The sequence below is a fragment of the Lygodium microphyllum genome, chromosome 14 (assembly GCF_053477565.2).
Source record: "Lygodium microphyllum isolate KBCC chromosome 14, Lygodium_microphyllum_v1.1.10, whole genome shotgun sequence".
Classification (NCBI taxonomy): Eukaryota; Viridiplantae; Streptophyta; class Polypodiopsida; order Schizaeales; family Lygodiaceae; genus Lygodium; species Lygodium microphyllum.
Window position 1 is genome coordinate 6,716,495 of NC_141148.1, and position 72,089 is coordinate 6,788,583.

The following is a 72,089-nucleotide window of genomic DNA, read 5'->3' on the forward strand; positions in this document are numbered from 1 at the left end:
ACATACCCACAACAGAAGAAGTTGTTGGATAGGGCATCACTGACGACTTGCTTGATGCCATATTGGGCAGACAACATAGTCCAAGTGCTTGAGCATGGACTACATGAAAGACCCATGGAGAAGGTCCGACTCATCATTAAAATACAACCATATTAGTTTAGCAAGACAACTCTATAGGTTAGGGCAAGATGGCTTGCTGTGTAGATGTGTGTGAGAACATGACATGCATGATGCACTTGTAGAAGCACACAACGGAATTGTAGGAGGGCACTTTTGCTGAGACACGACGGCCCACAAGGTGATACAGTCTCAACTGTGGTGGCCTACTCTTTTTCGAGATCTAGCACGATTTGTAAAGCATTTGTAAAATAGACTAAGGTATCCATTTGCAAGGACAAAATGGAGCTAAGTCCAATCATTGCAAGAGAACCATTCGAGAAGTGGAAATTTGACTTCATTGGGCCAATAAGCCTTGCAGCACATTATTCACAGGCCAAACACATCATCATTGCTATCTCACAAAATGGACAGAAGCATGAACCACGAGGAAAAACAATGCTAGAACCACTGCTAAGTTCATTTGGGATCCTGTGATCTCATGCTTCAATTGCCCCATTGAACTAGTTAAGACACACACTTCATTAATGAAGTGATTGCTCACCTCACCCTGTCAACCTTTCTGATCATCCATCGAAAATCCTCACCCTACTACCCTCAAGTGAATGGATAGGCTGATTCTACCAATAAGGTCTAAATGTCTTGACCAAAGCAATCTTTGCCTCGCGCAGTGACTGGGACAACAAACTGATGGAAACCTTATGGGCCTATCGAACAGCTTATAAAATAGCAGTAGGACAGACTCCCTTCAAGTTAACCTATGGAATTGAAGTCATTCTACCTGTAGAGTTCTTTGTCCTGAGCTTGAGAGTGGCCATCCAAGAGAGATGGGATGGAAAGGAGGCATGGACAGAGTGCCTAATCGAGCTAGAATGCTTATCAAAGATTGGACTTCTAGCCACCCATGCTTTGATTTGTAAAAAGGCACGCCGCAAAAGTTAGTTTGACAAGCATGTCAAGTAGCAAGAATTCGAACACGGTGACTTAGTGTTTTTGCACTCAATAAAAGGCCATAAACAAAAGATGAAGTTCAGGGGATTAGGCCCTTTTTGAGTCCGCAGTATCAACCAAACTGGCAATGTAGAGCTCAAGACCCTAGATAGAGAGGGCATAGGCTTCTTCAATGGTAGTCACATAAAGAAGTACTACCCTCCCACACATCCACTGCATGAAACTTCCATGATGCTAGAGTCCCCTATGAAGGTCCGAGTGGCCACAATAATGGAAATTGACGAGGAGGAGGAAGCGACACTAGCACTTGCTTACCTTCCCATAACGATCACTACCCAACAAACACATACCTTCATGCATTGATTGATGAGGGAGCTGATTTTAATATCTTAACTTAGGATCATTGGACTCAAATCAGCCACCCACAACTACAACCCACCAACATTAAAATTAGCTTATTTGGGAGCCAATCATATGGCCTTTTCGAAAAGTGCAAGGTCACAACATCTATCAACTCTGAAAGCATACCCATAATCTTTTATGTGCTATTGAACACAAAAGATGCCTGTGTAAGGAATTGCTGTTAGGACACTCATTTAAAAAGCAAGCACATTGTAATGTCGACTATGAGTCACAGCATATTCACCTTGCTATCGATAATGTACAAATAGTCACGGCTTTCAGCAAGGGCATCACAGTTCCATCAAAGCTCACAAGGCCACCGATAGAGAAACCCACCACCAAGTTTAAGGAGGGGGGTCGAGACTTATCACAACCCGCCACGCCACACCACCAGCACACTGCTGAGATTAAAGCTAAGGCCCCTAAACCACAGTTCAATTGGGTGCCTAAACATCAAGGACTGCCGCCTAGGAGCATACAACCATGACCTTGCAAGCCTAGGAACTCATACTCCAAACCTAGGAGGCAACGAAGAGACTATAGATGCCAACAAACGGTTAAGCTGAGATGGGTCCCCAAAACCTTATTGCAAGCACAAGGCTATTACAAGGGCAATGCCTAGATATGGGTGCCTAAAACCAAGAGGGCTAGTGGCACTATTCAAACACCACCCTCAAACTTGACCACACAAAGCCACACGATAGATTAGGCACTAAAGCCCCAAAAAGCTCAAGTTGCGAAGCCCATAGAGCCCAACACCGTTAAGCCTACAGAGCCTCAATGAGTCTATTGACCAAAACCGTAGCTTGCTAACTCCAAACCAACCCAAGCCAGCACTGCTAACGCTACTCAAGCCTCAGAAACATCTAGCAGCACAACATCAAAATCTCAAACCATGCTTAGCACACAAGAAGCCAAACCACACACTTAGGAGCAGCTGTAGATGTTAGTCAACTAAGCTGTTAAACAAAAACACTAGCCACAGGTGGGAGACCTGCAGGTGGAGAATCCTCGGCCTCCAAAGCAAGGAAGAAGTTATCGTTGAAGGCCTCAACCATTGGGTTTGGAGGGGTATTGACGATCGTCTCATCAAAGAGGCTTTAGGGCAAGCACAAGAAGATGAGGGAGTTGGCGAGACACCAAACAGGTCCCCTCCCCATCAAGTAGAGAAGCAATCCAGTGAGAGAATGGAGAGTGACGAACAAGAGAGTAGGAAGAAAGAGAGAATAGACTTGCAAAGAGCCTGAAGGGAGTCCAAAAGCGTCGAAGACTGAAAAAAGAGAAAAAAAAAGGACAAGGCAAAAATAATAAAAGAGGAATCCAAGAGGACTGAAGAGGAGAGGAGGAGGAAAGCAGAGAAAGAAGCCAAGGAGTTAAGGTGGAAAGAAGAAGAAGACATAGCCATGGCCATCTGCCTATTAGTGGAGCAGCCCTCAAGCTGGTCACCATGAGCCCACCTAGATATGAAGGCCCCAATAGTAGCACCCAAGTGCTAGAGGTTGCAACACCGCTAGTTACGGAGGGCAAGGGTAAAGGCCTATTGCACCCACTTCCAACCGGCCTAGCGCTGACCATCCCAACAACCACAACCACAACCACCTAGGGCTCTACACCTAAAGTTAATGCCAATAACATCATGGCCTGGGTGTAGTTTTTGGTCAACAAAGAAATGGCCCAAGAGGGAGGTGAAGAAGTTCTAGTGGGACGAAGAGATCGCCGACAGTAGGTAGAGAAAATGCCGAGTCAAGGCAGAATCCTAAAAAGCGGAAAATTGAAACATCCACAACCACTACTCTCACCACACTGTCGTCATCCACAAACTATGACAACTATGTTCAGGAACTTCTGTCATAGCTTGAGAGAGCAAAAGAAGACAAGAAAATAGATGTTGCTGAGTTAGAGGCTGAAAAGGAGACTATGGTAGCCTTGTAACTAGAAAGAACCCGCCAAGTGGCCATGTGTGAAAGAGAAATAAATGAGTTAAAGGAGGAGCTCAAGGCCAAGGAAGGAGGAGAATAAAGGAGACCCAACAACACTCCTTCCTCAACACTATCATGGACATCAGCCAAAAAGATGACACCCCTACTACTAGGTGGAAAGCCAAGCTCAAAAAGAAGATGAAGTAAATGCTAGAGCAAGCACAAAGAAGGTTGAATGCTCAGCCGATAATAATGCCAGCAATGCCCATCTCGCCGCCGAGAGAAGACTGCTTCCCAGTAAACCATAACGTTGAACTCATATTCTGGGAGCAAACAGAGAGAGTAACCGTGAACCATTCAACTTGGATTTCCAATTCCCCACCTCATTGAGTAGGGTATTATCAACCAAAGTGGTGGAAGAGGTGATCAATGTCGAAAGGAGGTTGGGAGATAGGTGGACCTTTGAGAGAGAGAGAATCCTACCCAATGGGGAACAAAGGCTCGAGACTATTGGGAGAACAAAGTCTATGAAGTGACCAAAATAGTGAAGGGCTATGAGTGCCAATTAAAGTGGAAGAGGCAAATTTGGGAAGGCAACATGAACACCTGGATGTCATTTTGTAACACCCCACCCTTCAAAAGAAATAATGCTACTTCCATGCCATATCCAAGAAGGGTAGGGGTGGATTACAATCTAGACATCCACGATCAATATGACTTCCCCAGAATATACAATGTCAATGCCACCAATCCTGAGGAAGCCCTTACTTTCACCCTGAAAGATCTATACAACTCTATAGCCCTCTTCCTTAATGAATTCACTTCATGCCCGGACCCAACCTTCCTAACTACGTGTAATTATTGTTAAAATATTGAGGATACATGCTAAGGTGGATCACTGATGATGAGCAAATAGACTATCATAATGAGGCGTAAGTAATGAAAAAGAAGAACACCTGATATTATCCATGCATAATGCAAGTACAACTAAATGAGAATGACTGATTAGATGAGTGTGGGGATGAGTGCCTTTTATAGGCTTACGATAGGTGGTATTGGTAGGTGGAAAAAGGTGAAAAGGGACCATGGTATTCACCAATTGTGGTTTTAATAAACCATGCATACATAACCTAGTCTAAGGCTTTATTTGAAATGTGATTCTTTGCCTTTTCTGTTTCTTACAAAGAGGCTATAGTGGATGTGATTGCACATTCCTCAACACCCCTCTTCAATCACAACCAAGAAGGACAATGAGTATACAAAGGATGTCATGAGTATAACCTTGCTAATTGTAGACATGGAAAGAAACAACCATACAAAGCTAGAGGCTATCACAAGGCCTCATTAAGTGCGTATAGACTGTAGTGTGTGCAAAGGTTACATGAGGAGTACAAATGCTTATGGTAAGAACATTAGGCAAGTGCACATTTAAAACTTAAAAAAGTCTATCATAAAATGAGCTACAAAATAGGGATTGGTGAGTCCTATCCTTTTGTTCTTGGGTGTGTTCTTCTTCTTCTTCTCCATTTGTTGTCTTCATCTTCTTTGACTGTTGCAAGATATGCTCTTTCAGATCTTTTCTTAGCATGGAAAAACTTCTCAATATGCCCAGTTTTCTTACAAAAATCACAAACGATGCTCTTCTTCCCTTTCACATAGAGGAGTTGTCAGTCTCCTCTTGGGCTGCTTGTTTCTCCCTTGCTCTTGATCTACTTTTCCTCTTCCAGGAGAGAGGCTTTGATATCCACAAGCTTCAGCTTTGGCATGTTGATTAATGTGGTAGACAAATTATCAAACTCAAGTGGAAGGCTCTTGAGAAGCACTCCAATGCAAATGTCTTCATCCATCTTCAAGTTGATTCCTGCAAGTTGTGTTAACAAGATTTCCATATAATTCAAATGAGTTGCAAGTGAGGTGCTACTTTTCATGTCAAGCTTGAAAAATTCAATTAGTAAGCCATATTTGGAGGATTTTGAGTGAGCTCCAAACAGGGTTTCTAATCGATCCCATGTTGCTTGAGAAGTTTCACAATCATCGACATGATGAATGTGGTTGTCATCAAGTTCAAGCTTGATAATAGCTTGAGCCTTATCATCGTTTTTATCCCATATGACTGAGAGTGCAGCTTCCCTTGGTTTCTTCTCTTGACCACTTGTGATTGACCACAAGCCTTTCTTCATTAGGATCAGTTTGATCCTAGTTTTCCATATATGGAATCTGATACCATTCAATCGGCATGAGGGTGAATCTTTGCCCATTTTGTTGGCAAGAGTAACACCAAATAACTGAGAATAGACTAGCAAAAGAGTTGAATTTTAGTGTGTCAAAGGACACAAGAAGATTAGTATTAATCAACACTAGGTAGTATTAAGATATATTATGTAGTTGAAGCACTTGATGTTGAATCTTCTTCTTGCTGATTTAAAGTGGTAGCTTTTACTGATGACTAAGTGTTGTAGCAGTTCAGAGAGTTAGTGACATTACTAAGCCAAAGGAAGTAAGAAAATGAAGTAAAATCTGAGCTTGAAGATTAATGGTTATGGCTGCCCTCTTTAGGGTTTTGATAGGTGATTGGAATTTTGCTTATTGCTACTCATAGAGATAGCCATTTGAGAAACCCTATGAGTAGGAGATAGCTTAGATGCATAGCTTCAAATGCCCTATGGCAGTGGACAACATCATTGCACATGCTGGCGGAATGAGCAATGCAAATCAAAGATGTCGCAATCTGGGCAGCAACTAGAAAAACACGCAATGCTAGAGAGGAGAGACACCGATGTCACATTGTAAAGTGATAAGAAGAAGCGGCCCGAGTCAAGGAAGAGTTATCCAAAAGAAAGAACAAGCTGAAAATGCCTGGTTTGAGAGATTCAAGTCCTCCAATGAAAGTGGGTAGCTATGGAGGTAGGTGAGAGATTCATGGAAAAGTGGAGGGAGCCAAAAATTCAAACTAAAGTGACCCAATCATTGGCCTAATTACTCATTAACTTGAAACCCACTCTGATACCATGTTAAAATATTGAGGATACATGCTAAGGTGAATCACTAATGAGCAAATAGGCTATCATAATGAGGCATAAGTAATGACAAAGAAGAACAATTGACATTATCCAAACATAATGCAAGTACAACTGAATGAGAATGATTGGCTAGATGAGTGTGGGGATGAGTGCCTTTTATAGGCTTACAGTAGGTGGTGGTATTGGTAGGTGGAAAAAGGTGGAAAGGGACCATGTTATTCACCAATTGTGGTTTTAATAAACCATGCATACATGACCTAGTCTAAGGCTAAATTTGAAATGCGATTCTTTGCTTTTGTTGTTCCTTACAAAGAGGCTATAGTGGATGTGATTGCACATTTCTCAACAATTATCTTAGATTACTTAGGGTACTATTAAAGCAAGGGCCTACATCACAAGATTACTACCTACTGCCACTCTTTTTTTATCCAACAAACCACAAATTTCGGAGGCCTCGTCATCCACTCGCCCACTCTCGGCCTCCACCACCTTAATCATGTGATCAACTTCTTCCTAGGACCAATCCTCATGAGGCCCCATCATCATTGACTCACATGGCCACCCTTCAAATCACCAAACTCTCATCAGCTCAGACCCACAAGTGCTATGGGACTAGCACTCGTTTAGGAGGGGGGTAATGTTACAAACATGTTACGGATCATGCAACCCAAAAAGAAGTAGAGGAAGACCAAGGATGCCCAAGTCAAAAAGTGAATAGAGAATCTCATTCTGCCTAGGGGTGACAAAAGTGGAGGAGAAGGAAAGCTCAGAAAAAAGGTGGGAGAGCATCGAACATTCTAGCAAGGTGCTTCGAATATCCTAGCAAGGAAAGCGTAAGGCGCAATGTAATTCATTTTATAAAAGAGTGCAAGGCTCCCTCTTGTGCAAATTGTAAAGTCTAAACGGGCATAGGTGAAGGGATAAGGCAACTAGAAGGGAATAGGAAAAGAGGACCTTGGCAAGATGTCCGGTCATATAAAAAAGGGATGGGTGCCCAAGGGATCAAGGGCTTGTATATAAACTCAAAAAGTGAATGAGAAGCTCATTCTTTGGTGTGTGGCAAAAGTGGACTCTTCTTCTTATCTTCTTCTCTCCTTCTTGCTTGCTTGTGTGTGCTTGACAGAGGGAGTGTGGGAGTGTGAGGGAGTGAGTGTGTGAGGGCGAGGGATCTTGGAGAAGAAGCTCTCCATCATCTCCTCTCTTCTTCTCCTCTTCTCTTCTCTTGTCTTGTGCATGGCTATGGAGGATGGAGCTTGGAGGTGGAGGCTTGAGGTTGCTTGAGCTCACATCTCTAATCGTGGAGCTACCGTGTTGCTTGAGGGAGGAGACTACTCGTTTGGGGATCAAGGTAAGCTCACTACATCCCCGTAGTAGGATCGAAGGCACGTCCACTAGGTGAGAGATAGCCATTTGTGCTCGCTTGAAACACTTGAAGCAATAAGCAATCCATGGGTCGTCTTGGTGGATGAGTGTGAGCTCCCACTATAATCCTTCTTTTTACAAAATCCCGGTGGGCAAGGAAAATTGACAACCTGCTTAAAGAGATATTCCACTTGCTAAGGAAGAAGAAAGAGAGGGAAATCCTCCCTCTATTGGTATATGACATATTATTCATGACTTCTTCTTGAACCTTTTTAGCTCCAAACCAAAATATAGTATTGAAAAAACCAATGCCCGAGCCAATATTATGAAGATTTGACCAAAAGTAGTCCCTCAAACAATCAATAGCATCTCTATTAGATGTTGACACCTCTCCCATAGAAATTGAGGACACTATTAATGAACTAAAAAAGGGTAAAACCATTGGCTTGGACAACCTCCCCAATGAACTCTTTTAGGAGTTTAAAGACCTACTTGTTGGTCGCTACTTGTGGTTTGGAAAGAAGCTCTTCACTATGGTGCCCTTCCATAGTGTATCAATGCGGCGATCATTAAACTAATTCATAAAAGGGATGACAAAACCATACTTAGCGATTGGAGATCCATTACTTGCCTCACCTCAACCTACAAGATCTTTGAAAAGGCCTTAGCATGCCGAATTTCAGGACAACTAGACATTTGGATTCGTAAAGAGCAAAAGGGGTTTATCAAGGGGAGATTCATACTAGATGCTATTATCTCTCTTTTGAAAGGAATGTGTTTTGCACAAGAATCTAAACATGACTTTATATTCTTTAAGATTGACTTCGACAAAGACTAGAGTGGAACTTCATCTTTCAATCACTTAATGACATGGGTTACTTCCTGAACTTGCTCATTAGCCATTACCACCATTGTATATTTTCTTTGGGGTAGCAATAGAACAAAGAGGATCCCCAAGGTGGCATGGAGCACATGCATCCTCCCTAAACAACAAAGGAGGATTGGGTCTCCCTAACTTATCCAAACTAGCAAACAAAATGGTAGCTACGTGGATTGCACAAAGCATAATTCACCCTAATGAGGACTAGGCAGTTCTAGTGCATAGACATGTTGATCACTTCTCAATTAAAAGCTTTCCCAAATGGAAACACCTCTCAATCCCGGTAGTTGCCTTTTCTCAAGTGGAAGTCCATTTTGGGAAAGGGCCACCCTTGGCCAAGAACCTATGGTTGTCATGATTGAAATACAAGGACAACCTCAAACTAAATGACAAACCAAGCATTATACTCACATGCATAGCCTTTGACTCTATTTAGTTTAGTATCTGTGGTCCACCCCTCATCACCTCTTGAAAGATGGCTGGAAACTCTACAAGAAGGGTCTCCAGGTCTGGGAGGATTTATGAGACTTTAAAATCATTCATGACTCAACCCTAGCAAATCTAGCATAAATTTAACCATAAGAGATCAAAACCCCACCTTTTCCTCGATAGGATTAATCTTTGGAACCCCAACATCACCAAATCTATCTAACTTAAACTTCCTTTCAACCACCAATCTTTCCAATGGGACAACAGATCACCCATCCTTCCCCCTCCGAACCTCCCGTCCCCTTCCCACAAACTCATTAACAATTTGAACAAGAAATGGCATCTTAATCGAGCTCGTCTTCAATGGAAATACAAATTTGACAATATATGGTCCAAACACATCCCAACTAAGCAATCGACCCCACTATGGCTCATCCTTCATCGAGGAATTTGGATAGGAGAAAGAGCTTTCAAATTTGGGAAATTTGATGGTAAATATCCTAGATGTAAATTTGAATTGGAACCTATAGCTCATCTATTTCTACTATGTAGGTACAATATAAAAGCCCTCTCCTTTTTGTAGGGTATTACACCCCCAACCGATTTCCTAAAAAGAATTCCAGCTAGGGATTCCCTACTAACATTTGGAACTTTGTTAGAGCTCACATTCTCTGGTTCATATGGTGTCAACGAAATGCTGCATAGTTTAAAGGGTTCTTTTGCCCTAATATTCACCACCTAAAAATCGAATTTTTCGTTGCAAGTTGGAGTGAAACATCAAGAGCTCATCATTCAATTAGAACAACAAATTAAGCGTGGCATGAAGCAACAAGAGAAGCTAGATGCCACCAAGAAAGCCAAGCTTGATGCCCCCAATGCACACAAGAGCTTGGTACCATTTGGGACACTATTTGGGAGGCAGCTAGATGGTATTAGAACGGAGAATGGTCGATCAACTTGCGTGGGACCATAGTCTGATCTCTCCTCTCCGTAATGACTCTCTATCTCTCTCTCTCTCTCTCTCTCTCTCTCTCCCATAAATCGATCTAGGGGACAACACAAAGAGGCGGTTCACCTACAAGTTCTCACAGCATTTTTTAGGGCTTGGACTTGCTTGCTTTTCTGGAGAAAGCCTGATTATTACTTCTACTTGTGAAGGAAGGAAGGATCGAAGAAAAGCGCACAGGCAGCGGGCTCTCAAGTTATCCGTCGAGCTCTTCTTTGTTAGCACTCCTTTGAGGTGTGTTGATAAGACGTAGCAACGTCTTTTCGCATTTGCTTGAGACGAATTGGGGGCAATCAATTTCCCGGCCATGTTTTTCTGCGTTTATTTGAGATGAATTTCTGGATTCGAGATATGGCAAATTTTCGAGTAACAAGTTCTCTTTCTGCGTTTTGTCCAAGATGAAATTTGTATTACTTGAGATGAATTTGTTGATTGATATAGAGCGATTCATTTTACAGAGTAGCGATTGCTGTCTGCATTTTTTTTAGATGAATATGTTGATCGGCATAAGGCAATAGCCGGAGTAGCTCCTCTTACTGCCTTTGTTTGAGATATATTTGTTGATTGAGATGGGGCAATTTTCAGAGTAACAACGCCTCTGTGCATTTGTTTGACATGAATTTGTTATTGGCATGGGGTAGCTTCCAGTTGTGAGCTATGTTAAGACAAAATAAAGTCTGTGCAGAGGAGGATGATGTCGCTGTTTTTGAATGTCCAGGAGAGAGCAATTGTTGTTCGTTTGCTGAGACGATTGTGCAGGAGAACTGGCAATCACAAGTAGCCAGCTAGCCACCTCCTGTGATTGTAGTTGATTTGGTCTACTCTGGTGGAAATAAATATGGAGCAACAGACATCGCAATCAGTAATGAAGCCTTCTGCCAGCCCACAGTCTCAATTGCAGTATGCTATGGCGCATGGGCAGCCAGCCTTCCAATCGCCAGTAGGGCAGCCGCCTGGAGGTATGCCATCTGGGGGTTATCCAACGACCCAGATCCCCATGGCACAAGCAATGGCATACCCCCACCGCCACCACCAGCTCCAACTATTTTGGAAGAATCAGATGCAAGAGATAGAGCGTGTAACTGACTTTAAGAACCACCAACTTCCATTGGCACGGATCAAAAAGATCATGAAGGCAGATGAAGATGTGAGGATGATCTCTGCAGAAGCTCCTGTTGTTTTTGCCAAAGCATGTGAAATGTTTATCTTAGAACTCACCCTCAGGTCCTGGATTAACACTGAGGAGAACAAGCGTCGTACATTACAGAAAAATGACATTGGGGCTGCTATTTCATGCACTGATATTTATGATTTTTTGGTGGATATCGTTCCTAGGGATGAACTGAAAGATGAGGGAACTGGCATGGCTTTGCCAAATCTTCCTGTTGGTGCTCCGGCAGATGCGTTCCCTTACAGTGGGATGTACTACATGCCTCCATCTTCTGCTGCACCAACTGCAGGTGCACCAGGTATGATTGCTGCTCCAGGGATAACTGTTGGAAGACCAGCCATGACTGTTGACTCGACCATGTATGCATCCCAACAGCTACCAGCCATGTCCTATATGGCTCACCAGCCAGCTCAGCAATTGTTGATGCAGCAGCAGCAGCAGCTACTTTCAGATACTTCCTCAGGCGGCGCATTAGACAATTCACAAGCTAAAGATGGAGAATCTTGAAGTGATTACTGTTATTCTAGTGACATTTTCGGTGTGGATATTTGAGAATATTTGTTGTTAAAGTATTTGTGATACCTCAGTAATAGTAGTACATACACCACTCACAACTTTCATGTGACTCTACAAGTATACTTAAGGATCTTTGCAGTTTGTCGTTGATGTGCCATTATTCGGAGTGCAGCTTGAAAAAATGGGACACAGGTTGGGAAGGGGAAAAGGTTAAGCTCAACTGTTCAGACCTAGGTCGGGGGCTGGAGATCTTCAAGGAAGCTTCCTGATTGTAGTGTTTCTTTCTAGAGCGCTACCTCACTTGGCTGGTTCATGTTTATTATATGATTCCTGAACAGGCTGTAGATCTAACATATGAAAGTTTTGTTCATGGAAAAGCCCAGTTGATCACCTCCTCTAGTTGGACAGATAATTCCATTTCAGGCTTGCATCATAGAGGTGAACTCCTGGTAACACATGCTTGCATTTTTGACCAAGCTGGCAATGATGTCTCTTAATCTTGGAAGTGTTTGGATTATTGGTTCCTAACATGAACAGAGCAGTAGTGAAGCTTTGAGCTTTAAGGATCGTAGCTCCTAAAATACCATGAAACACCATGAAGCTTGTTAAATGGTGTATGAGGTTGCTTAGTTATTTGGTGGCAGGGTAGGCTTAGGGTGAGATCCTTTACAATTGATTGCTAACAAGGTTTTGGGTCTCTGCGTGTGTGTAGTGTAGTCATTTGAATTGGGGGATCAGATGACTTTTTACATTTTTATAGTGGCACAATTTGGTAGATGGTTGTTGATGCTAGGGCTAAGATCCTTTTGCTACTAAAGCTCATGGTGGGTGATTTTTTTGTGGGATCCATATGAGGCATTTGCATGCATTGAGGATGCTTTGAGTTTTCTATAAAGCCTTATTTGAGTGTCCATTGCAAAGATCTACAAGCAAGCAATGTTTCATTTACTTTTTATGACCATGATTTGTTGCACCCTTTGTGGTTGTGGTTTTCTTCATCTTGAAAGAAAGGCTTGTAATGTTGCATTAGCTTGCCAATATGTTCATATTTAAGCTTGTAATGTTGCATTAGCTTTGCCAATATGTTCATATTTAAGCTTCTCTTTTGATTTTGAAAGAAAGGCTTGTAATGTTGCATTAGCTTTGCCAATATGTTCATATTTAATCTTCTCTTTTGAGTTTGTTGGCAACAAATTCAATTTTTTGTTGCAAGACAATCATGATTGGATTCTTGTTATCTAGGATTTAAATAATGTCACTTTAATAAACATTGGCAATTGTAATTACACACTGTGATTTTGATGTCTATTGATATGGAGCAAAGTTGAGATGAGTCCATATTAAGATGGTGGATTGACAATAAATAGAACAATGGAGAGCTTGTTAGGCCCAATGTTTTAGGTCGATTACACCTAGTGTTGGACATCCACTTTGCAAGTTAATGAATTGAAGTGTTCACTGAGGTTGGGTGTTCACTCTCCTTTACACATTGGAGAAAATATAACTTGTGTACCTACTTGATTGGTAACTCCCTTCTTTGGTTGCTCTTCCTTGCCATCATGTGACATAGTGATGGATAAGGTTACACGTTTTGCATTTGTAGCCAAATATGAAAATGATAGGTTTATTATTACTATTATTATTATTATTTTGCTTTTGCAAAGTGTATCATTTTGGTGTCCAAGGGTATTGTATACATGCTTAGGTCCATTTTTCAAAAGATGCATGCATACACCTAGGGCAAGGGTTGGGTATCTATCACCAACAAGAGTGTTGTCATCGATTGTGTTACTAAAAATATGCCATTTTCTAGCTTTAGCATTGGTTTTATCAAGCAACACTTTGGGCAAGGTTCCTTGCGCTTTATTCTAGATTGTCCTTAGGAAAAGTGGTGCAACAAATTGTCTCATTTATTAAATTTATTTGTCCATGATATGGAAACTTCACTTAGGAGTATGTCATTCTCTAGCTTTAATGTTGGTTTTATCAATGAACATTTTTTTGCTAAGGATCCTTACTCTTTGTTGTAGATTGTTCCTTCGGATAGTACTTGAAAATAATGTGATTTGTTGGGTCATTTATTACTTTCGTTTGTCCATGATATGGGCATTTCACTTGGGCGATGTGATCTTGTGCCCTACATTGGTTGCACTCCTCTCTCTATTGACTAATTATTATGGTTCTTAGTGTACATCAATACTTGGGGCCTTTGGCACACATTAATATTGGTTTAAGCAATAGTAGTTTTTTTCTAGATACAAGCATGCTTGCTAAGCACCTACTCTTTGTGATACACTACTTGGCTTTGTCTATTGGGTTTATCTTTGGTCCAAGGCAGTCCTTGTATGTTGCATTATTTGGCTTTGCGACATCACTTCTTAGCTTTGGCTATTGGGTTTATGGGTCTTTCTTTAGTCAGAAGTAGTCCTTATATATGTTGCATCAGTCATTGTATGTTAGTAGGGAATTCAATGGGCTATTTAAGTTTGATATGTGTTGTACTCTAAACTAGGTGTGATGACTCCTCAAGTTTAAAGTTTAACATTCATTTGCACCATTTTGACTTTTGGAATTGTATTATCTTATTGCATTAGTTTAGTGGCATGCAAGTTTGGTTTTTAACAAGTGATGGTGTTTGTGTACTGGAATCAAGATGTTTGAAAAAATGATTTTGATCTCATCAAAAGGTATGTAACTAATGTTAGCTAAGCTTTTCTTTAACATGTTGTAAGATATTGAATATTAGGTTATTTATATGCAACAACAAATGTTATATATTGGATACTCACTAAACAAAGTGGTAGATGGAATTAGGCCCTATTAAGGTAGAAGTCTTTCAACTATCCTACTCTCAAACCATTTGGATCTTTTGCAAAATGGAAGAAAACCCAAATGTTGATAAAGGATAATGTGCAACCAATTTTGGGCAAAAAGTTAAAAGATTATGAATGGAAACTATCATAGATGGAAAGTAGGTGGGTTCGTGTATTGCTCACTTCTTTGGAAGTTGTAAAAATACAAGCCTAATCGCACTTAAATGTTACCAAAAAGGCATGCAAAAGAAATAATCAAAACACATGTAATTCATCACTATTGTCTCCAAATTTAGAGGGAGTGCAAATTCAACTCTTGTTTGGGCAGCAATGAGGTGCCACGAATGTGATAGGTACTAGGACTAGATTTTTTATTCTCTAGGTGCATCATTATTATTAAAAGCCATTATTATTACTAAAAGTGTTGAATTTTTTTTAAATATATTCTTTATTTTCTTTTGACATATATACTTATAGAACCCGGCTAGTAAGTTTTAGATTTTTTTTTTTTTTTTTGGACTTGTACATAGTTCTTTCATAAGAAATTAGAGCTCATAACTTTGTGCCACTTAAACATTAGTCTGTGACAAAACTCAAAGATCCTCAAGTTCACAAATAATTCATAATTTTTCTTGGTAAGTACAATCCACCTCAAGGATCATGACCAACATGCTGCATCATACACACCAAATATTATTAAGGAGCATGTCATGTCTTGTTTCCCATCACAATTACAAGTCTAGCATAATGGGTTTGAGTAGTCTCACTATGTCGCTTGGTTTTAGTAACCCTTTGAAGTTTATAACATTTTACTCCTTTTTAAATTAATGGTTACTTCATGAATAAGTATGCATCTCAAATTTCTAATTGATTTGGCACTATAAATGTGGTGGGATTTGATGGTTCTTTTGTCTATTTGTATCATAGAAATATGAGCCTCGTACTTCTTTCATTAAGTTTCAAACTTGAAAGAATATATCTATTGTGCTATAATCTCTATCTTTACTTCCTTATAACAAGTTGGAGATAGAGAACAAGATAGGTGATTACATGGGCTTGCTTATTGCACAAATCAAAGATCTCAAAGAGCAATTAGTCAACATTCATGAGTATATTTCAGATATATTTCTTGTTTTTGCAGTATTGGTGGATTGCTAGATTCATGTTTAAAAGTTTTGTTACGATATTTTAGTAGTGATGTATGTGAGCACACTTAGGGTTGCGAGTGTACTTTTTTCTCACTAGTTCTTTTCCCCTTGGCATTGTATATCTGTCTATTCACTCTAGGGTGTACTTAGTCTTGTAATCTACTACTTTCATACCGCTCAATATACTTTGTGTTGCATGCTCTAGAGCTTCTTCTCCAAGCTATGCATGTACATTCTTGCATTTAGAGTTTTGCAAATACTCATCGTTTGATGACGTAAGGAAATCCCAATGCTTTGTCATTTGATGTGTTGATTTCTATTTTACTACATGAAGAACAATCTTGATAAAATAGATCCTTTATGCGTGTTGCAAATTGAGCTTTTGTGATTAGTCAAAAAAGTAAAGGAAAACTCACTTTTTTTTGCTCTAGTAAGCAAAAATTTGCAAATATTACATAAACAAAGAAGGTTGATAAGGAATAAAATGAAAATTTTTGTAAAAGCTATTAAAGGTATTATAAGGTGAGAGATTATTTCATTAAGGATTGTCCTGGATTGACTACAAAGAGGCTCAGAAGAAAGAGACTAGTATAGTTGTTGCAGCTGCCTCTCCTTCTACTTCAAAATTTGTAAAGGTTATGCAAGATGAAAAGTGCACATTTAGTGTGTACAACGTAATTATTATCCTTTTCTACATAATCATTCCATATCTAAATATGTCTAAATATTTTAATACATGGGTGGTTGTATCGTTTGAAATCTAAGTTTGTACGTGTTATTGTGCTTCAAATAGTTTCTATATATGGCTAAAAATCCATCAAGATCTAAGGTGGATACTCTCTCATTTGATAAAGAAGTAGAGTATATGTATAAAGTGGATACTCTTTGATCTAACAAAAAAGTATATGTCTAAATGCTTTAATGCATTTTTGGCTGAATGTGGGATAAAACACAAACGTATAGTGCTGTATACACCACAAAAAAATGGTGTAGTTGAGATAATAGACCTCTTATTGGAGATGACACAATGTATGATCAAAAGTTTAGCTTTACCATGTGGTTTCTAGCTTGAGGCTGTTATGAGCACATCTTTACTCCCACCAAAGCATTATATTCGATTAGTCTATATAAGTCTTGGCATGGCAAAAAGCCATATGTTACTTGCATATTTGGATTATGTAGCTTATACATTAGTAACAATATAACAGTGTGAAAAATTGCATGACAAGGTTATAAAATGTCTTTATTAATCACATTTCTAAAAGCAAAGGTTACATGTTAAATCATCTACAATCTAACCATATTTTGGTCGATTTTGGTGATATCTTTGTGGAATATATTTTGCAAACTTTACTTTCATATACCAAAGAGACAAATGTATGCTTACAATATACATATGCCACTTTGTTGCCTCTTTTCAACAGTGGATAATCAAATGTAGTACGAAAGAAGGTAGCGTATCTAGGTTTCACATGAATCCAAAAATTGATCTATTTTTGATACGGATGAGAATGATGCACTTATAGATGAGAGACTAGAGATCAAGTAGTTTAGAACTATGCCAAAATGATTGGTGCAAATGTTACATGGCAATGAATTGGATCCACCTTTGTCCACTCAACTCATTTTGGCTCTCATATTGCCTCTTATGCATCAAAGTATTATATGGATTGGCTATTTCTAGCATGTGTGATCAAAATGTGTCTATTTCCTTTTAAAATATACAAAATTCAAAAAATTGGATGTCTACTATGCAATTTGAGTATGATACTACTATCAAAAATCACAATTGCTTCTTATATGACTTCCTTCTAGCAAAAAGGCCATTAGCACTAAGTGGATTTACAAGTTGAAACATATGTCTTGTAGTAGTATTGATTGCTATAAGGCTTGACAAGGCAAAGGATTATGTTCAATAGACAATGATTAACTTTGATGAGACCTTTACTCCCACTTGTCGCTTGACAACTATTTATAGCATTTGTATATTAGTAGCTTATAATGGTTGAAATATACATTAGTCAACGAATATTAAAACTACATTTTTAAATAGATTTCATGGAGAAGTATATGTCTTTTAATCTCATTGTTTTGTTTAAAAGATATAGGAAGAAGATACTATATGACTTAAAACAAGCGTCTCGAGCTTGATATGTGAAATACATTCATACTTGAGACTACAAACGGTTTTAAAAACAGATCAATTAAGAGAACCTTATATATCAGACATGACAGTGATGTGCCTCTAATTATTATGGTTTATATCAATGGTATGCTACTTGTTGGTCCTTATGAGACACATCTAACTAATTTTAAGATAAGTTGAATTTGCATTTTGACATGTCAGATTTGGACCTATTGCATCATTATTTCGATATTCAATTCAAGCAATGTGATGGCGGTGTTGCTTTGTACCAAACGAAGCATGTTGAGGCATTATTATAAAGATTTGATCTTGATAATTTTAAGTGTATTACTATTCTATATATAGGCAGGTTTGAAGTTAAGCCTTTGTGATGTTGTAGACTACCTTGATGTCTTTCTCTATTAAGAAGGTATTGAAATGCTTGATTTGGAATGTCCCAACAAAAAACAAACTTGCAAATCTTTTCACAAAAGCGTTGTATTAAAGTTTTGAGTTCAATTCCCTTTGTAGGTTAATCACAATCCAACAAGCTCGACACTTCCCTATACATGAGTGCCAACTCTTGTTCGCCATATCACTTCCAAGGGGGATTTGTTACAATATTTTGGTAGTGATGTTTGTGCAAACACATTTAGCACCATCAAGGCACTTTTTTTCCCTTACTAGGAAGCCCTTTTTTCCTTGGCCTTGTATATACACCTATTAACTCTAAGCCATATATAGTCTTGTAAAACTTCTACTTTTATACCTTTCAATCCACTTTGTGTTGTGTGCTTTCAGGCTCCTTCTCCAAGTTGTGTGTGTATTCTTGCAACCCTAAATATTAGAGAGCCACAAAACAACACTGGAATACCATATGTTCAAGAGGCATATATATGCAGTTGATACTATTTTAGATAACGTAAGGAAAAGCTTCAATACTAGACCGTATTGGAGAACATGGGTGCTACTAACATGTACTCTCACCTTTGTTAGGGCAATCAAGTTTAACATGCCATCACAAATGCTACCTCAAAAGACATATACCTATCTTGTACACTCCATGAATTTATTTAGAATGCTATGTAGAGTTCTTTGATAAGATAAAGAAACCCAAATGTAAGAGGAAACATGTAGCTAAGAAAAAACAAACGATTGAAAAAGAATAAAACACTAGGGATCTGAAATGTGGAAGTGACATGAGGATCAATATCATTTCAACATATCTATTGTGGGTCTATCTAACATACATTAAGATGAAGCATTCATGTAGAGCTACTTGATGGCATGCCAATGTTGTTCATATCCTCTAGTGCTACCTTAAGGATGTGGATTGGTGGGCTATGGGCATCATGCTCTACATCTCTTGATGACTTTGTTTAAGATGATTCCCCATGGTGGAAGCCGATTTGACATGTACTCTAAAATATCAAATGTAGATGTAGCTCTAAAGAAGTCAATAAGGGCATGTTTTTATGTATCCCCAAGGTGACTCTTGCAAGAGTGTAAGAGGTGGTCTCTATGTTGGAGTAGCTCCAAAAGAAAGAGTCCAAGGCAACACTAATTCGAGAAGTCCATCACCATAAGTAGTGATTTAAATCCTTACATAACATGCAATGGAAGGCCCCTCAAATATCACAATATACTGAGCACCTATATATGTAGTACTCAGTCTTTAGCTCAATCTAGCAAAGTTGGAAAATATAGCCATTGGGGGAAAGGGAATTTTCTCGATAGAGCTTTATCCATGACTAGTGTGAGAATGAGTGGAGCTAACCAATGGTATACCACACTCCATGTGACATGTGTGCTTATGTATGTTGACCCTACAAAGGGGTTAATATCATGTCATTGGAATCTAATATGCATGGTCTTAATGATTAATTAACTTTGTTTCATTCAACATTATCAAACTCATTGTATATCCAACAACACATGCTCTATATTTAAAGTTTTACAATGGCTAACAATGAGCAACCCAAAATGGGCAATCTAGCATGTCTAGCAAAATTGGCAACCTACATCATACAACTTATTTTCACCACGAAAATGGTTCCCAACCAATTCAGGTGAGAGCCTATAGAGATTTATTTTTACTCGTGTAAGCTATTTGAAATAATAAAATATAATTTTTGTGCATAAAAAGTTGTGATGACCAATAGGAAAGCAAATTGGAAATTTAAAAACCTCCACACATGTGAGCTAGCTACAAACCTTGTTGGGACACCTTTATCTTTGGCTAGAAAACAATCGAGACTTATAAATTGATTTTGAGCCCCAATGTATGGGAACCATTGAATTTCATAAGGAATGAAAAACTCTGTTGGGGATTGTGGTTGGTGCAAACATGTCCATAGATGCTAAGTGTGGGGCAAAAAGGGGGTGGTAGGCTACATACCAAGGAAGAGGGTAGATATTAATAGGAATGACTAGGGGGAGACATATTCAAGAGGATAGGAGAGAGATGGCCAATTCAGAGAGAGGATAGGGAAGAAGTGGGAAATATAATGCCAACTAGATTGTAGAGAGGGTAGGGATGGCAAAAGTTTAGAGAAAGAAGTGGGGATCGCTAGAATGTATGGTGGGTTGGAAGAGGACAATAGTCAAGGGGGTTGAAGGTGACAATAGCAAGGGGGAAATAAAACAATGGTTGGGGACGTGAAGCTGATGATAGCAAGGGGAATTAACCCTTTAATAGGTGGTGAGAAAGTATCTTAGCCCTAGATGATGTGATTGGGTGGGTCTAAAGGTAAAATGGAATGCAAATCCTAGGAAGTTTAAAAAATAGAAAGACCAACATTAACATGAAGGCACTAAGGAAGAAAGAGAGGTGAACAATGCATTTTGAGATATAGTTTTTTAAAAATTTTAGTTCCTCATTTTGGATCTCAAAAATAGGAAATTATAAAATTGTATAATGAGGCAAGTTTAGAAGTAAAGGGAATTTCCATATAAGAGATGCACGATCTTTTGCTAAGAGGGTCAATTCTTGATGATTCAATCGTACATGAACCCATCTATACAATGCATGTTTAATGAAACCTAATCAAGTGGATGATATTAAGGTGTTGGGATACTTGCACAACACTCTGGGACATTGGATGGATTCTTATTGTTTTCAAGAGTTATCAACCGTGTTAATTTGTTATCTCTCACCTAGCCACCTCATGTTCCTCTCACAATAATCATGCCCTCTTCCATCCTCAAAAGCAATGAATGCAAGACCAATGTCAAGATGTAGTGAACTTACCAACTCTCCTCTTTCATTGTAGTCGAAAATGTGAAGGTTTATTGATAGCCCCCACAATCCACATGATTCTCCAAGAGTCATATTTCCATATCCTTGCAACCACCTTTGCATGCCCACACATGCAAGAGATGAGACAGACGAAGAGGAGAATAGAAGCGAAGAGAAAACTTCACATTATTCACTCACTCTCTCTCAACTTGTTCCTCACACACATCCTCAACTCCACTACTTCTCACCACAAGTGAACGAAGAAGAAGAAATAAGAATGATAGGAGCTTCACCTCTGTAGTCCCTCACCGTCATATACACTCTCACACTCTCTCTCTCTCCTTCACACTCAAGCAAGAAAATAAAATAGATAACAAGAAGTGTAGAGACTCAAATAAGCAAAATAGATAATGAGAAGTGTAGAGACTCAAGTTTGCATATGTATGAATGAGCTCCTCAATTTACTTTTTGACTTTTATACATAGGGTTTTGAGTTTTGGGTTCCCTCCATTAGTTGGGTATCCTATCCACTTCTTAGACTCTTCCTTGGTCTCATTTAATATATGCATACATCTTATGTTAATTGGACCAAGCATATCAAAAGAGAATAGAAGATTAGTGCCCACAACCTCATGTAGGTGTTGTGAGTCTTCATATCTAAGTCTAGGAGATTTTAAAATTTGTGTGGGAGCAAGCCCCACACTTTGCATGATGCTATAAAATGCTAATATAACCATAAGAAATAATTCAATTACACCGTAGTTGCATATTGCAAGTGGTAATGCCTAAATTAATATAATGCAATCCAAAAAATATAATTCTTCCCAAAATAACATCGACTTGACTTTGCATCCTTCTTTACTACTTGAGGTTTAACATTAGCCCCCTCCTACACAAGTGCCAGTAATGTGGTACTTACTATTGTGGGTAGCATGCTTCAACATGTATCAACCTTATGGAATGCTTGAGACATCATGATATTACCCTTAGAGGAGTGGTATATGTTTGCGATGAAGAATGTTCCTTTTGGGGTAGTCATTTGACATTGGCCTGGTTGGTGGCAATTTCAACATGTAATTGTCTCTCAAGTATCATTTACAATTCTTCCTTTTTCTTGACCAAGCAAGATAATGGAAATTAAGTGGTAGCCCATGAGGAGTTTGTTATCATCTTTGTCATATGTTTTGTAAGGACTCATGTAATCATCCTCATTATATACAGTTCCTCAATAAGATGTGCAAGATGATTGCTAGGTGGATAGATTGTGAGTTGATTTGGTAGTTTAGGTATTCTTGATAGATTAATCTCAACCCTTGGAGTGACTGGTCCTTGATTGGGCGGGGTTGGCAATGTTAAGTGAGGGATTCTTTGATGCAATCCAATATCCATGTGTTGATTTGGATAGGAAATCCTTCTAAGGGCTCTACAATAAATTGCATTTTGGTCGAAACGTTTGCAATTGAAGCACAATCAATTGGGTTTGAAAATTCTCTAGTGATAAGTGGTCTCTGTCTCATTATATGCAAAGTAGGTTGGGTCTATAAGCTATAGGTTGCTTCCATGATTTCCATGAGCTTTGACAGCTCAAGTTGTTACTAGAGGAGGGTAGCTAGGAGGTGTTGCATTGTGCCAAGCTCTCTACCACTTTGAGTTAATTGGGAGTGTCGTATTTCTACTCCCTTTTGACCTTGGCTTCTTTCTTTTAAGAGGTGATCAACCCTGATTGCCTCACTAAGTATCTCGTTGATATTGGATTTGTCTACGATTGAGCTATTAAGTATAGCCATGTAGACTCTCATGTGGGATGTCTTTTGTGAAAGCTTTCATTATACATTTTTCACTTGGCCTTTCAATGAGTGGGATTCCCCTATATGGGCTCAATACTTCTGCAACATAATTCTTCATGCTTTCCCCTTCTTGCTACTCCATGGTCCTTGGTCAAACAATGAGATTATCTTCATAACCTACTTCAGTAAAGCATATTATAAAGAGATCTTTTAGTATAGAGAACTCAAGGCTTTCTATACAACATGCAAGCCCATGAACCAAGTTTGTCCGTTGTCACCTAAGCAAATCCAAAATCTTGTGCTTTTCTTAAGTCAATCTTGGGCTCACAAACTTGCTCAAAGTATTCTATGAAACTATGAGGATCACTACCCATTCGATATTTCTCCATTTGCTTAGCAACAATGGAATTTCACCTTACTCTTGCATCCTAGTCAACAATGTAGTATTAAATATGTGCATTCCCACTTGAGCATGTTGGAGTTATCTAGAAGTCATCATTGGACTACATCCTATACAAATTATTAGAGGATCCCATTGCTCTAGATTTAAGATCACTCTCTTGATATCGTCAATCTCTCTTTGCAATTCATCTCATTCTTTTTCATTGGCTAAGTTCAAGTCTAATAACTGATCAAGAGCGTCTTTTCCTTGGGCTTGTAAGTTTGATAGCTTATCTAGCATTTCTTTTCCTATAAAATAGGTAACGTCAAAATCTACAACATTTCTAATGTTAGGATGGATTCTTGTCTTAGTGAACATCTCCTTGAAATCCTCCTATTGCAATCCTTTCAATTGTTCCTTGGTTTATTTCTTAGTTGGCTATCTTTGTTAGTTTGTCTATGAGTTCTTGGATGGAAATATGTTCTGATTCTTGTTGACTCATAAGAGGTTAGGAGTTAAAAAGTTGGAAATCTCGTCTACTATATAAGCACATAAATAAGGTGTCATCTCTTATTAGCCAAACACTCTTAACTCTTCTCATAACCTCATGTTCATGTGTGTGTGTGTGTGTGTGTGTGTGTGTGTGTGTGTGTGTTGTGCACACGCGTGCGCACGCTAGGCTCTTTGAAGAGTATTGTGTGTGGCTTTCTACTTCTTGAAGTTATAGGGCTTGGTAATGCATCTATCCTTGGGTTCTCAATTTTGTGACTCTTTGGAGTTTCTATCTCCAAGTTGTTGTTCAAAAATCTTCCCCCTTCATCTTAGGGTAAGCACAATTATCCTTGGCCTTTCCTTATTATCTTTCATGTGCTAGTTTAATTTACTCTCTTAATATCTTGCTCTTAATGGTCTTCAGATTGCCAAGCTTGCAGTCTAGTTGTCCTTTGTAAGTTTTTATGTCATCATGCATAATCCCTTGTCCTTGGCACTAAGGGTTCCCTTGCTAGCTCTAGCAATTGTTCCTTATGATTAGATTGAGTCAATGCACAACCAAGTGTGTTGCTTGGCAATAACTGAAATTAGTGCTATGTAAAATAGCATGGCTTTAAGGTAAATTCATTCGCTAGCCTTGGTTAATTGAAGTGAGTAAAACTCACTTGGGTTGGGCTCAAAAGAGACAAGGCAATCGATTGGATTGGGCAAGTATGCTTTGCATAGGATTTGTTAGATCAAGTTATAGTTCAAGTATGCAAGCAATTTCAATCCATAGTTGGCTTAGGTGCTAGCTTTTCTTCACTGTCTTGAGGTCTCAATGCACTCAATTGTATCCTTGTAAATGATTTGAATTTAGGCCTAATATTTTTGCTCACTTGGTTGTTTGCTTCCCCTAAATGCAATTGTATTTGTGTCTAAATGCCTAAGGTGTACTGTGGGATGTGATCGAAGGTGGCCTAAGCCTAGGGTATCATGCCTAAATTTGGTGTTAAAATATGCTAAGGTTGGGTATAGTAGATGCTTTTAAGTACTACTTGACTCTAGGTGTGGGGTGCATTTGATTGGAACTTGGTCTAATTGCACCTAAGGATCCCTTAAAGATGGTATGAAAAGAAAGGCTATGTTACCATCAGAATTCTTAGAAATAGATGCAAAGTTTCTTAATATCACCTAGGAAATAGGTGCAAGGGGCAAGAAGAAAAGTCATGTTTATCCGTCCACGACAAGTGGAAATCTATATTTCAGCTTGTGGGCACCCGCCTGGTAATTAGGTTGTTTTTGCACGGACTAACTCCATACCAACTGCAATATGGTCATTTTTACACAGACCGACTCCATACCAACTGAAATGGGGTTGCTCTTACTTGGGGAAGAGGATAGTGCCGGTGTGGAAAATTGATTCTCTCCTCTGGCACCTAAGCGGACTGAAGAACAACTATTCTATGCCACTGCAACGGATGGAGGCTCTCCCAACGCTGATATACATGTCGATAGACGCACCAACCCATACTTACACCATTGCCTCTACCGATACACACACCAACATCACTTTTTTTAAGATGCCTAAAGCAAAACTTGTGTTGCTCTGCGCGCACGCGCGCACACACTTGGGTTTAACTTTGGCAATGCATTGCTTCAATCTCAATCGGTATTCTACATGGAACCCTTGTAAAGCATGAGATATTTCTAGTTCTTGGTTCCAAAGCCCTTGTAAACTGCATGCCATGGAAAGTAAGAGTCACAACAAAGTGCATATGGGAAGGTGAAGATGGGATGTCCAAAACTTCTTTGATTGGAATATTTCAAGTCTACATGGTACCGTGCATCTAAGACTAGCCAACAAGCGTAAATTATAAGCCATGTGAACGTTAACAAGCATATCTATTCGATGGATGCATATGTACGCACGCACACATGCATCATATACACACACACACACATACAAGATGAGCATGTGATTTCAAAAATATGTTCTTAAAATATATTGTGTGTGTGTGTGAGAGAGAGAGAGAGAGAGAGGTTATTATGTCATTTTATGTTTAAAAAATACTAGTGGCTAATAAAATGTTTTCACTTAAGTGCCACTTACACTAGTTAGTGATGCCACTTACACTAGTTAGTAATGTAATTTCTGCATTCATACTAGTTAGTGATGCACAAACTTTTATATCTTTAGCCATGGATTTTCATGAGAAAGCTATACATATCATTAGCTCATTTGCTATCTTCAATTTCCTACAGAAATTACATCTACCATTAGCTCCCTTTCTTTGCCATACATCTTTCTTTAGACATCATGAGAGACTCCACTCCCACACACACACACAAGGTGTATGGCATCCTGATATACATGCCTCAAGTCTAAGTACCGGCTCACAAACCCCATTTTATGCTAACACTCGCAATCCTTGCTTAATGACGTTATAAATGGCGTTGCTAAAAATAAACGAGTATGACTGGTCACTTCACTTGGCAAAATCAGTGGGTAAAAGAACATCTTTCTTAAGACTCTCATCCTGCGAGAACACACAGATGATCATTCAAGAGCGAGACAGAGAAAGCATTTGAACACTAACAAAAATTCAGAAATAAACACATGTTTTGCTGATGTAGCAAAGCCGCCGCCGCCTCACTCTTCTTGTCCGGCCAACCATGCACTACAATCTCGCAAGCTGCAAGCTGTTGAAGTAAGATCTAGCTCACAGATTGACTCATAACATTGCAAAAAGGTGAAGTATATGAAGCACACAGTCACCATCAAGTTAAATGGGTCGCAAATTTGATCGGTCAATGACCAAGATATTGTCACAGCAGATAACGAAGCAAGGATCAGACAAAGCAATGTCCGGTCTGCTGCAGAGACTAAATTTGAGAAACAGTTTTCCATCATCAGTGATGGGTTTGTTTTTAAAATCCTCTGTGATATGTGCTAGGTGACGTTATTTGGCCAAATAGCCTTACGACACTTCGATAAGACTGCCACACATTGACATCCGGCATCAATCAGTTGCTTGCAAGCTTTCAGAATTAATTTTGTATGGGGCTAAATAGCCTAAGATGGCGGAGATAGTGGTTGATGAACATACTATTTAGTGGGGCAATGTTATGTTAGATGGTGGAGATAGTTGTAGATGCACATGCTATTTATATCTTTTTCTTTTAGAGGCAATGTTATCAGAGGTAAGTTAGAGAACAATGGCTTGGGCTTTAACAATAACACCATTGCAATACCTAAGGTATCACAGAAGTACCTAAGGCTTATTAAGCTGATATCTAAGACTGACAATGTGACAGAACTGTCATGTCTCATGTCAATACTTCTATCATGCTTGGAGATAATTTATTAAGAGACCTATGAATATTTATAAATTGGGTTTTGCTTTTGTTTAAGATAAAAGGTCAATTTAGCTAAATTCTGGTGAAAGCACATTTCATGGTCTTTGAAAAAGCCTACTAAATATCAAATTGAAAGTTTTTGCATCTCTGAAATACACTTTTCATGGACACTAGCCATGACCTAGGAAACAGCTAAGATGATGCACACCCTTTCCTGTAACAAGGGGAACACAAATTACATGCTCACCGCGTGACAATTCGGTTAGCATTCTATTTACATAGTGTTTTCTTTCCATCCTTATCAAGTCTAAAGAAAGATGTCTATTCTCGTGGCAATATATAATATATCCTTATGTCTTGCATCAAAACCATTCAAAAAGTCTTCAATATTAGTAACAGTATTAATGAGTGCACTTATGTCTCAGAACAAAAAAAAGTAATTTAGAAGAAGGCACAAGAGTGGATCATACAAAAGAAAACAGGGAAATAATCATGAAGCTTAGTTGGTACCATGAATTTTGAAACCTTGCAAACTCAGATTCAGAGTTGTAATGGAGATAAACGCACAAGGCAAATATAGGAAGAGCAACTCTTTGGAACGTCACATTCCCCATAAGCATTTGGTCGTTGTTGTAGATAATTTTCTGATTTGATATTTGTCTTACTTCAAAAATATGATCTTTCATATATGATGACAAAATGTGGTACTTGGTGTTCTACTTTAGGATGGTATGCCCAACATCTCAGAGTTGCCTTGACTATTTATGGGTTACCAGCAGTGTCTTATCAATGCCTTTGAAACTGCCATCAATGATCAAAGCCACCTCTTGAGGTCATTGAGGTCTGAATTCATGCAACCTTCAGAAATATCCATGCAAGATAGCATCTGCTAATCTATAGGTTTCACGCATCCTTCTATACAGAAAGAACTGACTGCAGTGCTCACCTGAATTCCATGTTGCAACCACTGAGGAGTGCTGAAGCCACCAGTTTTTCATTCTTCCATTTCTTCATCCTCCTCATTATCACCATCCTCATTGTCAACATTTTCTGCATCTTCTACTTGCTCTGGTTTCTCTGGAGCAGGAGGTAAACAGCTATCTACTAACTCAAGAAATTGATTAACAGTCTCAGAAGACATCCTCTCCTCACAGTCTTCAACAATCTGCATGAAATTTTCATATCAGCTATACTAGATACCTACATATACATAGAAGTGGTGCTCTCTCTCTCTCTCTCTCTCTCTCTCTCTCTCTCTCTCAAAGTCCCTACAGTCTTGGGTCGTTCTAGCTCTTTTACCCTTTAAGATCACCAAGGTCCACAAAATCTTCAGATTGCTGACAGCAGGCTGGAAATCAAACACAGCAATGTGAGGGGGCTGGACTGCTAAATGCAACAATGTAGTAGAGTGAGGACACCCTCTGGAGAAGAATGATGGGGCTGGAATCAAAACGCAGCAGATGGAGGATGTTGGGAATGAAACACAGCACTGTGAAGGGGCTGGAATAATAAGTGACAGCACCTAGGAAGTGTGGGGCAGCAAGGTCACAGCCTGTGATGAGCTGATCAGCATCATCATCATCATCATCATGAGAGAGCAGAGGGAATGCAGGCAACAGTTTTGGAGCAACAGGAGTGTGATGGCTACCACAAGTATATAGGAATCAGAGATGAAAGTGGCAGTGCACATTGAGTCCCTTTAATAGAAGTTTTTGAACCAATTATCGTACAAAATATTCTAGATTCTCTCTGTTTTTTTTTTCTTCTTCTTCTTTTATCTATGTTAAGAACTAGAAAAATATGACTAGTTAATTGGCAATGTCTTGGTGGCTTAACACTCTTTGGTCTCTAAAGCAAGCCCTCAAGCTCAAGTATCACTACATTGATACCAAGGATGCGTAAAGCATCTCTTGGACAGAAATCTTTACTATCTTTGAGCTGATTTTCTTTTACATAAAATAAGCACACAGATCACATATGTATTAACCACCAATTCACCAATCTCTTTGTTAGCATGGTACATCTCCTAGGTTGCAGAGCTTATAGCCAGAGGGCATCTATATTCTGAGGCAATAGCATTTAATGTTGGCCAGCCTGCTCATTTTATTGTATTTATTTAGCCTATTGGCTCTCTCCCCTCCACTGTTTATCAACATTCATATGAGCTTGCTTCCTGCTGAAGAATGGGAGACTGTAACACTCTGCCGGTTGCCTGCAGCCTATGCCTTTGTATACACTCTTGAATCGTGGTATATGGATTCCATTTCCCGAGTTCATTCTCTGAGTTCATGCGTTCTTCTTTTCTATTCAGTTCTCTGGGTTTGCAATAGTTATGTCAGCTCTATCTCTTTGCTTTCATTGCTCCATACCATTTTGACATAGTACCGGAGTCCATGTGTCTTGGTTCTGGTGCTGGTTGCTGTGTTTGACTGCTGTTTCAGGTTTGTTCACACTTCCGGAGTGCGCTAAAGTTTTCATTAGCTGGGTGGCCCAATTTCTCTACATTTTCAGTGCTGACCCTGAAGTTTTGCCTACTACAGCCTGTCTTTTACTGTCCAACCATTGATTTCACATCAGCTGTTGACACTTTGATATTCTGTACCGTCAATTCTTCTTTTTTTCACAGGCCGCAGTTGCCTCCACCCTGCATTTTCAGCTGGATTTTATCACACTCGAGGGTAGGATCATATGTGTTGGTTGTCGTGCCTCTATTCACTACAATCTCTTCACAATTGTTCCTCTCTTGTCTGAAATGTTTTCTTTTTGCTTAAACTATTGAACTCTTGGTGTTGGGCTGTTAATCATAAGTGTATATTCTCTCTCAAACCCCTTACCGTATATTCTCTGCATCTCCTCTAAAGTGGCTCCTCCTTAAAGCCTTTGACCATCTAGCATGGAGTGTGGTGATACATCATTTTAGGATTTGCCTTGCGTCCCCGAAAACCATCTCCTCTTCCATCAAATTGGGACAACGACAAGCAGTCCTAGATTTGGACAATAATGCCAAGGCATATTCAGCTCTTCTTCGGTGTATCTCAAAGTAAGCCTTACTGGCAACTGCAAGGAACTAGCAATGTTGCACAAGGAGAAGGAGAAAAAGAAGAAGGTGGAGGATAAAGACTCCTTCGACAAGTCATCCTCCTCCAATTCCAACTCTCACTCTGGCCATGCAGCAAAGTCTTCCCTGACCTCTATAGCTCGCTAGGCCTAGTGGTGTTGTCATCCCTCATGATTTTGGTGGTAGGATATTTGAACCTCATCCATATACAAGTGTGATGGACCTTGAGTGTAGCTTCTCACATACACTAACTAAATCTAGCAAATTCAAATCCTAGAGCCGGTTTGCCTTTCGGGTTCATGATGGGATGTTTGCCCCACAAAACATGCTCATCCCCAAGGCATACTTTTAATAGCTTTGTTGGGTGTAAAGGCCCTTCATTACACTTCCTGTGTATATATTTACTTGTACATGTAAGTGCACCCTTACACGTATAAGTGTACCGTACCCTAAGTATAAATACATTTTTTTATTATTTGTGTGTACCACACTGGTACACACCCTACTCACGTTTTTGCTCTCTCTACACTCTCTACTGTTGCACACAATGCACTCTTGCTGCGCACACCCCTTCAAACTGGTATTAGAGCTTCAATGAAGGCATGCGTGCTTCCCAGAGTCCGTGCAAGTCTGATCCATCTCATTCGGCTGGAGGAAATCATTAGATCGTCACTTCATGGGTCACATGTGTACTCGACTATCAGTCGACAGGCCAAAAACCCTAAATCTGGCATAGGTGCAAGTCATTTTTGCTCGGACAAGCAGGCACAGGTCGTTTTTTGCTCAAGCAAGCAAGTGCATGCCGTTTTTTCTCAGACAAATAGTCTAAAACCTAAAATCAGACAGATGACAGCTGGCAGTACCTTTTGGAACAGTGCAACAGCTGTCAGGCCCTGCTGTGGTGATGTGGCAGTCCTACTATCAATTCTGAACTGACATTCATTAAGTCTGGAGCAATCTCTGAATACTACAGCAGTCAACCCTTTTGGGATTTTCTCTAATTTTGCTTAGTGAATGCTTGTCTAGAGACATTTGACCCAAAACTTGCAAACATTGTACACATTGGCTTTGGAACATTTGGGTTTTTCATGTATCAGTGCAATTTTGCTCAGCTGAGTTGAATTCATTTACATTGCTGCACGTCTAGACCTGAGAAATTTGGGGCTTTTGCAGAATTTACTAAATTTCGGTAACATTTTCCCTTGTTTGGCACTCAAGAACCTGTATTGATACAATTAGGGCAGATATGTCGAAGAAATATTGGGACTATTCACATCGGTGATGTATTTTGCACTAATTCATGCTTTGGCAATGAAATTACAATAGATTCATTGTTGAGTGGAAGAAATTCTTACTTGGAATGTATCAAATGTCGTCAAAAGGCAACTTCCATTAGTACATGTATTGCTGAATGCTCATTGTGCAATGAAACAGTGGTGTATACACCACTTAGGTTGTTGCATATGGGCATTGCAGTGATGCGTTATTGAAGTGGGAGTTGTCTTTTATACATACTTATCACATTTTCCGCATGTATATGCTGTAATCAGCCTATTTGGACTGAAATTGCAGCAAATTATCTGCTTCTTGAGCACCTTTGGAAGTGCACTTTGTGTATCTGCTGTTATATTCAACAACCTTGATATTGGCTGACAATTTCAGCACTTTATTGCAAAATTTATTGCTGAAAATGGCTAGCAGTGCATCCGCTTCCAACACAAGGAATCTTTTCGTGATTCAGAAATTTGATGGCAACACCTTTGATCTTTGGAAAGATCATAGGGTTTCCTATTTCTGAAGGATCATATGCAAGGTATCTTGTCTTTGAAGGATTGTGATAATGCTTTGGAACAAGAAAAGCCTGTTGCTTTGTCAGATGAGGAATGGGCTAAGATGAATAAGAAGGCTATTGCTTACATCAAAATGGCAATCACAGACGATATCTTGGTTAATATCAAGGGACTCTCCACTGCACATGAAGTTTGGGTGAAACTCAAAGCTTCATATGAGAATACGACTCCTATTGATCAAGTCCATCTCATGCAGAAGTTGGTTAACTTGGAGCTTCATGAGTCCAAGCCTGCCTCAAAGCATTTGAATGCATTTACTAGGACTTTGAGTCAGTTACAAGATGTAGGGTTGCCACCTTTTGATCCCAAGTTGAAGGCTATCTTCTTGCTCATGACTTTAACAAATTCATGGAAAGCATTGGTTGTCTCTTTGAGCAACAACCCCAACTTGACTTTTGATGGTGTGTATGGTTCTATTCTCAATGAGGAGATTAGACGCAATGCAAGTGGGGGTAGCAATGGATTAGCCTATAATATAAGAGAAAGGACTGAAAAGAAGTCGAATGCCACAAATAAACACAAAAATTGCAACAAAAGCAAGGAAAAACAGCAAGATGTCACTTACTACTAGTGTGGACACAAAGGGCATAAAAAGCCTAATTGCGGGTATTTTAAAAAGGAGCAAGAACGCAAAAAATGGGTAAATGCAAAAGGTAAAAAGAATGAGAAAGATGGCAACTCTACCCCTAAAGAAATAGAGAAGATAAATATGGTATCTAGGATTGTCATTGAAGAAAGAGAAGAAAATGAAGATATTGCAGATTTGCTAGTTGTATCTTTAGATCCACATGCTATGATAATAGAAGACATGAATATCACTAAAAAGGCTATGATAGATGCCTTGTTGTTTGCTCATGATGGTTTGTAACAATCGTGGATTGTTGACAATGGTGCTTCGTTTCATCTAACTCCATCTTTGGAGTGTTTCTCTTCTTATGTAGTAGGTTACCTTGGAAAAGTTTACCTAGTGAATAACTATGTATGTGACATAGAGGGAGTTGGCACCATGCATCTGGCTCTTGAAAACGGCCAAGAATTGATTCTTCGTAATGTTAGTAGGTATATACCTGGCATCAAGAAGAGTTTACTTTCAATTGGGCAATTAGACACCAAGGGTTACTTCACTACTTTCGATAGTGGAATGTGGAAGGTGCAAAAGGATCCATGCTTGTCACTAGAGGTAGTAAAAAAGGAACTTTGTATTATCTACACTGTAAGGCACTTCTTAGAATGTTTGTTGCAATTTCAAAAGTACAGTCACACATGGAGCTATGGCACAAGCATCTTGGACACATGAGCCAAAAGGGTTTGCAAACACTCTCTTCACTTGGAAGAGTTGATGTGAAAGATTAAAAGCTTGACTATTGTGATGATTGTATTTTGGGAAAACATGTAAAGAGTTTATACTCTCATGGAGCCTCTAGAAAGGCACGTTTTTGGATTTAGTCTATTCTAATGTATATATAATACCAATAAAAACTCATAGTGGTTTTCATTATTTCATGTCTTTTATTAATGACTACTCTAGAAAGCTATGGGTTTACTTGCTTAAGCAAAAAAGTGAGGCATTGGACGTTTTTAAAAGGTTTTATTTATTCATTAGCACTCAAAAGGATTTAAAACTAACGTGCATAAGAACAGATAGTAGGGGAGAGTATGTATCAAAAGAACTCAATCAATTTTGTGATGTAAACAGGATTAAACGGAAGCTCACTGCCCCTTATAATCCGTCATCTAATGGCGTAGCTAAGCAGATAAATTGCACTTTATATGAGAAGATTCGGTGCATATTGTCCACAACTAATCTCTTGCAATCGTTTTGGGGGGAGCCACTTAAAACCGTGGTGCATATTTACAGCCGATCTCCACACCATGTGCTTGATAGTGGCATCCCTGAAGAGGTTTGGTCTAGCAAACCTGCTTCATATGACTACTAACGAGTCTTTGGCTATGAATGTTATGTACATATACATGTTGATAGGAGAACCAAACTTGACATGAAATCCATTACAAAAATCTTTATGGGTCATGGAGATGAAGGTGAAATGGGTTATAGAGTTTAGATTCCAAGCATGAAAAATGTAATTCACAGCCGAGATGTGGTATTTAATGAATCAAAGCTACTGGAAAATGCCACATCTAGTGACTTGGACTGAAACCAGCCTTCCTTCTTGGAAGGGGTGGTGATAATCTAATTTAAGAGTTAATTACATCAATAAATAAATGCACATAGAATGAAATACACACTTTACCATAACATTCTTGGACAGTAGACACCCTGTTGACCCCAAAATTAGCGCCCTTGCAGTATTTCTTTAGCCTTCATTCAATTGGAAGGAGTACAACTTGAGATTCTTCAATCTCCTCCTGCTAACCAATTGCTCTTGCTGTCATAAATGTCCAGCAAGCCTTTTGGGTCATTTTCTGAAAATTAATTCAGCCCTTAATCCATACCCAGAAAATTTACCTTGCCCATCCAAAAATTAATTGACTAGGTCATTTGCAACCCAAAGTGGTCCCATGCATTAATTGACCCTTGGACAAGCATTAATCCATTAATTAATGCCTAGTTCCTAGTGTCACCATTGACACTTAATGGCCAATTAATGGTCCTAGGGGCAAACTGACACCAAAATTCACCTAGAATCTAACAAGTGTAACTTGTTACAACTTTTGCCTTTGACACCCATCTTTTTCACAGAGCCCTTCGGTCTTCAACTGTGAGAAAGTAGCTTGCACCTCACATGTGCAACACATGTGCATCTTTTAATTGCACATTTGATTAATCCTTTAATCAAATGTCAATTAAACATAAGCAAAGTATCAAATTTTCACGTCCTCGTGACAGACCACCCCCTTGAAATCATTGCAATCGTCCTCGATTGCACTGTAATGTGTCAAAGCAAACAATACTGCACTGGAATTTTCAGAAGGCATCATAGTCAACACAACATTGGCCACTGCTGACTAACTATCTCATATGCCCACCATTTGCTGAAAATTTCCAGCCAGCATAAAGCTCAACAATAGTCCAAAACTGTTGCCAGAAACTCATCGGATGCATCCCAAACTCTTGTTTCTCAACAGTGCTCACTACACAACCATAGTAAAGCATAAACTGAGCCGAAACTATGGCTGAATTATCAATGACATTCGTTTACATGCGGCTGTCCATGGAATCAGCTGTAAACTATTAAAAACTGAGCATGACCTGATCATAAACTGATCATGGACTAATATGAGAACTAATCACAAATGGCTGCAAATGTGACTCCAAACTGATCACAAGCTGATGGTAAAAAAAACTAATCAGAAACTGATGCAAAACTGATCCCAAAGTGATCATAAACGGTTCTCAAACTGATCAAAAACTGAGCTGACACTAATCAAAAATTGATCTCAAAACTGAGGCAAAAACTCATGCCAAACTCATCCAAAAATTCATGCCAAACTGGTCCAAAAACTCATGCATAAGTATAGTCTCAGAGCCACGGTGACAACCATACTCATATACATGTATCTCACAATGATTAGTACACCGAGTAGTGACCTCATGGTAGACATACTGTCAGCACAGTACCTTGGATGTATGTTGAATACATCCGAGATACACTATATACGAGAGCTGTCCAAAACCGGTGGAGTGGAAGTGCTACCTCCCCCTTGAGCATCAGGCAATGCTCTAGACGCCCACTCTGCTGAACCTGAGTAAGCCCGATCCAAAGTCAACTCTAACTAAAAGGCATCGAGATAAAGTTGCAACTAAGGATGGTCTACCAAGTCATCCTCTTCCATCCATTTTGCATCCATTGGTAAATAATTTTAAAACTTCACCAAATATCTTCTGGAAACTTTACCTCTAACCTTCCTTTCCTTATGTGCCAAAATCTGCTCGGGTACCAAAATCTCATCTAGTTCCTCAACTTCTGGCTGAATTTCAACAAATACATCTTCTCGCACATCACCACGAAAAGGTCTCAACAAACTGACATGAAAGACATTGTGTATCCGCCAATGTGGATGTAATTTCAACCGATATGCAACATTGCTGACCTTTTCCAACACTTGAAAGGGCCCATAGTATCTCATGCTTAACTTTGGATACAACCTCTCTCTTCCCTTCATCTTTTTCAGCCTTGCCTTTTCGAAACGCAGTAATAGATAATTGCCCTTTGCAAACTGCAAAGCACGTCTATGGCGATCAGCTGCCCGCTTTTGCTTGTCTTGTGATCTCTGAAGTGCATACTTTATCTTTGCATAGGCTGCATCCAAGCTTTCCACAAAGCAATCAACCTCAAAGATCTTATCCTTAGTATGCAAAATAGGTGGAACCTTCTTGCCACCCTCAACCACCTCAAATGGAGCCTTACCAGTGAAACTATGCACCGTATTATTGTATGCAAACTCAACCAATGGCAAATAGTGCTCCCACTGTGTCTTGTGGTCTGAAACATAGCACCTCAAAAGATCCAACACTGTGGAATTTGCTTCCGCGGACTAACCATCTGTCTGCGGATGGAAGGATGATGAGAATTTCAGTGTGGTAACCATATTCTCAAACAACCCCTTCTAGAATAGACTGGTCATCCGAGGGTCTCCATCACTGATGATCGACTCAGGCATACCATGATACTTGAAAATGTGTTGTATAAATAATCGTACCATTTGATCAACCTTTATCTTCTTTCTCACCGGAATGCAATGGGCTTGTTTGCTAAACTTGCAAATAATAGTCCATATCCCATCATTCCCTGTAGGTGTCCTTGGAAGCTCAAAGATAAAGTCCATAGCAATGCTCTGCCAAGGCCTATCTGGAATAGGCAAGGGCTGCAACAAGCCCGGCATCTTTTGCCTATCATGCTTTACCTTCCGACATATTATGGATGCCCTAACATACTGCTCTACATCATGCCTCAAAGCTGGCCAATAAAAGAAATGCTCCACTGCCTTGACTGTGGCATCAATACCTCTGTGTCCTGCATACGGAGGGGCATGACTTTCAATGATCACTCTAGGCCTCAACTGCTTTGTGACACACAATCGTCCATGCATCAACAAAAATCCATCTCTTAGCATAAAATGCTCATGCCTTTGGCCATTGCAAAGCTGATCATAAACATTAGCAAAGTCCGAATCAGCAGCATATTGCTCTTTCATGGCATCCAACTCTGTGTGTAAACCATAGTGACGGCTGAAATTTGTGGCTTACGTGACAGTGCATCAACCACAGCATTCTTTTTACCATCAATGTATACAATCTGAAAATGAAACATAGAGAGAAAATTTGCCCATCTCATATGCTTCTCTAACAACTTTGTTTGCGTCAAAAAGTACCTCAAAGTCTGATGGTCTGTCTGCACTGTAAAATCAGCCCCCAACAAATAATGTTTCCACGTAGACAATGCATGAATTACAGCCAAGAGCTCTTTCTCATAAACCTGTAAATTCCTCTCTACACCGTGGAGAATTCGGCTCTCATAAGCCACAACTCGGCCATCTTGCATAAGGACAGCCCCAATGCTGTTACCACATGCATCACACTGAACCACAAATGACTTCCTTAGGTCAGGCAATACAAGCACAAGATCTGAAGTCATCTTTTCCTTCAACTTTTCAAATGTTGAAATTTCCACTGTTGTCCATCTAAATGGCACATCTTTCTTTTGCAAAGCATGCAATGGAGATGCAATTTCAGTAAACCCGCGTACATACTTCCTATAGTAAAAACATAAATCCAAGAAGCTGCCGATCTCATGAACATTCTTCAAAGCTGGCCATGAACGTATTGCTTCAACCTTAGCAGGGTCCATACAAATACCATCAGCCAATACAATATGTCCTAAGAAGTGGATTTCATGCAAAAAGAATTCACTCTTCTTGTCATTGATAACCAACCTATGCTTACGTAGCTCATTGAAAACAATGTCCAAGTGCTTTCTATGCTCCGTCTCATTCTTTGAATAGATAATCGTATCATCAAAGAAAGTACCCACAAATGCTCTATGTGGCCGAAAGATGCGATCCATCATCCGATTAAAAGTGACAGGAGCATTCATAAGTCCAAAAGGCATAATAAGAAATTCATATAACCCAAAAGATGTCCTAAAAGCTGTCTTAGGCACATCCTCCAGTCTATACTTTGCGTATTTGATGATACCCACTTTTCAAATCTATACAGCTGAATATTGCTGCCCCCTACAATCTATCTATAACATCATCGATCCGAGGGATTGGAAAATGATCCTTTATCGTGATCTTGTTCAGAGAGCACGATAGTCAATGCACGTACGCCATGAACCATCCTTTTTCTACACCAAAAGCACTGGAGAATAGAAAGGAGATGAGCTAGGCTGAATCAGCCATTTTTCTAACAGCTCATTTACCTGACTCATAATCTCTTCATATTGGGTTGCACTGACTCTATAGGGTGGCTTATTAGGAGGGCTACTTCCAGGGATAAGGTCTATGCCATAATCTTCGGGTCTTTCAGGTGGTAGCTGCCCTGGAAGTGACTGAGAGATGCAATCATCATACATTTTCAAAAATGACATATGATCACTCTTTAATTTAGACATATTCCCAACATTCTCACTATCATCCTTATTCTTAGCAAAAACTAAATACGCTGAAAGATGATTTTTCATTACTTTAGAAATAGCAACTACAGATATAACAGTGACAGATTCCTCTTTCAACTTTACATCAAGTGTGAGTGTCTTTCCCTTATGTTGAATAGTGATCTCTTTTGCATATGAATCATCAATCACTGCACGCATACGGTGGCACCATGGCATACCAAGCAACACATCACAACCCTCAAGTGGAGTAATGTAAAACTCTTCGCTGTCCACATATCCCTATATGTGCAACCGAAGCTTTCCAATGAGTGGTGTGACAGGTTGCATGACCCTTACATGCCATTCCAACTTCCCCCATGGTTTCCATCTCATTCTCTTTGATGACTAGACGGGCTGCCATGTCAGTAGAGATGAAGTTGGCTCGTGCAACATTATCAAAGAATATCAATGCATGCTGATCCCTAATTTTGCCTCATGCTCTACACAACTCAGTAGCATCATCATTGGACTGATCACTAACAACATCGGGCACCAATCCCACTAATGTTTTGGGCCTTTTACCCTTGGGATCTCCCTGATTTTCTGATTTTGCAGCTTGCTGCCTATTGGGACAGTTCTTTGCAATATGACCCTCCTATTCACAAATAAAGCATTTATTTGCAGCCATCAATTCCCTACGTTGTGCCAATGTTTTCGAGCCCTTTCTTTGCTGTTTTGGCCTCTTTTCAAGCTGGTTTTCAAATATGCCCCTTTTCTCAGCCTTAAACAACTTTTTATTCGGCTTTTCCCCGCTCTCTTGGAAGCCCGAATCCTTTCCACGCAGCAAAGCATCGGCTGTAGCAGCAATCTCTATGAGCTGAGACATGCTAGACACAGTGGATTTTATGCAAAAATCCCTGATTCCTTTGGGCAGCCCACATACATATTTTTCCACTTGCTCATGAAGGGATACAGCACGATAAGAAGTGACGGGCAGCAATGCATCCCAAAACTTCTTATTGTATTGCTCTAAATTCTTGCATTCCTTTGCATCAAGCTTGTTCCAAGCTGTCATGATGTCCACCTCAAAGGTACTAGTCAATCAATTCGATGCAAACATTTGCTTGAATGGTACCCATGTTGACGGTGCTCTACCTTGCATCAAGAGCGTGGACCACCACTACAATGCATTCCCCTTCAAGAAAGTGGCTGCCTTTCGAATCTTGGAGGATTCGGTGAAGTTTCCCCCTGAATAGGCTACATCAAACTGCTGAATGAAGGTCAAAGCTTTCAGCCTATCTTGTGCACCATTGAAGGACTCAAACTTCGCTGCTTTTTCACCCTCATCATAGTCTTTTGCTTCCCCTTTGGGAGTCAAGTTGTCATACATTGGCTGCTGCAAAAAGAGTGCATTTGTTGTATTTACATCATGACCAAGCCCAAATGAAGCATTTGGATGACCAGCAGTCATTCCTTGAGCCCTATAAGCATTCAGGGGTGCAGATGCATTGCCAAACATTCCACTTTGTGCCCCAGGCATCAAGCCAATGCTACCATACATAAGGTTTTGCACATTTCCAGCCATACCCGAATACAATGAGCCTTGCACACCATGCATTGGCTGCTGCATACCATAGGGATTTGCGCCATGAATTCTCATATGCGGCCCTTGGCCAATCATTGCATGAAATATCGTACTACCACCAAAGTATCCTGGCTGCCACGTCTTAGCATGCATGCCCGGCTGTCCAAAATCCATTGGATTGGCACTTCCATAATGGCCTTGCATTTGCATTCCTTGCCCCATAGGTACCAACTGTTTAGCTTCATTGCCCTCTTTAGGAGCTTCAAGTGAAGGATTTGGCACTACCTTCAATGCACCTTGCTGTCCCGAAGGTGTAGAAGTTGACTTCTTCTTCTTGCCGTTGCTGTCCTTCGGAGCATTCAAAAATCGGGTGAGCTGAGGATCCTTTATCACAACTCTATAGAAACAGAATTTGTATCCTTTTTCATTAATTTGTCTATATAATGATTTATTAAATTTATTTCCTTTGCACTAATTAGATATAAAGAAAAGTGCATTGGAGCTGGCCACTGATGAGTGACAGGTTATGGTGGACCCACGCAGTGGGTTAGAGAAAAGATAGTTCACACTTCCACCTATATGGCCCGATTGGGCACCTGTGACCAGAACTCACGCATATCAGGGTTAGACTCACACACAGAAAGGATTGATGCCTTGAAGTGTGGGCTAGATCCACCAGAACAGACAGTTACAATCAACAAGATGGCATGATCATGAAATGCTTGTATAATGTGCATGTATAGGCTGAAAGCTTGAAATGCATATTTCTTTGCATAGGAAAGTCACATGAAGATTCTGATACCGTTTTTGCGATGTACACGGAAAAAGCTTTCATATGACACCAATATTGGGGGGGTCCCTAAATTTTAGGAGATCCCTAAATTTTAGGAGGTCCCTAAATTTAAGGAGCCTCGGATTAGCCTAAAAATGCTAGTCCTAAAAAATAGGGAAATAGTAAGTTATGTACTCTGACTGTGCTTACTAAATTTGGTTGTTTCTATTCTTGACAGTATTCAGCCCAAAAAGGAAGGCCATAGAGAAGAGACAAGTGTCAAGACACTTGTCACACAGGTTTCCAAGTGTCCCACCACTTGTCACATCTCATGACATGTGGCTGGACACTTGTCTTGTGCTACTCCACTTTCCCCTTTTGTACTAGCTCTTCCCTCTCCTATAAATAAGAGCTCGTTTTTCTTCATTCAGCATCATTTTTCTTTGCTGTAAACTCATGTACAACACCCACAGATAGCCAAAAACCGGCCCCATCCATCCCCATCATCATCCCCCACTTCTCCATTATCAAATTTCTCCATATTCCCTCTTCTATCACTACTGTTTTACAGGACAGCAAGCCTATAAATTCATTACAGCACCTCCTTCTCGAGCTCTTTCTTCCATTTTAGCAACAAGAAGCAAGCCCTATCCATGTACTGCTGATCAACAATGGAGAAAGGTTGATTTCCCCTCTTTCTTCTTTCATACTGTAAAGAAATCAGTTCTTATCATTGCATAATAGATAATGCGTGTGTGTTTGTACGTCTTTGCATGATCTTGTGAGAGTGAGAATTACTTCTCCTCACTCTCAGGTTGATTGTAACTGAGCTCTTCCCTAAGGGACTTGGGTTGAGCAAAAATACATTCCTTCGGGGGGGAGGGGTGGGGGGTTGCCCATCTTCCACCCTCAATCTTGTCTCCGTTATTTTTACATTTTCATGGCTGTAATTTTGTGAGTAATTTTCATTTTCAGCTTTAAGTGTTCATTCTCTTTTATATTAAATCTCGAAAACAAGCGAATATCATAATTGTTAAGCATACTACGTTGTTCGGGGCGTTTACATCCTTTGCCAATTCAGCAAAGAGATTTGTTGTTGTCCTCATCCGATTCTTTAACTGGTCACATCAAATTCCTCTTCACTTTGCTGGTCATCTACCTCATGATGGCTTGAAGGCCCTGCATCTTACCCAACAGCAACATTTTCAGCTTGTTGTCCATCATGAGAGCCTTGTCCAAGATTAGGCATTGCATTTCCTTCATTCCCATGAGAATGTCCATGCTGAGAGACATCATCACTGCTTGATTCCATCTCACTGTATGAAGACATGTTGCTGTAATTTCGCAGCTGAGCACAAAAATTAGCACTAGCACAAAGCTTTGGCTTGCAATCAGGTGCCTCAGGCCCACCAAATCAAGAGATTTCATGTATCCCGACAATGAAACCATGAAACCAGCCTTCCTTCTTGAAATGGGTGGTCATAACCTGATTTAAGAGTTAATTACATCAATAAATAAATGCACATAAAATGAATACACACTTTACCATAACATTCTTGGACAATAGACACCCTGTTGGCCCCAAAATTGGCGCCCCTTGCAGTATTTCTTTAGCCTTCATTCAATTGGAAGGAGTAAACTTGAGATTCTTCAATCTCCTCCTACTAACCAATTGCTCTTGTTGTCATAAATGTCCAGCAAGCCTTTTGGGTCATTTGCCCCTTGTTTCACCCAAGACTTCTTCTCCAATTTGACCCTTGGCTGGCCAAATGCTGCCCCAAATCAATTCGGGATGGGCTGGCTCTTGAAATCCCTTGATAATCTTCAATTATCAACTGCTGATTTCAGTCTCTTGAGCCTTCAATCTATGGCATAGATCCCAAAGTGGTTGCTAAACCCTAATTTCTGCTGTGAATTAGGGTTTACTGCAGAAATTACAGATCAGCCCACCAAAATTGGTTGAGATCTCCTCCAAATGGCTAAGACTTGCTGAGAATGGCTGAGCATAGGCTGAAGGAGATGAGAGAATGCTGTAGAGAGAGAAAATTTTAAGATTTGTCGCGAAGAATTGATCAAAATCAGTTACTGCCTTGCTGTACCAGCCCCAAATGGATGCACCAACAACAATAGGAGCATCAGAGACTGTGATCTTCAAGAGAAAGTGCATCAGCAGCAATTGTCAGCTTCCCAAGGTCAAAAATATGCAATCTCCATCACCAAAATGGTTTCCAATGGCTGGGAATTGGCCCCAAGAGCTAGCAGCAACAGTCCAACACCTCTTTCCAACAGCTCCAAAATGAAAAAACGAGATTTCCCTCTCCCTTCAGCCCTATTTAGCCTTTCCCCCACTTGCACGGAAAAGTTTTGCCAAGTGGCAGCTTTCTTAATTGATTTTCAGCAATTTCCAGTCATTTAATTAATTTTCAGAATTAATTAATTCTGAAAATTAATTTAGCCCTTAATCCATACCCAGAAAATTGACCTTGCCCATCCAAAAATTAATTGGCTAGGCCATTTGCAACCCAAAGTGGTCCCATGCATTAATTGACCCTTGGATAAGCATTAATCTATTGACTAATGCCTAATCCCTAGTGTCACCATTGACACTTAATAGCCAATTAATGGTCCTAGGGGCAAACTGACACCAAAATTCACCTAGAATCTAACAAGTGTAACTTGTTACAACTTTTGCCTTTGACACCCATCTTTTTCACAGGGTCCTTCGGTCTTCAACTGTGAGAAAGTAGCTTGCACCTCACATGTGCAACACGTGTGCATCTTTTAATTGCACAATTGATTAATCCTTTAATCAAATGTCAATTAAACATAAGCAAAGCATCAAATTTTCATGGCCTCATGACATGGACAAAAAGAAAGTGAAATTTCAGCATGATCAACCACTTGAACAGCCATCAACCCCCCATGAAAATTCAGCCCCATTTGATGCTGGTTTTGATGATCAACGTGTCATTGTTGAGACAGATGAAAATGGACAACAAAGCGATGCTGAAAATCAGCTTGGACAGCATAATCAGCATGCTGAAAATGAATTGCAGCAGCCTGAAAATGTAGTTCAGCAACCAAATAATGAGGTTATCGACATTCCTTTGGATGTAGACCCATTGCCCGAGAATACAAATCATTGGGTAAGAAGATCTACACATGTCAGAAGACCTATGCATAGGTTTGATCCCTCTTTGGACTGCATTTTACTCAGATGAGGATAAGCCTCTCACATACAAAGAGACACAATCTTGTGAGTTAAAGATTAAGTGGGAGCTAGCTATGCAGGAAGAAAGAAATCTTTGTATCAGAATGCTACTTGGGATTTGGTCCCATTGCCCAAAGATAGGAAATCCATTCCTAACAAATGGGTCTATAAAATCAAGTGTGTAGATGGCAAACCCAAATACAAATCCAGGCTTGTGGCCAAGAGTTACACATAGAAAGAGGGGATTGACTTTCAAGAAGTGTTTTTACCTATTATCAAGATGACCACTCTCTGTGTATTGTTTGCCTTTGTAGCATCTATGGATCTACATTCCTGCATGGTGATTTAGAAGAAGAGCTATACATGAAGCAACCATAAGGCTTGTTATGCCAAGAAAGGAGCATTTGGTATGCAAGCTTAAGAGAAGTTTGTATGGTCTCAAGCGGGCTCCTAGACAGTGATATAAGAAATTTGATGCCTTTATGCTCTCACATGGGTTCAAGAGGAGCAATGCAAATCATTGCTTATATACAAAGAAGGCTGATGATGGAAGCCTTATTGTTCTTATGTTTTATGTGGATGATATGGTTATTGTTGTTAAGCATAAGAGCCACATTAATGCATTGAAAAGACAATTGAATGCAGCCTTCTCCATGAAGAATTTAGGTGCAGTAGAACACATTTTGAGCATGCATGTAATGAGAGATAGAGAGCAACAACTCTTATTTCTCTCAGAAGAAAAGTATATCACCAAAGTACTTGACAGGTTTTGTACAACTCATGCTAAGTCTCTTGGTGTACCGTTACCACTGTACACTAAGCTTAGCAAAGCAAATTGCCCAAAAGATGATAAGGTAGCTAGTACTATGAAGAGTGTTCCCTATACTTTCAACTTGTGGGTCATTCATGTATGCTATGGTTGCCACTAGACCTGATATTGCTTATGCAGTAGTAGTCGTGAGTAGGTTTATGTCAAACCCTAGCAAAGCGCATTGGGAGGTAGTGAAATGCATCTTCCAGTACCTTAAGGGCACACAGAGAAGATATATATGCTATGGAAAGAGTACATTAGATTTGCAAGGATATGGTGATGCAAACATAGCAAGTGACTTGGATACTCGCAAGTCTACTAACGGGTATATTTTCACCTTGACTGGTGGGGAGTTTCATGGTGCTCTAGATTGCAAAAAATAGTAGCACTCTCTACAATTGAAACTGAATATATTTCAGCCGCTGATGCTTCAAAATAAGCTATTTGGCTTGGCCATTTGGTCAAGGATTTCGGATTGCCCACCAAATGTAATAAAGCATAAAATACCTTAGTCTAGGATATGCTAGGGTTTGGTATAAAAGGTGGGGATGTAACATATGAAGGATCTTTTTGTCATTTCAAGAATACAAGATTGAGGGATCCTTCCTCCCACCTATCATAGGGATGTGTACCTATGTCCACCATAGCAAGAGATGAGTATCTTGCTGCAGCAATCATCTTTGATTCTCAACCATTCATGGCAATACATTTTCATGCCTAGCCACCTTGGCTATGGTTTCTTTGGCATATTTGGTGTATGCTTGTATTTTCCAATTATTTTTTTTGCTATGAGAATTGCCTCTTTTACATTCGTATTAGAGCATGGACTTTGATCCATGGGAAGTGTCATTTTCTTGGAGAATTTAGTCATTGTGACAGGAACCAGTTAATTGGAGCACCAAGATTTGGTCACAGGGTTTCGTACAGTTCAAACCGTGACTAGTCAAAGTTCTCTGCAACAAGTTAGGACTAATTTTGAAGGCTTTTTGAAGAAGATATTAAGGAAGATGGAGGTTCTTGGCCAAAATAGCAGGACGTGGTCAAATGGAGGTCCATTTCGAAGGCTTTTGGCCCTAATTGAAATCTAAGTGGGGTTACAGTGGTTAAACTGAGATTACTTTTTGGGACAGTTTCTCTCTCTTCTTCCTTTCAAGCTTCTCTCCAAGAATCCATGGAGTTACTTGCTGAAATCTTCTTCCAATATCTATTTCCTCCTGAAGGGACATCATAGTATAATTCTTGGTGCCAAGAGCTCCAGATTGAGTAGCATCTTACTTACTTTTCATGATTGTGATCAGCCAGGACAGCAGGCTAAATCAGCGCATTTTGCGCTGAATTTCCTGCTCTACTTCTCCCTGTTTCCAACAGTCAAAGGCATCACCTATGGCTTGAGCAATTAGTAATCATCAATCTCTGAGTTTCTATTCTAGTATATTCAGATAAAGGCCATTCTCTTGCGCATTTGGAGGGATGTTAAGGATTTTGTCATGCAATATTTTCCATGCCAACAAAACAAGGACTCTTCTCTTCTACCCAACGGCTTGCTTCAGCCACTTCCTATTCCTCATGGTAAGTGGACTGATATCTCTATGGATTTTATTATGGGATTGCCTACAACTAAGCATGGGTGGAATAGCATTTTATGTGGTAGTTGATCAGTTGACTAAATCAGTCCGTTTCATCCCTACTAAGGCCCAATTTACAACCAAGCAAGTGGCTCAACAATTCATGGAATGTATTTTCAAGCTTCATGGAATGCCAATGAAGATTGTGTCCGACTGAAACACTAAGTTTATGGGCAGCTTTTGGAGGAGTTTATATTCTCTTTAATGGGGACTCTATTGACTCCTAGTACAGCATACCATCCGCAAACAGATGGGCAAACAGAAAGAGTTAACAAATGGTTAGAGGTATACTTGCGGCACTTTTGCCATGATACACAAAATGCTTGGGACCATTGGCTTCACCTTGCGGAGTTTTGCTGTAACAATACTTATCATATGAGTATTGGAATGTCTCCTTTTGAAGCTCTATATGGTTACAAAGTGCAAGTACCCTCTGCCTTATTCCATGAAGATGTGAATGTACAAGCTCGCGAGGAGTTAGAAAAGATGGAGGCTCTTATGAAGCAATGCAAGGACAACATTCGGAAAGCTCAAGAGACCATGAAAGCCTATGCGGATGAGAAAAGAAGACATGTGGAGTTTGAGGAAGATGATTGGGTATTCTTGAAGGTTCACGATATGCTTCTCTCAAAGGAGAGCACAATAAACTTGCTCATAGATTTTATGGTCCTTACCACATTGTCAAACGAGTTGGGGATCTTGCTTATCAGCTCAATTTACCTTCAAGCATAAGAATTCATAATGTTTTTCATGTGTCTCAGCTTAAAAAGTATGTTGGTCCTCAAATCCAGGTTCTTGAAGAACGCCCTCCCTTGGATGATGATGGTTTGATCATCTATGAACCTGAAAAGATTATTGGTAAGAGGGAGAAGGTTCTAAGGAACCAAATTCTTGTGGAATACCTTATCAAATGGAAAGGTTTGCCTATCGAAGAATCTTCTTGGCAACAAGCATCATAATTGGAGCAATTTCCATGGCTTTTACAAGAGGACAATTCATGAACAGAACAGTAAACAGCTTGCTGTAATAATTTCCCGTCGGAAAGTTAATTGCCTTATCTTCATCAAAATTTGATTTTGAAGGCATGGCTGGATACTACATGTTGTCCTCTACATTTCTATATATAGCACATGAAAATCGGACATTTCTAGCTCAAGACATGGCCAATTTTGTATACAGCCTGTTTTGGATAGCTTACATCAGTGTGTTTCATTTACATGGTCATTTCTTCATCAACTTTTTGATTCTTCATCAACATAAGAGCTCTACTTCAGCATGATATCATATGCTTTAAGTTATCCTTGTAATCATCCTTATAATTTGTTCCCAATTCAGCTTTGAGGACAAAGCTCTTCTAGGCTAGGATGGCTTGTAATAAAGCATAAAATACCTTAGTCTAGGATATGCTAGGGTTTGGTATAAAAGGTGGGGATGTAACATGTGAATGATCTTTTTGCCATTTCAAGAATCCAAGATTGAGGGATCCTTCCTCCCACCTATCATAGGGATGTGAACCTATGTCCACCATAGCAAGAGGTGAGAATCTTGTTGCAACATTTATCTTTAATTCTCAGCCATTCATGGCAATACATTTTCATGCCTAGCCACCTTGGCTATGGTTTCTTTGGCATATTTGGTGAATTCTTGTATTTCCCAGTTATTTTGTTTGCTGTGAGAATTGCCTCTTTTACACCAAAACACATATACTTGGATGTGATAGCCAAAGTGCTATATGCCTGGCTAAGAGTGCCATGATTCATGCACATAACTAACATATTGATGTGCGGTACCACTTTATTAGATAGGTTCTGGATGACAATCTAGTCACACTGACTAAGATCAAAACACACGATAACCCTACAGATGTTCTCACAAAGAACCTTGCAAAGGCTCAACATTGGGAGTTGGTTAAAGGTTCACTCCGAACCTTTAAATGGGAGGTTGTTGAATATAAAGGCCCTTCGTTACGCTTCCCGTGTATACATTTACTTGTACATGTGAATGCACCCTTATGGATGTAAGTGTATCGTACCCTGAGTATAAATACATTCATTTATTCTTTATGTGTACCACACGCGTACACACCCTACTCACATTTTTGCTCTCTCTCCACACTCACTACTACACAAATTATACTGCTGCGCATACCCCCTTTAGGCTTTACACAACTACATGAGTCAACAAAGAGTGGTCTTTGCTTCTCATTTGTTCTCACATAAGGGGACACTTTGACAATCTGACCAAAGGCCAAGAATTCATGGTCATGACAGTGCTTCCTGCAAAGTTAGTTCATGACAAGCATTGAGCTCAATGATTGGTACAATTGACATTGACATCAGTGTCTTTCCGAGGCACCTTGTAAGTTGCATCAAGAGTCAACTATTTCTACTCTCCAAGATCAAGGATTGGTAAAATTAACATTGACATCACTACTAGCTTCGTGGTGGCTTGATTACCCACTGCTTGGGTATCCATGGTCTTATTAAATTGTCATTGTTGTAGTACAATGGTGTGTCATTCATCATTGTACATTTTATTGGCACATAATTGGAAAGTGTGTGTTATCATTATACATCTCTTAGTTTGTAGAGCTCATAGCCAAAGGGCATTACCCTGAGTCAAGAGCATTTTTTTAATGCTAGCCAACCTGTTCATTCTATTGAATTTATTCAACATATTTATTGGCCATCTTTCCTCCATTGTTTACCACATATTCATAAGAGCACTCTGCTTCTTAATAGAGAGAAGGAGACTGCAGCACTCTACTGATGGCACATAGCCCAAGAGTGAACCTTGGCATGTGGGTTCCATTTTCTCAAGTTCATTCTCTTTGAGTTCATGTGTTCTTGCTTATCAATTCTCTTCTTTGCATTTGAAATAGTTCTATCAGCTTTGTTGCTTCCATTGCTCCACACCTTCTAACACGCTTTTCTCTCAACACTTTCTATGTTGGACTTTTGAATAAGAAACATAAGTTACATCATCCTTCAGCTTGAAAAGAGCACTGCAGTACTGTCTTTAAGTAAATCATTATACAGCACCCGACTTTAATAGAAAGGCACTCTATTAAACAATCCATGAAACGTCCCGATCTCACCAGATGGATTTCCACAGCTGTTGAAGGCCTAAGATTGGCAACCTGCAGACGCTCTGCTTTTGTCAGCTTGTATGGTTCACTCTGTTCGAAAAACTGCTGCAGACTCTCTCGAGTTTGGGTACCTGCTGGAGTTTGGGAGAGGTAATCATGAACCTGGAAAATACTGCTAGGCATCAATTTCCCAACCCAATATTTGAAAAGCTCCTCGAAAGAATCGGACCACATACACTTGAGACTATCAAAAAGTAAAACCTATTAAGTACCAATCTGCAGCATAGAATGCCACCAACCTTACACTCTGACTGCGATACAGATCCGATGGAAGTAAGATCCTCCTGGTTGGCCCCCCGAGAGCGTAACAGGTCAAAAACCTCGAAATTGCATAGAAGCCCTGAATTGGCCTCCTTCCTGCTACAAGCCCGTGTTAGCGCAAAATGGAAATAAAAAAGCCACGAAACAGCATCGATACAGGGGAGAGCATACTCACACTTTCATGGATAAACGCGTGGCAAGCCCCCTTCTTGCCCTTCTCTCTCTCTCTCTCTCTCTCTCTCTCTCTCTCTCTCTCTCTCTCTCAAAACCGGAGGAACTGCTTCAGTAGTTGATGGAGTGTCGTCGATCAGGCTGCAACGCCACGAATTAAAAGGTGAGAAAACCTTCAAAATCGGAACGATTTAAGTATAAAAACGTTCGAATGCAACTCTTGTAGCTTTTAAATTTTTCGCTAGATATTCCACCCCTAGGAATTTTTTTAAAAATGCGGTTGTATATTGGTTCAGAATAAATAAGAAAGGTTCAGCATTTGTTGAAGATGCAGCGGGCCTAAGCAACACGGAGAGGAAATCAGCCTTGAGCTCCTCTTTAGAATCAGCAAAGCAGCTGTCTAAAGCTACCTCTAAAGAAAAGGCAATTCCTATTAGACCATAAAAAGTTGATGGTGATAGGAGACATGAGTGCAATGAGCTTCCAAGCTCCTCATCAAGGTTTTGTTGATCACCAAGGCATGCTACATTGAATCCAAAGTCATTTCTTAGCTGAGCTTTCTTGAGCCACTACTTAATCTTGTTCCACATTGGCACCACGAAGGGGCATTCCCAAAATACGTGCTTCTCATCTTCTTCCTTCCTTTTGCAAACAAGCATAGGGGCGTGACTAGTGTCCTTTTAGCCAATCTAGACCTTAAGGGCAACTTCTTGGAGGTTAACGTCCAATGCATTAAGTTGATTCAAAAAGGGGGTGTTGCCCTCTAAACCTTCTTGATCCTGCACTGCCAAGTGGAGGGCCTAAATTTGGGCCAATCTTCATGCCACTTGTCATTTAGAACCATCATAATAGTAAGGGGAGGGAGGGGGTGGAAATCACTTCTATTCTTGCATACCTTGAGTGGTTTGTATGTGGGTCTGTGAAGGGTTACCAAGAGGGAGTCAAGGTTGTTCGCTAATTGAAGAGGGCCACTCAAGTTTGACCTGGGATAGGACCTGTTTGAGCCACAAAGTCTCCTTTGGATGTAGACCAAACTGTTTGAGAACTAGTTGTAGTGATCGCCACTTGTGGTAATTACTATCCCAGAGATGCGACCAAGTTCTCGATCCATGCATATGAATGCGGTTGGCAAGCATGGAGTTGCTATCAACTGGGTCAGAAGTAGGAAGAAAGGGGAACGGGTTGAGCCAAATGCTAGAATCAAACAAAACAGTTGGACAACTGTCATGGTCGCCACCTATGGCAATTACTATCCAAAGGTGCAATTGAGTTCTCAATCCATGCATATGAATGTGGTTGGCAAGCACGGAGTTGCTATCAACTAGGGCACAAGTAGGAAGAAACAGGAACGGGTTGAGCCAAATGCTAGAATCAAGGGAGGGGTTTCCTTGCCTATTGTTAGGAGCTCTCCATGAGTACTAGGAAATGACCTTTTGCCATGATCTAATGACGTTTTGGGCAATCGAGGATTGGGGTAGCATGGGAGGGGTGTGGAAGGAGCATATAGTGTCCCACAAATTGATGTCATGCCAAACACATCCTTGGATTGGTGCATGATGACAACCCATGCTTATTGTGAATTATCCTTCACAAGGAGTTGGAACAACAGCCTAAGAGACTTGTCTTCAAGGGGTTTGATGCTAGCATGACTATGCCCCACCTGCGCACAGATGACATTCGATCCTATTTGGTAGTGGAGAGGTTCCTGATTGCAAGACCACAAAAATTATTTGAAGAACTTTTCTATTTGAAGCCAGAAAGTCTTACTAAAGCTAAAGAAAGACACCATATATACAGGGGTAGACATGCAGACACTCCTTAGTATTGCGAACCTACCGAGAAAGGATAGAGGGGCATCCCACCACTTGCTAACCTGGTCTTACAACTTCACCTTCTACCAATTGAACATCTGCTCTTGAGTGTTAGGCCGACACTTATAAGGGTGCCAAGATAGCGAACCACCTCCCTTGATTGACTTCTTTAAAGCCATAGTCATTCAACCAATCAATAGATTCATTCAATGACAAGAGAACAACTCTATTTTAAACTGATTAATGATGAGGCAGACAAAAGAGCAAATTCAAAGTACCCATTTATAGATTCCTTCTCCATAGCCACAATGGATGCATTATTGTCTATGAAGAACTAGGTAGCCATCATAGATCCATCTAGGAGAGAGAGACCTTTAATGGTGCCATCTCGGATCCTTTTATCCAATGTTAGATATGATCAATACCCTACCCTCATTAGGTGCTACCAATGATCCATGGTGCTCAAAGTTGTAAGGCCCCCATTATGAGGAGAAGCCAAGTGTGAACCCAGACATTGGTGGAGTCCTGACTTGTATATCAGATGAGGTCTATGTGACCGGATGGCAAAAAGGTGACCATTGTGGGTCTAATCTTTGGGTTAGACAGAGTGGTTAAGCTGGTAGCAACTCGAGGCGCATTGCATCGAGTTGCAGTGTAAGGGAGTTAAAAGGGGCCCCTATTGTGGGGTCCGGGGGCCACGGAAGCGGCCCCTGGCTGGGGGGTCCCAGGGGGGCCAGTGGCCCCCCTGTCCGGGGGCAGCGCCCCCGGCCCGATGGTAAAGAGAATATTCCCTGGAATATTCCCTGTCCGACTAGTGGAGGCTCATATGGTAGGTCGGTCAGCAGGCCGACCTAACGACCTTCGCAGGCTATAAAAGCTAAACCCCTTCGCAGCCATCACTCACTCATCTTTCACCCAGTCAGAGTTGTTGTTCCAGCTAGCCTTAAGCTCTTCACCTATCTTCTGTCTAGATCGCCATCTAAGCTTCACACAGTGGAAGCGCACGGGTGGACAGAGCCATCTTTGTATCAGTTGTTTGGAGTTAAAGAATTTACTGATTCTCCTCTTATCTGTTGTGTACTCTCTATCTCTTTCTCAGATTCTGTTCGCTGCGTCGTGTAATATTTTACAACTTACATACTAGAGGATAAGTGATCAATGCAAAGAGTAGCAAAGCAAGCAGGCATCCTTATCAGATAGATCTCCTAGGGTGGAAGGGTTTCAAGAAATCACCATTGATATTGATCACAACCAATGCATAGTGAACAATGGGCCCACTAGGTCTGAGAACACAGGGCCAAAGTACAAGGTAGCCATAACCCCTTTTATAAACCTCCAACTTACCCAATCATAGGCTTGTAGGTCCATGTTGACCAAGACAAAGTCTGATTGTTAATTCGATGCTAGATTAGTTGAAAAAATCAAGTTGAGAATTGCATTGTGGAGCAAAAGACTGAAAATCTTTAAGTAAATGATTCGAGTCCGCTCCTAAGTGACTATGACCATTGAAATTAGATTCTTAGCTAATGATACACTCGTGAATCTTTCATGGCCTAGTAGCTTGTCTCCTTCCATGGACCTTAGCACATTGTGTGAGGGCATCCATGTATTTCTTCCACTAGTAACCTAGAGTGGCAGAGCAATATCTAGCTATCTCCCAAGCTTCCCTAACCCTAGCCATGAACCTCACATCACTTAAGAAGGAGGTGTTGAAGCAAAAAGGGGAGTGGGGGGCTTTGTAGTTCTTGCCTGTAATGACAATGCTAAAGGTTAGTAGGATAGGAAGATGGTCAGAAGAAGTTACCTTAGATAAAGCTTGATAGGATGGATGCCTAGCTAGCCACCTAAAGAGCCACAAAAGCAGTTGAGCCTTTCCACCCTCCACACATGCACTCGCAAAAGCCTCCCAAGCAAATTTCTCTTCCAATATCATGCAACTCACTCCATGTGAGCAGTCGGAGGGGTTGAGCATCATATTCCAATCTCTAGCCATCACTGTCAGGCATCCATGTAGCTAGTTCTTGAGCTAATCCTAGAGTCTAGCACGACGGGCAGATACTTTCAAGGCATAGATGGAGGCAAGAAACAAATTTTCCCCAACAATTGATTCTCATGATCATAGAGGCACCTTCCCTTGAAGCCTAATCTAGTAATGGGTGTTAGTAATGCTAATGCTTTATGCGGCAAGCGAGTTCACACACAAGTATCATATTTTGGTTTTATAGCTCACATATGAAATCATGCCATATGCCTTCCTTATTGCTACAAATTGGTTTAATCCACTATTGGTCTAATCCACTAAAACTTAGAATCATGTCTAAAATATGTTAAAATAGATATTGTCTTTTAGTGTTACAAAAAACACACTACAAAACAAATATAGTGTGTATTGTTGTGCTTTTGGCATTTCTTTTGATGAATTAGCTTTTGTGTCACATATAACAGTTCATCAACTGGGTATTAAAAAAAGAAATAGATATTTAAAAAGATAGCTTCACATATGTATAAATATGCTTTATAAATGTACCAAGAGATTTAAATTATTTTTTAATATGATTGTAGGATATATCTAAAAAGTAACTAAAAACATTACACACACACACACAAGAACATAAGAAATATCCCTACATATAGATATATTAAAGTACCATAAATAGATTTGTGTATATACAACTTTATGCATAGCACTAGGATGGTGCTTCACACCGATGTTATTTATACTTAAGGTGCTTCACATCCTAAGACATGCATTGTGGATTTGAGATCATATATGAAAGACACCTATTAAATGTTGGGGGACCTATGCCTAGCCACCCATGTATTAGTGACATTGACAATACTTGCACACCTCTACACTACAAGTGGTAGGCGCCTATCATTGTCACTTCATCCTTTATTCTTTCAGTGATATTTGAATAAGGAAGGTTGGTCACACATTGTGATTGTTAGAGTTCCCACATCTTGTGTCTCTTGCTCTTGCTCTCTTGGTCCTTCCACCATAGCTATTACTTTTTTTTGTGGGCTTCCACTCAAGGCTCACTCCCTTCAGCTACTAGTATCAAAGCTGAGATTGAGGAGCTCTTCCCTTTAGTTTGCTTCAGCCCATGAATACCTATAGTAGTTCATTTTTAGGGCAGCCATGGTTCCTTCATCCCCAAGGTATGCATTGAGATCCACGCGGCCGAGTTCTTCCCTTCACTTGAGACTTGTTCTAGGGCTCCATTGGACCTTGCCTAGCATTGGGAAGCCACCCTTGAGACCAATAACAACAACAACACCAATAAGAATAGCCAGTGTGATTCGCTTTTGGCTGTTGTACTCTCTATACTACTTCATCTCACCTCACTCCAGCTTGTGGCATTGCTCTTGGCACTTGGCAATCCTTGTGGCCACTCCCTCGGTATTAGTCTTGTGTTTTTTAGCACCATTTGAGCTCTATAATCCTTGCTTACTATTGTATACAATAGCAGATCTACTGTAATAGACCTGAAATAGTGTCTACTCAGAGATTATGGCTCCCGTATTGCTCCATTAATGCTAGGCACGATCACTCTAGGGGGCTCCTTTATTTGTCATAAAAGAAGTATATCTAGAAAGTCCTTGAGTGATTTCATATGCAGGATGGTAAGCCTATTTGATGTCCTCTACAATCTCATATGAAGGTTAGTTAGGTTGATTGTCCACATTTAGATGAGCAGATGGCCAAGATTCCTTATGCATTCGGAGTGGGTAGTTTGATGTATGCCATGATAGCCACTTGTCCTAACATAGTATTTGCCATGGGAGTTGTGGCACACTATATGGCTACACCTGGTAGCCAACATTGGGATGCGGTGAAGGGTATCATGAGGTACCTGAAGGGCACAATAAATATGTGCATGTGTTATGGTGGCTAAGATATATGAGTCATGGGGTACACTAACTTTGATTATGTAAGACATCTAGATAGTAAGAAGTCTACCTCTGGCTATGTCTTCACTTTTGCTAGAGGTGCTGTTTCTTGGATGTCTAGGGTGCAAAAATGCACGGCACTATCTACTACAAAGGCATAGTATATTGCACTCTCACTAAGGCTTGTAGAGAGGTTCTCTGGTTAGGCTGTCATGGTGGCAGACCTTGGTATTATTGATATGGTCCCTACACTAAATTTGGACTCTATGAATGCTATTTAGTTGGCCAAGAATCCAGTATTTTATGAGAAGACTAGGCACATTGAGGTGCATTACCACTTTATTAGGTAAAGAGATCATTAAGGACAAGTCCATTGAGCTTGTCAAGATCTCAAATGACCAAAATCTTGCAAATCTACTCATTAAAAGTCTCTTATCAGTAGAGCATTTTGCCTTCCTTAGAATGTTGATGGGCTTTAGATGGGATGACATTTTTCCTCATCCTATTATACTTTATGTACACTTGTATTTTGTCACTTTTTTCTTATTCTCTCATCACTAGGGCACATTTTCCTTTAAGTGGGAGGTTGTTGGGGTAAAAGGCGCCTGTGCATAGCCGCTCGTGTATTAGTTACACTGATAGTACTTGCACACTTGTACGCTGCAGGTGGTAGGCGCCCATCACTATCACTTCATTCTTTATTCTTTCAATGACATTTGAATACTCACACATTGTGATTATTGGAGTTTCCTCATCTTGTGTCACTTGCTCTTGCTCACTTGCTCTTGCTTTTGCTCACATTCTTCCACTCATGGCTCACTCCCTTCATTAAAGCCAAGTATAAGCAAACGATCATGTAGTAGTCCACACATGTGCTACTAGATACTCGAATACAAGGAGAGGATGCTAGCTAGAGAAGATGGAGCAATATATGACAACTACTAGTCTAGTACACATTAATTTTTACAGAAATTTACATCCAACATTGATGTTAATTACTATAGAAAAATGCCATTTAATTTGTGAGTCTTCCTGCCATGCTAGGAATATCAATCTAATCATGATAGGACACATAATCATACACTTCTATTCAGCTACTATAATATCATGTTGTGGGATACTACATCTATCAGTATGTATAGATGTCATGAAAACCATGGTAAATTGTCATGCTACAAAAAAAATGGTGAAGTCCTGATCCATAAGGATACCCTCCACTTGATCTTGTTATAACCATATCATGACATATAACCATGGCATAAAAATCCCACATGTCACTTATTCCTAATGTACTCACACACATAATGTCCTCGAGTCTTCTCAATTATTTAAAATATACTTTTCATGTTTATACCTGATTAGCTTTTCTTCTCTAAAAAGACTAATGGACATTGCTCATGGACATTGTGTTTGCATGGCAACTTAGTCCATAGGATTCTTGGCAGACCCTCATCATTGTCGGATAATAGCCTTCTAGTAAATTCCATGAAATTTGCTAATAAGGTATAATAATTATACATTTTCCTTGTAACTATTTCCATATTAGTTCTCATGGATTACATAAGGCATGGTTTGGTCTCATCTAACACTACTTGTTTATCCTCCTATAGTCTTATTTTGTCTATACTCCATGGATGTCTCCACAAGTCTATTGCCAATTGCATCTACGATTCAAAGACAGGAGCTACTCATAATCATGGATGATAATAAAGTAAACTAGTAATATGAGTGAACATGGATGACAACTAAGGTAGGTCACTGACACCTACAATGCACATTAATATTTTCAATTCTACCTGCATATTTAGAATTGTAGATGTAGGAACTCCTTTCCCTAACAATATGCAAAGAAAAGTATTACTACCATTTGATTACTCAAAGACTAATGTTGAATTCCTTAGGGCATCCTCAAATGGATCAAGGGATATGACCAAGGCTCCTACATGGATGCCTTCACTCCCCCTTGCCTACTAGAAATCTACCTCTAAGCATGTGGTCATTAACCATGGTCATATGAAATATTTACTCTTACAACCCCAAATCCTAGTGAGATGTGGTTGTTACTGTTAAGAGAAGAAGAAGATTTTAAGATTGAAAGGACATCTCACTGGTTAAACCAAGATGAAAAATTAGAAGCGAAAGGCAGTCCTAAGGCAAGAGAAAGATGGAGAACAAAGGCGCACTGAGGACAGGAAAAAAATCTAAAGGTAAGAGAGAGGCGCACAAGAATAAGTGCACCTTAATATTTTTGTAAGAAGAGTGCTAGGCACATTGTAATTTATTTTGTTAAAGAGCACTAGGCTCTCTCTTGTGCAAGTTGTAAAGAATAAGAGGCATGGATTAAGGCCATGCTAATAGGAAAGGAGGAGGAAAAAGAGTGGAGGAATGGACCAGACCAAAAAGGGGATGACTGCCCAAGGGGGAGGTAGGGCATGAATAAAATCCAAAAAGTGAAGGAAGAAGCTCATTCTTTGTGTGTGGCCAAACTTGCTAGCACTCTTCTTGTTTCTTGCTTCTTGCTTCATTCTTGTGTATGAGAGAGGGAGAGTGTGTGTGAGAGAGTGAGAGACCGTGAAGAAGCTCTTCTTCTCCTCTCTTCATCTTCTCCTTCTTCTCTTCTCTTTTCTTGTGCATGTGGCTATGGAGCTTGAAGCTTGGAGCTTGGAGCACATATTGGATCGTGGAGCTACCAGTGGTAGATTTGTGGTGGGAGGAGGCAACACAATCAGATTCAAAGATAAGCTCACTACATTTGTGTGTGAGAGTGCACATGGCTATGTGAGAGGTAGCCATAGCTTTGAGCTTGAAACTCTTGAAGCAATTAGTGATCCATGGGTCTTGGTGGTGTACTCGTTAGAGTATCAACATTTTGGTTCCCTTGCAAGGAACAATGGATTCAAGCTTGAGTGCTTGTGTGCTCCAAATTGAGCAATGAAGTAGGAGTTTTCCTCTGAAATGGTGCTTGGTTTAGGTAGGAAGCAAGGGACTTAGAGGGTGTTCAATCTCCTTTGCTTGATAGTTTAGGTGTTGGAAGATTTAGGAGCATTAGTTAAATAAATGGTATGTTGTTTTACATTAGTAGGATACATTAAGGTTTGGGAAATAAGGACAAATGTAGGAAAATATAAGTCTCTATAATAACTAGGAAACAAGGAAATAGAGAAAGCAATAATAAATAAATAAATGCATGGGAATAAAAATAGATAGTAAGGGAAGAAAGAGAGAAAAAAAGGTGAGAAAGGGGGAAGTGAGAGCTCATTTGGACGCTGAGAGATTGAGAGGGAGAGAGAGAGTCATAGGTCAAGAAGGCAACAATAGTAGCAATCTGTGGTGTCATCGCATTTGTGTGTTCGAGGTATGCTCTGAGTCTTTCCTGATGTTCATTGAATGAAGTCAGAACCCTAGATGCATCAATAAGTGGTGCATGTGACTGGTTTAATCAATTTCTTATCATCCGGCAGTTTTTATCCACCACTTAGACAACGTCCCTAGGATTTGCATGGCTGAATCCTGCATGGCACTATGATGTTCGAGTAATTTAAGTCCACTCAAACTCAAACAACTCCACTCAGATGGCCAAATCGGATACTTGGACGGGCATCCCTCATCCAAGTCCGAGTCTAGCTACTTGAATGGTCACAAGCCCACTCAGAGGGCATAATTTAGGACTCGACGGAGGGTTTTCCAAAACACAAAATTTGACCATTTTGACCACTCCAAGGCTTGCTAAGGCCAAAACCTAGCTACCTAGAAATCCAAGTTCGAACTCTGACCTACAGATGAGACCATAGAGCTGATTGTCACCATAACTTTAACCTAACAGTCCAAGAGTAATTAAAATTATTGAAACCGACCGCTTACCCCTGGTAGAGACTCAATTTGATTGCTTGGGTTGATCACCCAATCAAACCACTTATCAAAACCCACAAGGGACCCAAAATTGACTGTTAGGAGTAATCATGGTTCATGCAAAAGAGCTACAACTGCATGAAACTGATTGGTAAAAGTGTGGACGTGATTGATTTCATTGAAGATTGCACCTTGCATCATAGACACTTAAGTGCATGTGAAAACTACAAAGCCTGATTTTGCACACCTCACATCAAGTCACGTTGCTCAAGTGCATAAGTGTGTGTATACTTGCAGATTGATTAGATTAACAAGGAATACACTAAAGGGGATTAAGGTAAGAAATGAACCCACTAGTAGGAGTGCAACCCCAAAAATTGGATGAGTGACCCAAGACACAAGAGACAAAGATCTAGGGAAGATAGAACCATCATACCACTGAGGGAGGGAAGGACTATCCAAGATTCGAGACACATATTTAGTCGATCCATTCAACCTCATAGAAATACTAATGCGTCAAGAGATAACCACCATGGCAAGTACCAGTTTGAACAAGAATGACCTCAATCTTGATTTGGCCTTAATCTAGTAGGGTATTCAAATGACATTTGGCAACTTATCACACAATATAACCAATAGACAAGGATAACACATCATGGAAGACCTGTAGTCGATATCATAGCCAATCTTAAGTAGGAGCGGAGGCTAGGAAGAATCGCAATGTAGCACATTGCGAGTTGCTATAACTAGGAGCAACGAGCTCAAAGTCACGCCAAGAGAGAGAGCTCAACAAGATTCGCATGATCCTAGCCATCTTAGGTAGAAACAGAGCGGGAGGAGATGCCAATAGGGAGAGAGCCTTAGAAGTAGATCTTATAGTGAGTGAGTTGCTTATGAAGTGATTGCTAGACAATACCAACACCGAGCAAAGTGGAGCAGCCTTGGCAACATCATTGCTAGCTAGGTTGGGAGTCACTCCAAATACTAGGAGCCAAACAAAGATATCCATGTTTGCCAAGCAAATCGATAAATATCAAACAGATAATAACTCCTACATCTTTGTTGAGTAGTTTGAGTAGATGTGTGAGGCTAACAACCTCATGGACCCCACTCAACAAGCGCAAGCATTCGGTCTTTGCTTAGGAGAGACAAGGGACGTACTTGGTTTACCAGTCTAGATAATACTAAATGCAATAATTTCAATGATCTAAAAGATCTTTTCATCAAGAGCTTATCGGAGGCAGGATACTTCGACAACCTCATTGTTAAGTTGATGAATGTCAGCCAAAAAGACAAAGAGGACATATGAGACTACATCACTCATGTGAGGAATTTCTACAAGAGGATATCTATAGAGCGACCCAATGAGAGAGCAATCTCCACCCTATTCATTAAACGACACCTACAATGAAGAACTCTATAAGGCCTTAGCAAGAAACACAAACTTGTAAAGGGATGTGCTGGCAAGAGTCTTTGAAGAGGCTATACGAGTGGATGACTTGCTCAGAGAGAGAAGCTGTAGGGCTACGTAGTAAAGAGAACAATACATTTAGAAATGTTGAGAGAATCGTAGCACTTAGCAAACGATTAGCCCCTAGTGAGCAAGATAAAGGAAAGAATGCCGATTAGACCCAAGAGATAACTGATCTAAAGTCAGAGTTGACTAGACTACATGAGTCATTGAGAAGGCTAGTGCGACCTCGCATGCAGTGTGTGCATTGTGGAGGGAACCACCTACCATTTGAGTGTCCCAATACTAGGTCCCCGTCTTGTGCAACTGCAAAAGATTACGCATGACACTATGCACTACCGATTGCCAAGTTGGTTGTCATACTAGCAATCCTATGCTCAACCATACTATCCAGGCATTAGACATCCTAACTTTGGAAGAGAGGAGCCCCTTTGGCTCTACCCGCACTTTAATGATTCAAAGCCATTTGCTCCAAGGATCGACATCAACCCAACAAGAATCCCTAGACCACCATGACCTATAGTGAGCAATCCACCAAGTGATGCTCCAGTGCACTTTGTAGAGGAACCATTGGAGGAAGACTCATACATGAATCCTTATGTCTCTTATGACAAGGATGGTAATCCTATGTTAATGGACCTTAGGCATGTGCTGCTTATAGCTTTAAGCAGAGGGAAAGATAGAGGCCTAAGAGGAGGTTAGAATCATGAGCCCATAGCATGTTGGATGTGCGACCATCCAAGGCATAACTCATCCCACTTCCCTGAAAAGGAGCAAGCAAATAGAGAGAAGGCCAACTTGAGGTGTCCCAAATCTAGAGTCACACACCTATTTGTCGATTGCTCTAGGCGAGAACCCTCCACTACTTTGACAATCATGACATCTCTACCACTTATATATACTCTTTTGTGTTGAGTCACCTAACAATAATGCCATACCCATCCCCATAAATGTCATGACACGAGCCCAAACAAAGCATACTATATTTCATTACCTAGAGTTAGCAACATAGATGTGGCCTCTATGTTGAGAAGTAAGCATGGGAACTCTCCTTATACTAGAGAGGATAAGGGTAGCTAGGTGTAAATGGACTGGAGGATAGGGGAGCAAGGGGAAACCCTAACCCTAACTTCTCCAAAGGCTATATAAACAGCCTAAAGTACATACTCACGGTTGAGGAGAGTGTACTAGTTGTACCTTGAACAACTGACTAAGCAAGATCTTATTCTTGTACTTGAGCTCTCTCTCTCCCTCTTGTGTACACTCTCTCATGCTCTAACTCTGATTTACAACATGATATTAGAGCCATCTCTGATCCTTCAGCTTCCCTTAGCTTCCCTACATCATTAATTGCACATGAGCTTTCATCTTCTACCTCTTATATCTTGATCACCTATCCACAGCCTAACCCACCTCTGATGGAGGACTTGGGGAGAAAAAAGGAGGGGGTTTTAGCTCAAGGTTTCCTCTAAGGAACTCCTCCCAACTCAAGATGCAACAATCTAGCACCTCAAACTCCCACATTGGCCATGCAGTACGATGGCATTGCAGAAAAACGCAGGCAAGCACAAATTTGGGTAGTGTGCAAATTCGTACAACTGCGTGCTCAGTAGAGGGAGAATCAACGGTGGCCATCTTAGGGCTTTGATAGCCCCCCAAGTGGGCCATCTGCCTCTAAGAGGGTTTGGAGAAATTCCTCATGTGCTGGTTGCTATGAGCCAAACCCTAAATGTGGGTTTTTGGCAGCCATAGCCAGGAAGCTTCAAGCTCACTCATTTCATCTTTTTTCAATCTGGGCATTATTAACAGTGATTTTAATCACTAAAAAACCATTGTCAAGATCTGTTATTGCCCTATGGAGCTTAAATGTAGAGTGCTTCTCATTCCATGGGCAATATTAAGCTTGTAAAGATCAACCTACATTATGAGTACTAGAATGAAAGTTGGTAAAGTGGGATGAACTTGAAAGGTTCTACCGCGCTACAGAGGGAAGAACTCCAAGATCTTTCTAAAGGTTGAGTTTTTTTAGCTTGAAGTATAAATAGGGAGAAGATCTAAGCAAGTTTATTTCACATATGAAGGGGCTCATGGCACAACTAGCCTCTGTTCAAGCACCAATTCATGATGAATATGCCATTGCCATCCTTTTGAAGTCTGTGAAGAAGGTCTTTCCAACCCTTGTGACTACCCTAACTAATATCCCAAACCCAACCTTGGCAAGTACCATCTAGTCATGCCTGGATGAAGAGAAGAGAAACCATAATGAAGGAACTTCAGCATTTACTTCCCGTGAGCAAGTGTTAGTCCATACAGCTTCTACAAAGTGCTCCTTCTGTCATAAAAAAGGGCATATTGTAGCAATTGTTGGAAGAAATATCATGACAAAATGAAGTGTAATAATGCAAGAAGACTCGTCATATTACCAATAAATGTCCCAATGTTCTTGAAGTACCTAAGGAATTGGAGGCCAACTTTGCCTCCCAATCCACAAAAGATTGGCTCTTTTGAGTCTTGTAACACTCTCTACATATAACCTTCTTTTGTAGCCTGATTTATAAAGGCATCTCATTGAGGATTAAGGGGGGGCATCCTATCATGCTTTATCCAATGCCACCTGGCATTGAGGGGGGGTGTTGAGAAGTAAGCATGGGAGCTCTCCTTATACTGGAGAGGATAAGAGTAGCTAGGTGTAAATGGACTAGAGGACAAGGAAGCAAGGGAAAACCATAACCCTAACTTCTCCAAAGACTATTTAAATAGCCTAAAGTACACACTCACGGTTGAGGAGAGTGTACTAGTTGTACCTTGAACAACTGACTAAGCAAGATCTTATTCTTATACTTGAGCTCTCTCTCCCTCTTGTGTACACTCTCTCATGCTCCAACTCTAATTTACAACACTCTATAGGGAAGAAGAGCTGGTGAAGGAGAAAGAAAGAGGATTGATGCAAAAATAACACTCAAAATAGAGAGCACAACCACTTTAACAAAGGGAAGGCAGGTTATTGATGCAAAAGTAGAAACATCTACTCCTAAGATGAGGAAGAAGGGAAGTGCTAAGGTTTGAGAGTACCCTGACCCTAACCAACAACTAAAGGCTATGGATAAGATCAAAGAATGGATAAAAGAAGCACAAGCTTACTTGCAAGATGCTTAGCCTATCATTGAGGATGAGATCAATGAACTCTTAACCATGAATCCACCAATCTCTCCCACATACTTGAGAGTAGGAGAAGCAACAACACCACATGCACAACCGCATTGGAAAAACATGGATGCCATGAATAGACAAACTGCCCAAGAGCATTGGCAAGAAGCCTATGAAGTAGAGGAGGGAAAGACAATTGGAAATTTTCTCACCACACTTATATCAACTCCTATAACATTGCCATTGGGAGAATTGCTTAGGCAAAACCTTGCATTGTGGCAAGTGTTGAATTATTGGTGGGTAGAACGAACCAATAGACATAAATTGCAAGACTTGCCTGACCATGACGCTATGATGCACATATCAAGCCTAATGTTGAACCCAAAGTTTAAGTCCCCATAAGTGAATGCCTTTTGATAAGGCACTAAGATGCACATCATTGCCCTAAGAGATACAATGAGAAATGGGATAGTAAACATAGGAATAGGAGTTAGTATAAATTAGCCATGCAGTCCTGCAAGCTTGGGGAAACCCACCCGATAGAAACTACATGGTTCAATGTCACTCTAGCGAATGGGATGAAGGTTAGACCCTTCAAAGTCTTGAAGGATCGGCCTTTAAAGATAGTGGGAATTCAATTCTCCGTGAACTTCATAGTCATAAAGGGAGTGGATTATGATATCTTGCCAGACAGACCTTCGATGAGGAATGCTCGAGTGATAGAGGATTGGAATAATGGCTTGATACTCTTAGGTAGTAGATTATAGTAGTCCGATGGACACTTGGAAAACCTCACTAGTGGATCTAGATGCCATCTATACTAAAGGGTGACTTAAGACCAGAAGCAATTATGGACCTCTAACTAATTACATTCCTTGTTCTGAGGATGAACACAATTGGATGCATGTGTTGGCAACCATCGATCTATCATTCTTGGATAATGAGGATGAATATAGGCAAGTTGTAGCCTCATCTAGTAAACCCAATAAAGCCACAACTTCTAACCTACCTAGAGTGCCCCTATGCATGATGGCCAAGAGTTCCATCAATTGATTGACACCAATCACTTATCATGTCCCAACTAACAAATTGAAACTCCATAGAATCCTCAAGTACTTATCAAGTGAGCTAGTTGGCAACCCAATTGCAAACCTTAAGCCTCTCAAGGATCTCATGGAGAGTAAGGAGTGGTGATAGACTATGGTGTATGACTTAAACACGTTATACAATTGGCTGTCATTACAAGTGAGAAAAATTGAGGACAAGAACCTTGAAAATAATGCACAATATGAGTATGAAGATTTTGATGATGAGTATGATGGCTACTATTCCATTAGTGAGGAAAGTAAGGAGGAAGTGGAGATAATACAATATGACATGGATGGAAGAGTGACCAAGAAAATCAAAGTAGACTCTAAACCCTAAGAGGTCAATGCTTTTACAGTGAACGAAGGAGTTGCCAAGGTTGATTGCGGCCGAACTTGGCTAGAATACCTAGAGGTAGTAGATTATGAGCAAGTAGTCCATCCTGGCACCACATCATTCTTTGGAGTGGAGTCAACCTCAGAGCTGTGACCACTAGGGGAGACAACCTCTTCCAATGAGGATCATAAGTACAACTCTGAGTCAAAGGAGGTTGGTGCGCAGATCGGTCGCAGAATGCTCACGTAGTGAATCCCGGAAGGTCCCCAAGAACAATGAACTCTACCTTTTTGCACAAAAAACAATGTAAAAGCATGAACGACAAGAAGCAAGAGACCAATTGGGTTCAATCTCCCCCATGCCTTGTGTGAGCACTTCATAAAGCATGTATTTTATGTATATTTCCATCTTCATGCTCAATAATAGCCCAATTTACAAAAATATGACAAGCTTTTAGCTTTTGAGTTTGCTTTCTACAAAAATAGGAAATAGAGCTAATGGACGGTGCCCATAGAGTCTGGCACGCCCAATCTCAATGTCCAAAATAGAAATAACATATCCGTGCGCATAGGCGCATACAAAATGATAATCAATAATCGATGTCTCAATAGACATAACAAAATATAGGCGTGGCGCCTATCAAAATATAATCCAAAGGTCGAATACTTGCTAGACTCCAATGCTTTTCTCCGCCACTGCTGCTATCTCTACACATCAACTGAAGCATTCACAATCGTTAGTAAAATAATACAATTAAATCGACAAAAGTGAATACCTAGCAGTCTTCAGCTACATAAATAAATCAACTGGTTAGAAATAAATCCTAACCTTAATTTATTACGAGTGCGCACTCTAAACTCATAAACGTTTATTAATTTAATATGCATTTTGCGGAATCACCCGCTATGGAATCACCCACGTACACATTAAATTAATGAAACGCTCGAAAAGGACAGGCGCCCCCATCAACTTCTCGCACAAAGAATCCACTTTGTGTATGAGCCCCGGTCATCTAAGTTTACGGAATCCACCGTAAAACCTCACGGAATCCACCATGGAATATGCCTCCTGGCATCATACCCCCGGGGTGGGATAGCAATTGACCTCAATTGCTATTAGCTCAATGTGGAGCTAACAGAGTGGGGAAAGCATTTAAGTCTCTAGCATGCATCCATTGTGCTTCCTCTACAGGATGGTTCTTAAATTTTACTAGGTATCTAGAATACCTTCGGCCAGTTCTAGTGGTCATGTAGTCAGTGTCTATGATGGCTTCTGGTTCAAGTATTTCAGTCTCTTCCCTCTAATAAAGGTGGGTTTTCATAAACAGGGTGGACAGGTAATTGGCCTCTAAATGGTCTCAATAAACTAATATGAAATGTATTGTGAATTTTCCAATGAGATGGTAATTCTAACCTGAATGCATTATCATTAATCTTATGAATGATTCTAAATGGTCCATAAAATCTAGGAGCTAATTTGACAACTGGATGTCTATCTACACTTTGCAGTCTACGTTTTTCTATTCTCAGCCAAACATAATCATCAATTTTGAAATTCATGGCTTGTCTTTTCTTGTTAGCTTGTTTGGTATATGATTGCTAGGCTTTAGCAATCATATTCTTAACCTCATCAAAAATACTGTTATGCATAATAGCAATATCATCAGCACTCTGAATTCTATTAGACAAAGATGCAACAGGTGTAGATAATCTATATCCATAAATGACTTCAAAAGGTGCTTTCTTTGTAGATGTGTGCGGTGTATTGTTGTATGCAAACTGTAATAAATGCAAATGAGTATCCCATGTTTGAGGTTTGGAGATAGTATATGCACGTAAAAGATCTAGAATGGTGCTATTTGTGGCTTCTGTTTGTCCATTTTTTTCTGGATGAAATGCAGATGAGAAATCAATCTTTGTGCCTAGATTTGCAAACAGTGTAATCCAAAAATTATTACAAAATCTAGAATCACGATCTGAAATGATAACTTTGGGCAATCCATGGTTAGTAAAAACAGTTTTCAAAAATAAATGTGCTGCTTGTGATGCTGTTAAAGTTTTCTTACATGGAATAAAATATGCTTGCTTACTAAATCTATCTACAACTGTCCAAATCATGTCATGGTTAGATTTAGTATTTGGTAAACCAGTAATGAAATCCATAGAAATATGTTCCCAAGGTTTAGATGGAATAGACAAAGGCATTAATAATCCATACTATTTACCATGATGTCTCTTTATTCTTTGACAAATCAAACATTCAGAAATGAAATTAGATACATCTACATCCATATGCGGCCAATAAAAATCTTCAGTTAACATGCGTAATGTAGATATGATACCTCTATGACCTTGATATGGGGGACAATGAATTTCATTCAAAACAAAAGATCGGAATGAAATAGTAACACACAGTCTCTTTTCATAAAACATAAATCCATCATTATATGACAATGAATCAACATGAATGAAATTATTTTGAACTAATTTTTACCAATCAGAATGAAAAGTAATATCCTGGTGATATGTATCTTTCATAGCAATCAAAGAATCAAAAGATAGGATAGAAATATTATGAATTGCAGGTCTTCTACTCAATGCATTAGCAACTACATTTTCTTTTCCAGGTTGGTATTGAATGATAGGATGAAAACTTTGAATGAAGGAAGCCCATTTGATATGACGGTCATAAATTTGGGGTTGGCTAAGTAGATGTCTAATGCTTTGCTGGTCGGTCTTTATCATGAATTCTGAACCCATTAAGTAGTGTTTCCACTATTTTAATGCTTGTACAACTGCTAATAGTTCTTTGTCATAAGTGGAATATTTCAGCTCAGAGGGTTTCAGCTTAGAACTAGAATATGCTATAGGATGATTGTCTTGCATTAGTACGGCTCCTATTCCTGATCCGCTAGCATCGGTCACAACTAAAAAGAATGGTCTATTAAAGTCAGGCAATTGTAAAATAGGGGCATTGGTTAATGCACGTTTCAGTAAGTCAAATGATTTCTACTGATTTTTAGTCCATTGATAAACAATTCCTTTCTTAAGAAGTTTGGTTGATGGTAAAGCAAGTAATGAAAAATTGCGTACAAACTTCCTATAGAAACTAGCAAGACCAAGGAATGAGCGTAACTCATGCACGTTTTTAGGAACAGGCCAATGCAATATTGCATCAATTTTCTTAGGATCAACTTTAATTCCTTCTTTTGATATAATATGACCTAAATACTCAATTTCTGTCTTAAAGAATTCACTCTTTTCAGGATTTGCAAACAATTGATTTTCTTTCAGTAATTGGAAAACTAATGATAAATGCTCATAATGCTCTTTTTCACTTTGACTAAACACCAAAATATCATCAAAGAAAACAATTACACAATACTGATATTTCAGAAAGATACGGTTCATCATTCTACTGAAAGTGGCAGGTGCATTAGTCAATCCGAATGGCATGACTAAGAATTCGTAATGGCCAAACTATGTTCTGAATGCAGTCTTAAATATGTCAGATTTATCTAGCCTTACCTGATGATATCCAGACTTAAGGTCAATTTTACTAAAGATAGAAGATCCTTGCAGTTTGTCCATAAGGTCATCAACTCTAGGTATAGGATACCTATTCTTTACAGTGATCTTATTTAATGCTCGGTAGTCAATACACATACGATAGGTATTATTCTTTTTCTTAACTAAGAGTACAGGTGCACCGAATGGAGAACTGCTAGGTCGAATTAAGCCTCTATTTAGTAATTCTTCAACTTGATTCTGGATTTCTTTTTGCTCTATTTGATTGTGCCTATATGGTGCTTTGCAAGGTGGTTGTGTGCCAGGGATTAAATCAATCTTATGGTCTTCTGGTCGTGAAGGTGGTAAACCTGGTGGTAGGTCTTCTGCAAAACAGTCCTTAAATATATGCAAGAAATTCCTTATGCCTAGGGTGCATATGATTTTCCTTTGCTTGCAATTCATTCACCCAAATGAGATATGATTTAGTACTCTTTCGTAATGCACGTTTTGCTTGAGTATGCGAAAGTAGTGGAAAAATACTAGATGCATGCATACCATATAATGTAATAAATTTTCCTTGAAAATTAATATTCATTGTGTGTGTGGAATAATCTATATTTGGGTTATGTTGGTGTCTCCAAGGCATTCCTAAAATAATGTCGCTTGACTGTAATGTGATAACTAAGAAATTTCTTCTTTCAATGTATGAACCAATTTGAATCTCTAAATCTTGTACTTCTTGTGTGCCATTGTACCTAGTGCCTAAAAATGCAGCTTTTATGCGATAATGCGTAGGTACAGTCTGTAATTTCAATTCCTTTACCAATTTTGCTGAAATAAAGTCATGAGTACTACCGTCATCATGCAAGATAGTTCTTTCCTTTCCATGCACCAAATATTTCATAGTCAATAATGAATGTGGAGTAGGCATACCTGGTAAAGTGTCGGAAATAGTAGTAGTATCATCCTCATCTTTAGTGAAATCCGGCATATCCTCATGCTCGTCTTCGTCCATGGCTCCAAGATAGTTGATATGTGCTGGTGGCTTCTTTGAATGACAATTTGCTGCGAGATGCCCTGGCTGGTGACATTTATAGCATACTATTGGCTTGGTTTTGGTTACATTATTTGCAATGGCTGGAAGTCTGGGTACATTTGGATTTGCTTGTGGAATAGGCTTAGGATTTGGATTGACATTGGATGGTAATGCAGGTGGTTTAGCCCAATTCTTGCGGAAAGATGGTGATGAGAAATGACCTGGATTAAACCTTCTAAAATTGGAATTGAATTGTTTAGATCCATAATTACCATTGGCTTGGAATTGCTGTGGTCGTCTGTCTCTTCTGCGTAACTTATCTTTAGTGTCGTGAGCTAGTGAGATGGCGTCTTCAAGGGTAGCAGGCTTGAACATGTTCACTTCAGCGTAGTAATGTCCAAGGAGTCCAGACATATACTTCCGCTTATGTGTCGTCTCTGGTACGTCTTCAAGCATGCGTAGCTGTAGGAGTGCATTCCAAAAATGCTCTGTATACTGTGGAATAGGCTCACGATCCCGTTGTTGAAGTAGATCCCATTGCTTGATAGCCTTCTCATGAAATTGCGGTGGAAGGAAATTCTGCATGAACTTCTTCTTGAAATCTTCCCAAGTAGTAGGACATTCTATGCTCTTGCATACTACAGTCCACCAAAGTGATGCTCTGTCTATCAAATGATTAGTAACACACTTGATTTTATCTTTTTCTGGATAAGTTTCCTCATGGAAATAGTCATCAAATTGGCTAATGAATGATAAAACAATCTTTCCTTCTCGTATGCCATTGAAAGTGCGAAATTTGAAACTTTGTTTACTTATCTTGGATTCCTTGCGAATGGTTTGTGCTTCAAGAGTGGCGTCGATGGTACGTCGAATCAAATCTTCAGCTTGTGGTTCTTCTTTGTCGGTGGATGCTCTTTGTAATTTTGTCAATTGCGCTTGCAATGCTTGCCTAGCCCTTCGCTCTTCTTCCAATTGCAGCATGATTAGATCCATCTTTTGTTCCATGGTAGGCTTAGGTAAGTCGTCTTCAGCCATAGGATCATCCATATGTGGAGTCGTCATCCTGTAAAACTCAATAAACCTTTCTCACTCTAAATCAGGTTAGCGGGATGAGCGTAGCTCAAATTCGGGGTTATAAGGCTATGTATTTTTTGGGTATTTCTTTCTCAAATTTCAGAAAATCTGCAATATTTCCTTCTTTGTTTGCTGAAAATACTTCAGCGAACCTGTAGATAGGTGGAATACTTTGTCACGAATAACTTTCCAGTTCAGAGTTTTTGCAAAGGAACAGCCCTTCTAGGAGTTTTGAGCACTAGTCAGTTCTGACTCCAGTTGACTAGTCTGACTTGCAGAATTGCAGACTTAGGCGACTTGCAGAGTTGCAGACTTGTAGAACTTAGGCTGACTTGATGAACTTGCAGGACTTGATTCCAATTGACTTGCAGAACTTGACTTCTTGATGCGCATGACCTGGAGTTTGGTGACTTTGTTGCCCTGTGTGACTGGAGTGATTTAGCTTTGACTTAAGGGATTAAGCTTGAGAAGCTTAATCTAACTCAGTCGTCTGATTTCGTGGGGGGGGGGGGCGTTTTTTCTGCCACGCGGAAAAATGGGAGGTCCTCAGAGACCTCACGATTGAAGATTTGAAGCAATAAGCTTCTTGCTTATAAGCTTAACAATTAAGCTTTGAAAAAGATGGATTATGGAGTTTGCTCACTGTTTCTTGACGACTTGATGAAGGAGATGGATGCGTGGTCCTCCGCCTGTACAGCCTGGTCCTTCGCGATCTGAGAGTAGAAACAGGGAT

General features: G+C 39.9%; 1 protein-coding gene and 1 pseudogene across 6 annotated transcripts; one reads left to right on the top strand and one right to left on the bottom strand.

Moving 5' to 3' along the window:
• Positions 1-10,043: 10,043 nt before the first annotated feature.
• On the top strand, positions 10,044-11,875 carry LOC148025286 (nuclear transcription factor Y subunit C-3 pseudogene; annotated as a pseudogene). The gene is made up of 2 exons (XR_015693038.1): positions 10,044-10,320; positions 10,805-11,875. The product of XR_015693038.1 is annotated as a nuclear transcription factor Y subunit C-3 pseudogene (transcript).
• A 14,068-nt stretch (positions 11,876-25,943) lies between these two features.
• Positions 25,944-50,494, bottom strand: LOC148025287 (uncharacterized). Of its 5 annotated transcripts, none has more exons than XM_087692305.1 (5): positions 50,151-50,494; positions 49,954-50,071; positions 49,664-49,816; positions 26,358-26,440; positions 25,944-26,277 (listed from the first exon to the last, which is right to left on the bottom strand). In XM_087692305.1, the coding sequence occupies exons 1-5, from the start codon at positions 50,156-50,158 to the stop codon at positions 26,154-26,156; spliced, it is 486 nt and encodes a 161-aa protein (XP_087548431.1). In that variant the 5' UTR covers positions 50,159-50,494; the 3' UTR covers positions 25,944-26,153. The 5 variants fall into 5 exon arrangements, with proteins under 5 accessions (XP_087548431.1, XP_087548435.1, XP_087548434.1 ...); XM_087692309.1 differs by lacking the exon at positions 25,944-26,277 and adding an exon at positions 28,044-28,262 and having other exon boundaries at positions 26,393-26,440; positions 50,151-50,469; XM_087692308.1 differs by lacking the exons at positions 25,944-26,277; positions 26,358-26,440 and adding exons at positions 27,614-27,940; positions 28,044-28,262 and having other exon boundaries at positions 50,151-50,469.
• Between the last annotated feature and the right edge of the window lie 21,595 nt (positions 50,495-72,089).

Bases quoted from the DNA above. Each gene is read 5' to 3' on its own strand.
- LOC148025287 (XM_087692305.1), bottom strand. The intron at 49,817-49,953 runs GTTGGTGGCATT...AGTATTTTCCAG, and splicing joins TATCGCAGTCAGAGTGTAAG to GTTCATGATTACCTCTCCCA. The intron at 26,278-26,357 runs GTGTTTATTTCT...GTGTTCTCGCAG, and splicing joins TTGCTACATCAGCAAAACAT to GATGAGAGTCTTAAGAAAGA.